The sequence below is a fragment of the Zootoca vivipara genome, chromosome 8 (genome assembly GCF_963506605.1).
Source record: "Zootoca vivipara chromosome 8, rZooViv1.1, whole genome shotgun sequence".
NCBI classification, from domain to species: Eukaryota; Metazoa; Chordata; class Lepidosauria; order Squamata; family Lacertidae; genus Zootoca; species Zootoca vivipara.
Window position 1 is genome coordinate 21,701,847 of NC_083283.1, and position 72,089 is coordinate 21,773,935.

A 72,089-nucleotide genomic window follows, 5' to 3' on the forward strand; every position below is an offset into this window, starting at 1 on the left:
AGGGTCACTGTGGCAGAGCCTTTTGCAAGTAACTGATGAACGCTGTCAATTGGGGCATCTGATCAAAGCTCCTTGCAGAGCACAGGTGGGGGTAGAGGCTCAGGTCAGAATTGGCCGAGGTATCTCAAAGGAATACTAGAACTATAAGCAGTCAGGTCACAGAGGCTGTCGAAAAGGGGCCTGCGTTGCAAATGAGCACCAGCGGTAATTATTTACAGTACTTTTGATCCTGTCTGTGAATGCTATTTTTGGCTCTGCTGTGTTTCCAACAAGCCTGGGATTGTTTGTTAATTGAAACCACCTCCACTTCGCTGACAAGAGATTACCATATTTGACAGACTCTTTATAAGCAGTTCCCGTTTAACAGTGGATGCTCTTTGTTGTTGCTAGGCAGCTACGCGCATTCCAGCAGTGAGATGCTGCTCCCTGGGCCATGGCTAATTTTATAGTGGGTGAATTTTGCAGAGCTGCAGCACACTACATTTTGTTTTGCCTCTCTGGTTTTGTTTTATATCTGCTGTTTCCCTGCTCTGAATAAAGATGTAGTTGGGATGATGGAGAGGCTAAAGCAAATGTCATGAAAGGGTCTAAATATAATTGACGAGTTGCTATACTGTGAAATCATTCATGACTGGGGGAGTGATTAATGGTGCATTTCTCTTTATATTGCAATTAGCAGCCTTTGCCCAGGGATTATAAGAACGCCCCCCCCCAATCAGCATAGTTTTGAAATCACTGCAGTTTTGAAAGGTTCAGCCCACCATCTATCTTGATTCAAAATGGCACCCAATGGTATCTAAACATAGGTGGAAACCTGCTGTTTGATTTCAGGACCCATCACGCAAAATTTGGTTATGATAACTTAAGAAGTGTCTGTATGCATAGCTAGCAGACAAACCGCTTTCAAAAAGACTGCATATAGCAGACTAGTGGACGGTACTCAGCATTGCTCAAGAATTCTGAGGAACAGAAAACACTGGGTTGTAAATGGATAATGTCGCTTGTTAGTTTCCTGCCAAATATGGTTAAAATCAATGGAGTATGGAACAGTCCAGTCTGTCATCTTGATGTGAAATGGACATAATACGACCAACATTACCAGTTCTTATAAATGGACTAATACTGGACTGTTGTAATTCAAGGTTGTAAAAAGCCTGGAGATGTAAAACAACATGACTGAATGACAACATAATTAAATAACAGCAGCATCTTAGACGGGTGGTGTTTGGTGCCTATATTTAACATTAAAAAGATAAAGGGGCCCCTGACCATCAGGTCCAGTCGTGTCTGACTCTGGGGTTGCGGTGCTCATCTCGCTCTATAGGCCGAGGGAGCCAGCGTTTGTCCGCAGACAGCTTCCGGGTCATGTGGCCAGCATGACAAAGCTTCTGGCGAACCAGAGCAGCGCACGGAAATGCTATTTACCTTCCCGCCGGAGCGGTCCCTATTTATCTACTTGCACTTTGATGTGCTTTCAAACTGCTAGGTGGGCAGGAGCTGGGACCGAGGAACGGGAGCTCACCCCATTTAATATTTAACATTAGTTTATCTTATTGCCACTGTCTTTCCTCAGGACCCACTTACTGTAATGCATTTTGTTGTGCTGTAGCCCTTCACAGTTAATAATGAAAAAAGAAATACATAATTGACTACAAACTTCACTAGGTCTAAAATGGGATCTCCTCTGCCTGCAGCAACATTTGCCAAGGGACTTGAAAGCCTAAGTCCCCACCTTCCTGGAGAAGTTATCTTGTCAACACCTTCCTCTTCCTTTTCACAGTGCTGTAGACAGGCTGCTTTGTCATTTAGCAAGCACTCAACATCTCTATGGCAACTGCTGTACGGCAACTGAGAAGGAATGCATCAGGAAAGGGTTTAATGTAATTTTAGCTCTTTCTAGTGATGAGCTGCATCAACTGGAAACATAATTAATTTTAATTTAACATTACAATTCCCCCCCCCCCCCCCGTCCTATCTCTCTTCTTAAAAACAGCCTATGGCGAGATGCATAATATTTTAAAAACATTGCATTATTACAGAAAATATTTAGCATAACAAAGTAAATGAGCACACTCTTTTTGCAAGGAAGATAAATGGGATTGGTTTTGGCAGGCCATCAGCAAGATCGCAAACACCACTGGTCACCTGTGCACTGTGATCTGAAACCAATGTCCACTGAAAGTTTTGTTCCAGTCTAAGGTTGCTTCCAGATGACATTGGCTGTTCCCTAAGCATTCATCCTGATTTTGTTGCAAGGTACTGTAGTTCAAAGGCACTGGCTATTTAATGAGCATCTGTTTTCATTTGTTTGTGGGAGGTTAGAGGTTATCCCACATTTTCCAGTGCAGTTATAGGATGGCAGAGTTGGAATGGACCCGAAGGGTTATCTAGTCCAAAAGTCAGGGGGTTTTGTTTCTGTTTTTGCAGGACGGGGAAGAGGTTTGTTGTGCAAGAACCTATCTTAATTGCAACAACCGGAATTTGATGATATGTAGCTGAATCCTACCTGGCAAGGGCAACAGTCTGGAAGTGTTGTCTGTGTGAATGGCTGAAACACCCAGAACAGTGGATAAAGGCACTTAAAATACGCTAGGTGCTGTACAAAAAGAAAAGGAAAGAAAGGTTCGGCCACTGCTATAAATCCAACAATCTGAAAAACCATGAAACAAGAGGAGATGGCCCTTAAAAGGGAGAAGAGAAGACAGAGATGAAAAACAGGAAAGGATGAAGGTGACATTACAAGGAATTGGAAAGGAGTATTAAGACAGCAAATTCTCCAGATGTTGTTGAAGACAACAACAGAGTCAGGGCAAAGTTGGCAGAGTGATCTGCACCCTGGCATTCTGCCAACTTCATTTGCTGCCAGTTTGATTCTGCTAATTTAACTCAAATGTCTGGTTTTGACTTTACAATTTTTAAATTATTATTATTATTAAATGTTAATAAAATATGATAGCACTATTCAACATGTTTGTGTTGTAATATATTCAGTACATTGTTCCTAATTCATACTGGTTATGACATGCAAAAAATAATAATAAAACCTTATACAGGTAGGGATGGAAGATAAAATTGATTTTGTTATCATTTTAACGAGAAACTACCTAATCTGTATGGTGGCGCTGTGGGTTAAACCACAGAGCCTAGAGCTTGCCGATCAGAAGGTCGGCGGTTCGAATCCCTGCAGACGGGGTGAGCTCCCATTGTTCGGTCCCAGCTCCTGCCAACCTAGCAGTTCGAAAGCACCTCAAAGTGCAAGTAGATAAATAGGTACCGCTACAAGTGGGAAGGTAAACGGCGTTTCCGTGCGCTGCTCTGGTTCACCAGGAGCGGCTTTGTCATGCTGGCCACATGACCTGGAAGCTGTACGCCGGCTCCCTCGGCCAGTAAAGCGAGATGAGCGCTGCAACCCCAGAGTCTTCCGCGACTGGACCTAATGGTCAGGGGTCCCTTTACCTTTTATGATTAGATTATTTGAAATTACAGTCATACCTCAGAAGTCGAACACCTTGCAAGTCAGACATTTTGACTTTCAGAACATTAGAAACAACCTATGTCCTATTTCAACAGTGGTAGTATAGATTTTCCGTATAAATAATGGAATTTAATCGAAAAGCATTCCAGTTAATCTTATTACGCAAGCCGTTTGCAAGCATAAACTCTATGGCTCTCCCAAAACAAATTGAACAGTTTGATCTCTGCAGCCTGCTGTGAGTAAAATTTCATTAGCAATAACTGTCTTTTATTTCGCAAAATAGCATGGCAGTTACAGAGCAGTTCTTTAAGCATAAAGCAAATGCTGATCAATGTGGAATCAAGGTTTAACCTGGGGTTGTGCGTGAATGGCTTCTTGCAATTTTCAAGCCTGACTGTGGGCAGATACACGTGGGGGACCATTGCACCAAAATTTTCCGCAGAGAGAATTTTTCCAGCAGTTTCTCAAGGGGGGCGGCAGGGGGGTTCACCATTAGCTTTTGCTATGATTTTGCACCCTCCACAATGCCCCAGACTTAGAGTTGCACTGTGGCATTGTATGTGGGTGAAATAGCAACCACCGCAAAATATTAACAGAAAAATGGTGGAGAGTATTCTGAGTAAATTCTACAAAGTGGACATCTTTTTTCTAGTCGGGTGAGGGTGGGTGGGGGGAAATCTCTAAAAGCTTCTCAGAAGTTGTTGAATTCCAACACCCATCAACCCAGTTGGTCATAGCCAGTGACCAGGAATGATGGCAGTCCAACAACATCTGTAGAGCCACAGATTCCACGCCCCTGGCCTATTTTTAGGAGGTTGTACTGCCCTGAACTGGAAATATTTATGACATTTCCCAGGTCCTGCCCTTCAGGATGGAAAGCCACACTAATTGGAAGGTGTTTACAGACTTCTGGAACATGAACCATGTCCCCAGAAGAGCTCTAGAAGGAAGGACTTGTCAAAGAGGGAAGCCACTTCGAAAGGGTAGAATGTGCATCATGTCATACATCGCAGTAGGGGGAAACATCTGCTTAGCGGGAAATATGGGTTATGCTATTGCACCATGGTTGTTAATGCAATTCAGGCCTCGTGATCCCCAAAAGTAAGTCTGCTAACCTCTTTATGTCATGGTCTCTGATTCTGCCTTGCTAGCTGAAAGTGGCTAAGCTTCTTTGACCATGGTTTGGTGCACTATCTAAACCGAGCCAGAGAAAAAATTCTTGGAAACGGTTTGATCTTTTCCCTTCCTGTGCTTTGTTTGTGATATGGAAAAGTGATTTAGTGCAGAGGGATGTTACGGGGGAAGGAAATCCTTCCCTGGTTCTAAACACAACTCCTCTTCCTTTCTTTGTACTAAGGAAGTGTAAAGATTTTGCATGTTAATATAGAAAAGTGAAGTAAGAAAGCTGGAAACTGGCTTCACATTTTGACGTTGGAGTCTTTGGGTGCATTTTTTTTGGGGGGGGGCGCTAAACCTTGTGTCCCAAAATGCAATTATTAAGCAGATGGCTTAACTACAGGCATTCACTCCAAGAAGCTGCAATGATGGCCACCAATCGTGGATGACTTTAAAAGGAGATTAGAGAAATTCACAAAGGTAAAGGCCACTGTGGGAACAGAACGATGGACTAAATCGGTGAGAACCAGCAGGACTCATCTTATGTTCTTAGATCTAACTGCATCAAGATCAATTAGATTATTTATGTCCAACGCAAAATCTGTTTCTTTTCCTAGCTGGAGTGGTTTTGCTTTCATTTTCTCGAGTCTTAACTTCCATCTCAGGTGTTATGTATTAAGTTAACAGCAGTATTCCTTTCTGGCCACCGTTCTGGCTGCAGTTCTTACCCTGCTCACTGTGGCTGCAGTTCTCACTCAGGTCCACAGTGGGTGTTATGTATTAAGTTAACTGCAGTATTCCTTCTGGCCACCATGGCTGCAGTTCTTACCCTGCCCACTGTGGCTGCAGTTCTCACTCAGGTCCACGACATGCAGATGAAGGATTGAGAGTGCTGTTCACAGATTGGGTAGCTAGGGGAAGTTTGTTACTGTTGCAAGTTACTGAGTACTATATAAGCCAGTTGGCTAAGCTGCTGTTCAGTCTGGACTCAGAGCTAGAATAAAGAGCTGGTTGTTTTGAGAGCTGTGTCTTCATCCTTCTTACCCACTATTTTACATCAATAATAAATATAGTCCTCTGTGCTCTGTGGCGTGGCTCGCTTGTTTCAACAACCTAGTATGTTTCCACCAACATGAGTCCATCACACTTTGATTTGGGCTGGAGGTTCTGGCTGGTACAAAACACTGAAGCTAGACACTGGATGGGAGGACAGACTATTACCAATGCAGACCTCCAGTGCTCAAAAGCTTGCACTAGCTGACCACATGCTATCGGATTAGCTTCAAGATTCTTGTGTTAGTGTACAAGGTCCTTAAAAACTGGGCTCCAAGATACCCAGCTGCCTGATCCCTTCTATCCCTGCCCAATCACTGAGGTCTCGGGGGGAGTCGCTGTTACTGACCCTGCATGGCTTGGATGCATGGCTCATAACCACCAGGAGTTGCACATTCAGTATTGTGGGCCCAATTTCATGGAACTCCCTTCTGGTTGAGGTCTGCTAAACTCCCTCCCTGCTGAACGTTCAGCGCCTATTGAATACTGTTTTTATTATTATTACAGCAGTCATTTTAGTTGAAATCTAATTTTATAATTTAATTGATTTTAACTCTTTTGTATTGTATTATCAGTACACCATTTAGAGATAACGGTAGTTAAGTAGAATGTTGTTGTAGTAGTAGTTATAGTAGTAGTAGTTGCTATCATACTACAACCTGGTTCCTTATAAGATTGGCAGCAGCTGTTCATCCTATCCTCTGTGAATAGGTCAATATGAAGCAATGGCTATATAAAACAGGACGTGCTGATCTTGGCTAAAGATTAGAAAAGATTTTCTGCTATAACAAAGATAGCCATGGAACAAACTGCATAAAGAAGTTGTGGAGAACTTTAAGTGTAAGCTACGCTATATGGAAACAGTGTTGGACCACACACAACACTGAGTATCTTGGAATTCTAATACTCTGTTCATAGGGGATGTCCGTTCCACTGAGATAGGCTTCTTAATGCCCCCAAATTCTTAACTGGCAAGCCTATATCTATGTGTAAGATGAGAGTAGGGTATGATTCGTCTAACGTACAACCTGTCAGAGGAGCACAGGAGATATGGGGCTTGTTCCTCCAGCCATAGATGCACCCTTTATATATATTTTGAAGTGTACACCTATCGACATAAAGTTTGACTGTGACAAGCATGGTTTTGCTAGCACATGTATCCATACAGGTAGACTCACCAAAGAGCGACAACTGGCTTCATCTCATTGGTCAGTGTTCCTAGGGTTGCCACCTTTGGTCAGGCAAAATACAGGACAAGCCATGCAAAATAAAGGACAGGTTGGGCGTGGGGATTGGGGGCCTCCACACTCATGGCACCAAATATTCCCCCCATCTGTGTGTGGGAGGGTTTACCCACATTTGGCCTCCTGCCTCCCTGGCCCCACTCTTCCCCTCAACTCACGTAGACGGGCAGGGGCCAGGGGTAGAAGGCTGGCTCCCACAGTCGACTTGAGCAGCAGCTCCAACCTCTTGGAAGAGACTCGAGTGTAGAGGAAGAGGAGGGGGAGAAGAGGTCAGGTCAGGGTGGTGGAGGGGGGCAAGTGGCAATGGACCTGCTCCATGCTGAGCAGGAGCACCAGCAAGAGAGAAGGAAGAAGGGAGAGAGAGGAGGTTGCTTCTTTCCCCTTCTCTCTGTTGTCGCTCACGTTGGACTCTGCTCCTCATCAGCTACACCAACAGCAATACAACTGCCATTTGGGGCTGGCTGAGCTTGAATACAGGAAAAAAGTGTCCTGTTTGAAGTTAAAATGGGAAAATGGGACATGGAACACTTTAGTGCAAAAACCTGGCGGTCCCATTTTTCTAGGGACAGGTGGCAATCCTAAGTGTAATTTGGTGGCTAACCTGGCTTTGCTTCTGTATAAAATGGCCTAAAGATTTTGATTATTCTGAAAGATACTCCACACACACAGCCAGGTGGGCAGATCCTTGCCTATTGTTAACTGAGAAAACATTTTTAAAATATTGTGTTTTCTAAAAAGGCAAAACTTTTTTTAAAAAATGAATTGTGGTTGTTAAAAACGAAACAATCCAGGTACTTTCTTCTTCAAATAAGAATACTGTGCTGAACAGTTTATAAGATTTCCTTGTTTGTATTTGGAGACCGGATCTTCGACTTCCTCTATGGATGGTTGTCCCCTGGAAACAAACATACGCTGCCAAAATATCCCACCTTTTCCTGAAAGATTTAATATTAATAGCTCTAGCAGAATGTTTTGCAGTTTAGATGTCTAGATGTTAGTCTTGGGACAAAACGTACCAGCATAACACTCCAATGTTGGGTTGAATTAACATGGACATTCAGAAACTCTTCTCTACCCTAAGCTCGAGAATGTAGAAACATTCGAAACAATTCTAGCTTAACAATCTGGTGTTAAACTTGATTTTAGAGTCTATATTAAGCTGGTTTGTGCTACTGCTACTACCACTATTTTCTGGCTATATTATGAAGTGCTATAAGAGAGGTGGGGAGCCTCTGGTACATAGGGATATTTCGGGCTGGCACATATTTGGTCTATGAGGTCATTGCCCAAAAACTATGCTCACCTGACCTACACCTGTATGTATGTATGCATGAATGTATGTATACGCACACGCACACACACACACACACACACAACATCTGCCAGAATTTGCTACCCCTGTTCACAAAACAAAACCCGAAAGCTTTTAAGAATAGATAATATATGGTTTAGGAATCAGCTTTAATTTAGACTGAGAACTCTCCAGTTCACTGAAAGGCCTTGATAAGGACAAAATCTTGGGGCACGGTACTTAAACCGTTTTCCAACTTCGCTAGGATCTAGCCGTGCTGGTTCAGAATCAGTCAGCTTCAAACAAGAGACCCCAGCCAGGCAGATCTGAAGCAATTTCCGCTCTCACCCTTCCCCTCAGGTGGGCGGGGTTTGCGACATTGTGTTAGGCTTACCTGGAACGGGTGCCACCCACCTGCTCTGGTTGGCCTATGACCCGCCACCTGGCCAGGTAGGACAAAGGATGGGTGGTGGTGGAGTTAAGGCCAAAGAAAGTAGGCTGAGCCTTGTGGTCAAGCCTCTTTGCTCTTTGAAGCAAAACAGCAGCTAGAAATCCTGGTTGTTTATTGTTGCAACAAGGTTCCAACTCCCAAGCAAAACAAGGAAGAGTAGGCTAAGCCCAGAACAAAGGGCACATGGGTTCTCAAGAGTTTCCACAATTTCCCACAATACATTTCACATAGCATCATCAAAATATCATATGTATGTCACAGAAAAGGTGTGGTGTCAGGCAGAAATCTGAGATCCAGACATGACCCTGTCAGTTATGCATGGCTCAAGTACCCACTTCAGGTAAGTTAATGGAAATATCTCCATATCCTTTTGCCAGAAAGGCATCCCTTGGCACCTTTATTTGTTCTTCCTGGGTCTCATTTCCCTCTGACAGCAGCTGGTCTGGTCCCTTTGTCAGGGCTGTTAATGCCTGGTTTGGCAGTTGGGAGGGGTATCCTGAGTACATGATGATATATCTTGAGGATTATGGCATCCATGTTCCTATTCAGTCAGGTCCCCTCCCCTCCATCCCTGAATCACAATTTTCTATTACCCTTTGGAACAAAATAAAGCCATCTATTTGGCTTTTTTTTTGTAAATTTCTATGTTTCAGAAAATAGGGTTTTCTTGCCTTATTATGGCGCTGGGAGCCCTGTATAATGGGGGGATGTATAGAAATCAGTGGTAGTGTATGCATATAATGCTCTGGAGCTATGCTGTTGTCAAGTCCTTACAGCGTAGAACGCAAGCTCAGGAGGTCAACGCTTCTGATGTGTTGGTTGAGTACCTCCCCTTTGTCCGTAACAGCCTGAATGTAAGTTACTCTAGTTCATTTGTGGGGTTTTTTTTGGTTTTGTTTAGATTGTGCCTCATCTATTTGATTTGGCTATCTAAGATTGCACTAGTTCCAGAATGCAGTAATGCAGATAAATGAAGACCGTTCTTGAAAGGGATCTTCTTCTTCTTTAAAAAAAGAAACAAAAAACAAAATGAAGAGCAGTGCTTTTTTCATAATAATAATAATAATAATAATAATAATAATATTTAGGGGTACTCTCATTTTCCTACTCATATTGAAATAGTGCCCCTCAATGTGGCCAAACTTAGATTCACAAAATGTTTAGGGGTATGCATACCCCTGCGTCCCCCCAGAAAAAAACACCGATGAAGAGTATCATTTGGTCTTGTGGTAACTGGAAGGTTTCAACTAGCCTCTAATAAAAACCACTTGAATTCAAGGCCAGCAAGCACTCCAGTCAAAGGACAGTTTAACGGAACTTCTGCCTACCTTCAGACGGTCTTGTCAGACATGCTGTGGCAATATACCAGTACTACTCTGAATATAATTTATTTTTCAGATGTCCAGTGAGAAGCCAGCAATTTTCAAGCGGTCTACAGGAAAAAAATAAATGAGGTGAGGTGACCTACCTAAATTGTGTCAAGCTATCAAGATGGCAGTGTCTGGTGCTCTCTGGCTAAGTGGGGCTTCCTGGGGTATCAGGCAGGGGTCTTTCGCACTTGCTACTTGGGATCCTTTTAAGACTAGAGATGATGGGAGAGTTTGAACTTGGAGCCTTCTGCATGCAGGGGGTTTGTTCTACCGCTGGGCCATGCCCCTAACACAGTGAGCTTGTTAGCTAGCTGGCGACAGGCAAGCAAATTATTCCCTTTGCTACAGGAGCTCAGTCCAAAATGCTCCATTTGCCATGAAGTAACTTTCCAATTACCTGACTGTTTCACAGAAATGCTTCTTCTTCTGCATTAGGCATTTCACAACCTAGGAGTAAAATATTTATCTCTTTCTCTCACTCTTGTTTTAGATGGGCTTTGTGAACCAGAGGGGTCCCCCAGCTTTTTGATGTAATTGTCTTCTTCCCTTCCTTTCGCTGCATGCTGCTTTTGAGCAGCACAGTATTATCACCCCCAAGAGCCTGCCTGCCTGACACAGTGTGGCATCGTTTTAATGGTCGGAGAGCATTCTGCCGCTGAACTGAATGAAAGCAGGCTTAGTGGCGCCACGCAACACGCGCTCTGCAATATGTACCTACGAATGAAAAAGCAGTGTAAATTTGGAGCAAACTGTTTGGGGGTGACGGTAGAGGCTTTGGGGCCTTGCTGCATTGCTGTGTCTTTCTGCAGTCCCTTTGCTTGCATTTGAGACATGACATTTATTTCAACAGACCCAATCTATTCTTCTGATCCCTTTGAAGAGGGTTGAGTGCTCCTGACCAGGTTCCTGCAAAGGTAAAGGTACCCCTGACCATTAGGTCTAGTTGTGACTGACTCATCTCGCGTTATTGGCCGAGCGAGCTGGCGTACAGCTTCCAGGTCATGTGGCCAGCATGACAAAGCTGCTTCTGGCGAACCAGAGCAGCACACGGAAACGCTGTTTACCTTCCCGCTGTAGCGGTACCTATTTATCTACTTGCACTTTGATGTGCTTTCGAACTGCTAGGTTGGCAGGCGCTGGGACCGAGCAACAGGAGCTCACCCCACTGCGGGGATTCGAACCGCCGACCTTCTGATCGGCAAGCCCTAGGCTCTGTGGTTTAACCCACAGCGCCACCTGCATCCTGACCAGGTTCCTGTAGCTGCCCCTTAACAGCTGCTTGATCTACAGCAATTAGCAGGTGACAATGTTTGGTTTCATGCTATGGAAAACGCCCAAATATGTCTCCTCCTCTGCCCATCATGTCTGTTAAAAGGCAGAGGAGCAACCCAGGGCTGCTTTGTTGTTGTTGTTGTTTTTCCTGGCCAGTTGGCAACCTAACTTGAAAAAAAGATGTAATCCACCTTAGTAGGTTTAAACACAGCTGAACATGATATGAATCATTGTTGGACTCACAGCCTGGTGCAGGGTGCTCAAATAGGAGCCAACTCAGGGGGCCATGTGTGCTTGGGCACCCACAATAATATAATTGTGGGGGCTGGGAACCCACAAACTCAATGAGAAAAGCCGGCAGGCGATAGCGGTGCTGCGTCCGAGAGAGAAGCAGTTCATCTCCGCCCTCCACAGCCAGCGAGCAAGGCACACTTTTCGGGGGTGGGGGTAGGACTCAGACACAGAGGCAGAGTCTCTCTGTCTCTGAGCCTGAGCCCCTCCCCACAGAAAAGGGTGCCTCGCTGGGTGCAGAGAGGAGGAGGAAGAGGATCTGATGCCGCTGCCGGCTCCCACAATGCGGACGTGTGATGTCACTTAGTGTGTGTGACATCACACATGTCACAGTCCGTGTTGCGGTGGTGGGCACCCACAATCCTGAGAGCAAGATGGTGCCCCTGCTTATTCAGAAAACATCCCATTGATTTCAGGGGCAATTATTCCCTAGGAAGCATGCATAGGATCAGCTCAGGGATTGTTTAGTTGTGGTTCCTGCATTGAAGGCAACTGAAGACAATTGGACTAGATGACTCTTTGGGTCCCTTACAATTCTACAGTTATATTATATGACAACATGGCAGTTTATTCCATTTTCATTACATTTCCCTAGCTCTTAATCTCTGCATTACAAATGAACTTTCAAACAATGTAAAAGCCAGCTCTGGAACTATAGTGGCATATCGTGGAACCATTGTGGAATATAAAACATTATTTGCAAATGGATTTTGCCCTGGAAGCAAATAACATGGAAAAGAGTGGTCTAATTGTGCAGTGTCCCACTATAATTCCAGAAGTGGTTTTTAGATTACATGAAAGCTCAAACATAATGTGGAACTTTACAGTTAGGGGGAAGTCGGGAAAACAGAAAAAACTGCCATGTGACTGGAGCCCGAGTCTGCTATTTTGAGTCTGAAAAGCCTGGGCAAACACACACACACACACACACACACACACACACACACACACACACCACGACAACTGATGGCTGCTGCTGTACGTATGGCAGAAGGAAGGGCATTTCATAGTAGAGGTAAGAAGATGCCTGCTATTGAACCTTAAATGGACTGTCATGCATGACTGAAAGACTGAAGTTGTCTGGGTGGGTCATATCTTGTGCAGATCTGTTTGAGAAGATCTCCACTCCAGAGGAGGAATCACTCCAGAGGATCATACCTATTGCAGAGCTATTTGCTCTTGCTGGCCTCTGTCCCCCGACCCTTCAGCTAATTCAAAAGTGTGATAGAAGTTGCCATGCATCTCTCTGCAGGCAGTGCTGAAAAGAACTATTCAACTGACAGCTAATGGTTGCCACTGTCTGCTGCTCTGACTGTGCTGTTATAGCGAACTCTGTTTCCTTGAGAGCAGCTGAACAAGGAGAAATGACACGAGGTACCATCTCCTCAATCCCTTGTTGTTGGATGTTACATGTATAGCAGATGCGTCGTGTCGTGAGGTTCACTGCTGTCATAGAATCATGTTGTTGTTGTTGTTGTTTAGTCGTTTAGTCGTGTCCGACTCTTCGTGACCCCATGGACCATAGCACGCCAGGCACTCCTGTCTTGCACTGCCTCCCGTAGTTTGGTCAAACTCATGTTCGTAGCTTCGAGAACACTGTCCAACCATCTTGTCCTCTGTCGTCCCCTTCTCCTAGTGCCCTCAATCTTTCCCAACATCAGGGTCTTTTCCAAGGATTCTTCTCTTCTCATGAGGTGGCCAAAGTATTGGAGCCTCAGCTTCACGATCTGTCCTTCCAGGGAGCACTCAGGGCTGATTTCCTTAAGAATTGATAGGTTTGATCTTCTAGCAGTCCATGGGACTCTCAAGAGTCTCCTCCAGCACCATTTGATCCCCTTCAAGAGTCTCCTCCAGCACCATTGATCCCTTCAAGCACCATTGATCCCTTCAAGAGTCTCCTCCAGCACCATTGATCCCCTTCATGGATCAATGCCTTGTCGTGGCGAAGGGGCTTGAATAACTCAGAGAAGCTATGAGCTATGCCATGCAGGGCCACCCAAGATGGACAGGTCATAGTGGAGAGTTTTGACTAAACGTGATCCACCTGGAGAAGGAACTGGCAAGCCACTCCAGTATCCCTGCCAAGAAAACTCCATGGACAAAGACAACAGGCATAGAATCATAGAATCATAGAATCATAGAGCTGGAAGAGACCACAAGGGCCACCCAGTCCAACCCCCTGCCAAGCAGGAAACACCATCAAAGCATTCTGGCTCAGATCTTGTGTCACAAACAAATAACACAAGCCCACAAAAATACAACATCATCCACCGTAGGACAGGTCGGTGCTAAGAAGGCAAGCTCAGAGAAGTGGAAATGTTTGCTTTGCCATTGATTGGGCTTGGCAGAGAGGCTGATCACCTGCTCTGCAGCAGGGCTAGACCAAATGTAGAGTAGCAAGGCTTTCTGATTCAAAGCAGCAACCCGCTTCCCTAAATTAGTTTGCTGAAATGAAAAAAGTGTGGGGATGTGTGTGTGAGGATTAAAGGTAAAGGTAAAGGGACCCCTGACCATTAGGTCCAGTCGTGACTGACTCTGGGGTTGCGCACTCATCTCGCATTATTGGCCGAGGGAGCCGGCGTATAGCTTCCAGGTCATGTGGCCAGCATGACAAAGCCGCTTCTGGATTAGGGGTGGGCAAATATATCATTTTCAGTTTCTCATTGTTCCAATCTTAAGTTCAGTTCTCCACATCAGTTTGTGATCTTTTCTCGTGAAAATTCAGAAGCTTTTTTTTGTGTGTGCAAATTTTCCCTAGTGTACACATATGCATTTTGGGCCTAATGTAATGCATTTTTCTATGCTGTTTTCACTAACATATGCCACTTACATACTCATGGTAGCATAGCACAATCCTTTTTCCTTTGCACACCACATTTGGCTGGAGAACTGTATTGCAATGTGAATTTCGAGGGACGTCTGTGTTTCGGTTTGTGTGTTGTTTCAGAAAGTGCAAATTAAGCAAGGTTGCCTTTAAATACAAACTGAATCAAATTTCTTCCCCATTGCTTGTGAGAGCCAGGAGTAGCTTTTTTCTGTGAAAGGGCAGTGAACTCGGGAAATAAATTCCTAAGATGACCATGTGTTTGAGAGGCATGCTGTTGTTTAACCTTAACAGTGCAATCCTAATGCATGTCTAGTCGAAAGTAAGTGCTATTTAATTTAATGGGACCTACTCCCCAGTGTTGTGCATCGGCTTGCAACCTATTGATTTTATTTATTTGGACATTTGTTGACTTCCCATTAACAATGCCCTGTGACAAAGGGCCTCTAAGGAAGATCTAGGCTGGTATATTCACGAGGACACGATCCTTTGCATGTACATCCACACATCCCGAACCACTATTTTGCACTTCACTGTAGCTGATGGGCTGCAGTGATCCAGTACGAAAACAAAGTGCAAAAACCTAAGGTCTCTCCACCTCCGCCCTACAGCCATCTGAAAGAGCAAACAGGGGAGAGAAGGAATCAAACAAACGATTTGAAGCCGCCACCTGATTGTTGTTTGTCAGGCGTAAATTGAAAAAAATGAATAATTTGAGATTCAATTAATATTCACGTCTTGGCTGTCATGGAGATTTAATTCTCTTGGTTCCAGGCATCTTTTCTGAAAATAATAATTTCCCCTGCTGATTATTATCTTGCTTCAACTTGTCTAATTTCTTGCTCTGCTGAAGAAGAAAATTGGGGAACCATTTATTGCCTAGTCAATCTGGTGTAGCTAAAACAATTAACATTGAAGCGCTTAAGTTAATTTTCCCGCAAAAGGCACCTGATACTTTGTTTGTAGCACCCAGCCCCATCTCCTTCAAAACACATCTTTGGGGACAAAAGGACAATGCGATGGAAATATTATTAGATCTTGGTGGGCTTTGGGCTTTTTTTTAGGGTGAAATTAACAAGTAAGGGAACATGCTGTGTGAGAAACCTTGTTGCATTAGGGATGGACGGCAATTAAAGAGCTACTACAAGTGTTGAGGGCGAGGACAGCTCTTTCACTTTTATAGGCTCATTGGGCCTTTCAGAGTTTACAGCTAATTATATTTTTTTGCTGGCAAGTACCATGCAGAAGGCAGTTAGTGTTGGCTCTGTACATTGCGGATTACAGTTCTGCTCTGAGACATGGCACAGTAATACGGTACGAAAAGCTTTTATTGAGAAATCTATTTCCTTAAGCTCATTAGTCTGTAGCTGGGGGACCTTTTTCAGTCTAAGGGGCAAATTGCTTTATGGGGTACAAAATGCCAGTGCTGAGTGGGGCCAGAGGAAAAATGGGTGGAGCCGTGAATGCTAATTTTACTTTTGGACAGTCCACGAGTTTCTACAGACACTCCCACCCGCCTTTCTATTCCCCCCTCCATTATCAAAGTTCAAGGACACTTTCCAGCCAGGCAAAGATTCTCGAGGAAGATAAGAAGCAGAAGGGATTGTGGCCTGGCCTTGGGAGATTCCCAAAGGTTAGATAGAAAAGCTTGGAGGACCACAAATACCCCTGTGGGGCATTTGTGAGGTCTGAGGTTCCTCATGGAAGGTGTTGACCCAGCATGTGGCAACTCTGAAAAAGGTGGCTCCCATGCTAGGAATCATTAGGAAAGGGATTGGAGATAAAACTGCCCATACCGCAATGCCGTTGTACAAATCTCAGAAGACTGCGTACAGTTCTCGTCAGCTCCCCTTAAGAAAGGGTTTTGGAGAATTTGCAGAAAAGGGCAACCAAAATGAAAGAACAGCTCCCCTGTGAGGGAAGGTTGCCGCACTTGGAGCTTTTCAGTTTAGAGCAGGGTTTCCCAAACTTGGGTCTCCCGCTGTTTTTGGACTACAACTCCCATCATCCCTAGCTAGCAGGACCAGTGGTCAGGGATGATGGGAACTGTAGTTTGGGAAACCCTGGTTTAGAGGAAAGGTGAGTAAAAAGAGACACGATAGAAGTTTATAAGATTATGCACAGTGCGGAGAAAGCAGCTGGAGAAATGTTTTTCTCCTTTTCTTATAATGTGGGAACTTGTGGGCATGCAATGAAGCTGAATGTTGGAGGATTTGAGACAGGCAAAAGAAAGTCCTTCTTCACACTGCAGATAGTTAAGCTATGGGATTTGCTCCCTAAGAGGCAGTGATGGCCACCAACTTGGATGGGTTTAAAAGAGGATTAGACAAATTCGTGGAGGATAAATCAGTGGCTACTAATGTACCTCCAGAGTCTTTTATGTTCTGCTTCCACAGTCACAAACACTATGCCTCTGATTACCAGCTGCTGAAACCGCAGGAGGGGAGAACGCTGTTGCGTTCCGATCCAGCTTGCATGCATCTGGTTGGGTACTGAGAGCAGCAGTCTGGACTCGATGGGCCACTGGGGTGATCCAACAGAGCTCTCTCCTTGTGTTCTGTAGGGCAGCTGAGAGAGGGCCAGTCTGTGCTTTACACCGGAGCGGCACAATTTATAATCCGCTAAACTGAGTACAGCCTACCACCCATATATTGAGGTTTTCTAGATGCTTGGCAACACTCACCTCATCCAGCAGCATCTCAGCCATGATACATAAACTGTGTTTGGCTTGACGGGCTACAAGTCACGCAGGCTTGCTTTGCTGCAAGACGTGGCCTGGTTAATTCAAAAGCGCATGCAATTACAGGACTTTTTTTATTGCTTTAAGCCACACACAGGGCACTCTCTTGCGCCTTTGATGTTTAATCTAATTCCCATCCATCTTTTATTTAGAGTTCAGAGCAGCAGACCTCAGCTGACTTAAGGGTGATGAACAATAAACAGTCACTTTTGCTCTGCTGAGCAAAACCTTGAGCCGAAAAGTGCCTTGATCATTAAAACAGTGTGGATAAATGTTGGCCTCTTCTGCCAATCTCACCTTGGTTCTAGATCTTATGGGTAGCCTTGGGCAAGTCAGTTCCTCCTAAGTTCACTTCCACATCTGGCAGATACAAAAAAAAGTTGTAAGTAACGATAAAGAGATTTTTGTAAGTCATTTAGAGAATTTTTTTCTTCTGTGTTAAGCAACTAACAAGTTAAATTTTCTTATTAAGAATAATATTAGCTTTGCTTTCTCCTTTTTCTGCTCCTTGCAATAATGTTATGGACATCCAAGAGTTTGGTGAGCAATTGACAGCTTAATGAATGCAGAGTGGCAATTTTGTGAGAAGCAGATTCTTTTGCTGGCTGGCATAGCTGGTGCGAAGTTCTGAAATGAAGCTGTACGTAGGAGTTCTGCCTACTGGTTCTTCCCATATAAGCTGCACTGAAAATATTGGCGCATTGTTTTAAAAATAAATGGCACTCAAAGCATTCCACAATCAAATAAGGACCTAGCGTAGGCAGAACCTCATGTTGTATTAGAAGTGATGAACTGCATCTCCACTGATGTGTCATTTAAGTGGTGGAGGTGATGCGAGGTAATCCACAACAAACAGTGCAAAATGTCTGCTTAACCTGGAAGGGAAAAGCTTTTGCAGCCTGAGGGCCGCATTCCAGCATGGAGAACTGGCTGGGGGCCACATGGGGGAAAGTGGGTGAAGCAATGGATGTGACAACTCTTACTTCCGTACAGTAGACTACATGCACTGTCTTTTGTGTCTTGAATCTTCCACTGTTAAGCTTCACCAGATGGTCCCAGGTTCTAGTATTATGGAGAGGGTGAAAAAAGAACCTCTGCCCACTTAAGTCACACCATATGTAATATTGTTACAGAAGCTGGGTGCCACCCCCAGTCTCTGTTGAGGGGTAGCAACATTTTAGGGGGTTTCAGGTGCTCACCTAGGGTTTGTGCTCCTTCGGAGAATTGAAGACGCAGCAGAGACTGTCGTAGTTTTAAGAAATATGATTTATTCACATATTTAGACCTTCAGTTTGCATGGAGGGAGTCCCGATCTCACAGCATTGTCACCTCAAGAAGAGCTAGTTCCCGTAGCAGGGCAGCACTGGAATTGACGGCATCTCTCCCAGCCAGCCTTCAGCCAGCCTGCCCAAGATGGATCTCCCCATGTTCTCCCTCCCTCCCAACACACCTTGCTAAAGACCATCTTTTCCTGTGACTTCACACTCAGTTACCCTGGTAACCTTCTGTCTCCCCAGATCCAAGACGGGCCATCAACACTTTTTGTCATGTTAATACATCTATCCCAGGTGACGTCCTGGCTTGGAAAGGAAGCTTAGCTTGTATTTTTCCACTGGCCTGCAGTCTTCCCTTCAATACTCCAAATAATCAAAATCCTACCATTTATTAATTTCTAGGGTTTAGGAGGGTCCTCCCAAACTATAACACCATTATACTTCATGCCACCCCTTATTCACCCCCCCAACCAAACAGCCCCAAATGTTGTAACCTTCCCTCAAAGGGGAGTTGCTCCGGCCTCAATTGCTTCAGCTGATCCTTTTGGCCGTGGTTTCCTAGCTCTGCGATATTATTTTTCATATCAGGCTACCAAAGCTGCCCACACAGTATTCCAAGCACGGTGGCACCGTAGATTTGTACAGCGGCATTGTGATATTGGCAGTTCTATTTGCAATCTCTTTCCTAATGATCCTTAACGTGGAATTTGCCTTTTTTCACAGCTGCTGCACACGGGCTCGACATGAAAACTCATGAAAAAGAGCATCTGATGCCATTTCTGTGCGTGCGATAGCAGCAAATAATCATGTGAGTTCTAAAGGCTGAAGGGGAGAGGGAATCTGACACCGTCTCTCCTGTTGCATTAAAGCAGAAAAACAATTTCGAAAAGGGTTTGGACTTTACATGCTTGAGCAGAAATTGTGTGTGGAAATGTTTTAAGGCAGCTCTTTGCAGAAGAGGATTGTTGCCGTGAAGTTCCACAGCACATTCTCCCCCTGCCCTGGAAACAAGTATATGTGCGAGATGATCATAAAAATCATGCCACAGTAATACAATTTTGTATCAATTGGAGACAATCAATATGCTGTCCGCCGTTCTTTTCCATAGGGATGCAATATTCACTTTCTGTTGTCTCAGTGATGTGTGGTGTTTGTGAGGCATTGCAGGCACTATGGAGATATGCAAGTGGATGCTATTTGCATTTTTAAAATATGCATGTTAAATTCAAATACACATTCAACATTGCATCTGGTTTCACCCTCATTCACACATTCCAGACACTCACACAGGACATTCACCACCTTCACTGGTTCTGATATAAGTGGAGTATAAATTAATAAACAAACAAACAATAGAATTCACTGGGACACATTGTTTGCACATGCCTCAAACTTTTCTTAAAGAGTCTGAGCTCATTCCAAGCAGACAAGGCATAAGCAACCTGCTGGTGTTTGGAAGGAAATCAAAACATGGACCTATATCTGACCAAAGATCTTAGTTTTTATAGCTTCTTATACCTGAAGTAGCCACCCCCATTGTTCAGCCTGGACACTGAGGTCCAGCTCTGAGGGCTTTCTGGTGGTTCCCTCACTGCGAGAAGTGAAGTTACAGGGAACCGGGCAGAGGGCCTTCTTGGTAATGGCCCCCGCCCTGTGGAATGCCCTCCCATCAGATGTCAAGGAAATAAACAACTATCTGACTTTTAGAAGACATCTGAAGGCAGCCCTGTATAGGGAAATTTTTAATGTCTGGTGTTTTACCATTTTTATGTGGTATAAGCTGCCCAGAGCGGCTGGGGAAACCCAGTCAGATGGGTGGAATAATAATACAGTGGTACCTCACAAGACGAATGCCCTGCAAGATGAATTTTTCGCAAGACAAATGCATCTTGCGATCTGATGGTGACTCGCAAGACGAATTCATTTTGCAAAAAATTCATCTTGCAAATCGCGGTTTCCCATAGGAATGCATTGAAATTTAATTAATGTGTTCCTATGGGCAAAAAAAGAAATTTCAATGCATTCCTATGGCAAACCGTGATTCGCAAGACGATTTTTTCGCAAAACGAATTGACTCGTGGAACGAATTAAATTTGTCTTGCGAGGCACCACTGTAATAATAATAATAATAATAATAATAATAATAATAATAATAATAATAATATTCCAGCCTGATGTCTCCCAGATTTTTTGACTATGCTGGATGTTGAGAGGTGTATTCCAAATGCATTTGAAGGGCCTCAGGTTGGATGAAAAAGAAACTTGACTTCAACTTGCTCCACTCTTTGGGAAAAGGAAATGTTAGCACTTCCTTAGCAAGCTTTGTTTGTTGCCATAACTTTACAGACGAGTTGCTGGGGCTGTTATGCAAGTACAGGTTATTGCCCAAAGAGCTAACAAATGGTTGTAATTATATCTATTCTGTAGCTTCCCAGCGGTGGCTCTGACAGCACGGGCAGCTTCTTCTGCACATCAAGTACTCCAGTTCTGTCCCGCCCCCTTTATTATACATCGTGAGAGCCTTTACACCCAGCGATTTCCATGGTCATCCAAGGAATTTGTGGGAGGCACTTTTTGCTTTTAACGCTCCTGTTGCTGCCGGCGAGCCACTTGCAAAATAAATAAATAAACTGGCAGGCTTTTATTATAGCCATGTGCAAATAGCACGATTCCTCCAGCAAATTATAGTGTGTGCTCTCAAATTTCCTTCTGGTCTCGCAGAGCCGTTGTTGAGGATGCATTTCTTCTAGCCCTCCTCCACTTCAGGATGGAGTTTCAACGTTGGAAGGCTCAAGCAGCTTGCAAGTGAAGGAAAGGGGAAAAGGCAGGATCGGGGCAGGGATTGGCTTATCATGTGGAAAGGCTGATGTGCGCCAAACCCGTAAAACAGGACATCCTGCGACCAGCAGCACATTGGAAAATTCTGCTCCACACAATGCACAAAAAAAGTTAAGAGGTTTGAATTGCCTTTTTGGAACCTTTCACCCATGACCAGAAGAAGTAGGTAAAGGTAAAGGTAAAGGTAAAGGGACCCCTGACCATTAGGTCCAACCGTGACCAACTCTGGGGTTGCGCGCTTATCTCGCATTATTGGCTGAGGGAGCCGGCGTATAGCTTCCAGATCATGTGGCCAGCATGACAAAGCCACTTCTGGCGAACCAGAGCAGCACACGGAAACGCCGTTTACCTTCCCGCTGTAGTGGTTCCTATTTATCTACTTGCATTTTGACGTGCTTTCGAACTGCTAGGTTGGCAGGAGCTGGGACCGAGTAACGGGAGCTCACCCTGCCACAGGGATTCGAACCGCTGACCTTCTGATCAGCAAGCCCTAGGCTCAGTGGTTTAACCCACAGCGCCACCTGGGTCCCATCTAGAAGAAGTAGGAGAAGTCACAAACCAGGGATGGGAGCTTCTCCTATGAAAGAAAGAGGAAACAGGAAAAAGAAAGAACAAGATCCTGTCTCATCACTATATCATAACATGGTAGCTTTTCAAGTACAGTGTTGTTCATGCGTGATTCTTTTATTTCTCTGTCTCAGTGCCCATTAAGATCAGAGAAGTAATTATAATCCTGCCAAGGCTGGAGGGAATTCCAATAGCCTGCTAAACATAAGGAGCAAACTGCCTGTAGAAAGGCAAAACTCTGTTATGTGTGATCTAAATCAGGGCTGGGCCCCTGAGATGTCATTGGACTCCAAATCCCATCATTCCCAACCAACACTGCCAGTCACAAGGCATGATGAGAATTACAATCCAACAACATTTAGAGCAGCCTTCTCAACTCCCATCATCCCCTGCTACCACAACCAGTTGTCAGAGGTAAAGGGAGTTGTAGTTCAAGCTGGGGACCCAGAGGAAAGCAAGCAGCAACAGAGCCGCCCCTTCGCTGGCCAATTAATGGGGCCAGATTGGCCTCCTACTTCCCACAATGTTCTCCCTGTAAGGTAGCGGGTGGAGCCTCCTTGGTGCTCTGGCTGGTGTCTTCAGAACAAATTTGGTGAGGATGCAGGGCATGCAAGCTGGAAGGAGGGGGGGAAAGTCCCTTTGAAGAATCAGAAACTCTTGTATGGATGGGACGTGCTAGGTGCATACTGCCCAAAGACCACAACAAGCTTCCTTTGGTATAAACGCTGCTGTCTTCTCCTACAGCAAATTTAAATAAATCTCTGGGGTCCTAGAAGGATTAAAGATAATATGAGATCTGTTTCAGATAAAAAGTTCTGCTACCGCTGATAACCCTGGGCTACAAACCAGCCCACAGATGCATGTGCTTAAGACAGCTTGAAAACAAAAGGACTTAAGAGTCAGCGCCTGGTGGGGCAGATAAAGATTATAGTCCTCATGTCCCAGATTAATTCTGCATCTCCTCACCAAGTTGCTAGCTCTCTGCGTGTCTAGAGGATCTCTGTAAAGATATCCTTTGATCCGACTCTTACTAATCCTCGTGACTAATGCAAAAGTGCTTTCTCGAAAGGAGAAGCTGTAATTTGCTCGCTATGAAATCTAATCAGAGAGGGCCGGAACGTAACTTTATAGCAACCACAAGGAGATGGAACATTGTACAAATAAGGGATCTTGGGACAAGCTACTAAAGCAATTCAATTTCGAAACCAAAACAGATTATGCTGTTTGGAAGAAAACAAAACTGCTGTGAAGGGAAAGGTCCAATCTCTCCCCACATCCTCTCCCTGTTGCTTCCAACTTTATTCTAGGAGTGGAGAATGGCAGCAGCATATTTCTAGCTGAGGCGTTTGACTAGAAGCGATTATTCTTCTAGGTGACATTTTGCTGTAATTACACGGTTCTTCAGTTATACTGGAGATAATCATCAGCGTGACCTTCAAGCGAGGGATGTGGAAAGTGCCTTATAAAAAATGATAGAATTTCCGGCTTTAAACTATTCTGGGTACAGAAGCCAAAATTGAGGAGGGTTGGGGGACATCTACTGCCTACTGCTGTAAACCGTTAGATGAAAAAGATATGTAAATATGAACAGGAGAAGACGTGAGGGATTTGTTTGTACAAATCATAATGTCCGTAACACATCGGCCTTCCTGTATTCTGGGCAAGGGAAAGAAGCACACTGAAAACATGGCCTTCGGTTTCCATGCTTCAGTCTTTTGTGCTCTGTTGGAGCATGTGAGGATAGATTTTCTTTATTCTCTACCTCCACTACCCTGACCAGGAGCCCATGAATTCACTGTTTTATAAAGGGCACACATGGTACAGTCCCAAGGCTGAGCACATTGGGTGAGGGACATGTCGTGCTCCTTCTGGGGTCGTTTGTCCATCCTTGGTCCCCATCATGCACTCAGCTATCACCTGTGGCTCCTAGAAGCTGTCAGCAAGTGACAGTGACCACATCCCGGGAAGGGTTTTGACTGGCAGGCTAAACCAGGTGAAGGTAGCTAATAGGTCTCAAATGCTTGGTGAGTCAACGACTTCACTTGTGTGCGAAAACAGGCTGTGGCAGGTTGAGCAGACAAGACCAATAGTGGGTCCAATGGTCAAGGTGGCAACTTCTGCATGTGCTGTAGAGGGAAGTGAGGGGCAGATAGGGCTTGTCAACCTGGGAAGGCAGCCCATTTAGGAGGAAAGCTCCTTGTCCTAAACCTCAGCTACCTTGTGGGATGCCTTTGGGAGAAGAAAAAGCTAAGGAGGAAACCCTACACAAATCTGGAGTGCAGTCCCTAAGATGGTTGGATGGCGCTTTGTACCCCTCCTCCTGGCAACTCCTGCAGCCAAGTTGATGCCCAATGTATTGCTCTGCTTTCCTTTGGACCACATCACCGAGGCTGAGGGGGGTGAGTCTTGTCATCTGGGTAGACCAGGACCTCCCTACACACTGCCCAGGCTTGCATCCCAGGGAGGTTGGTGCTGCTGACACAGTAGTTTGACTTCACCCCCGGAGGAGCCCTCCATTGTCTCTTGACACAGATGTCAAAAACCACAAGACCGTCCATGGAATTCAATGCATAATCTCATGAGACGGAAACATGGAAGGTGCCTAAAGAAGCCAGGCTGGCTATCTAAAGAACTTTTGACTGAGTTAAGATTTAAAAGGGATATGTACAAAAAATGGAAAAGGGGGGAAATCTCCAGAGAGGAATTCAAACATATAGCCAGCACGTGTAGAGACAAAGTCAGAAAAGCTAAAGCACAGAATGAACTCAGGCTCGCCAGAGAGGTTAAAAGCAACAAAAAGGGCTTTTATGGGTATGTCCGTAGCAAAAGGAAAAACAAGGAAACAGTGGGGTCACTCAGAGGAGAAGATGGTGAAATGCAAACAGGGGACAGAGAAAGGGCAGAACTCCTCAATGCCTTCTTTGCCTCAGTCTTCTCCAAGAAAGAAAACAACGCCCGACCTGAAGAATATGGAGCAGATGATTCAGCAGGGGAAACACAGCCCAGAATAAGTAAGGAGGTAGTACAAGAATACTTGGCTAGTTTAGATGTATTCAAGTCTCCAGGGCCAGATGAACTACATCCAAGAGTATTAAAAGAACTGGCAGAGGTGATTTCAGAACCACTGGCAATAATCTTTGAAAATTCCTGGAGAACAGGCGAAGTTCCAGCAGACTGGAGGAGGGCAAATGTTGTCCCTATTTTCAAAAAGGGGAAAAGAGAGGACCCAAACAATTACCGCCCAGTCAGCCTGACATCAATACCAGGAAAGATTCTAGAGCAGATCATTAAGCAAACAGTCTGTGAGCACCTAGAAAGAAACTCTGTGATCACTAAAAGTCAGCATGGGTTCCTGAAAAATAAGTCATGTCAGACTAATCTGATCTCATTTTTTGACAGAATTACAAGCCTGGTAGATGAAGGGAACGCTGTGGATGTAGCCTATCTTGATTTCAGCAAGGCCTTTGACAAGGTGCCCCATGATATTCTTGTAAAGAAGCTGGTAAAATGTGGGCTAGACAATGCTACCATTCAGTGGATTTGTAGCTGGATTACTGACCGAACCCAAAGGGTGCTCATCAATGGCTCCTCCTCATCCTGGAGAGTAGTGACTAGTGGGGTGCCACAGGGTTCTGTCTTGGGCCCAGTCTTGTTCAACATCTTTATCAATGACTTGGATGATGGGCTTGAGGGAATCCTGAGCAAGTTTGCAGATGACACCAAGTTGGGAGGGGTGGCTAACACCCCAGAGGACAGGATCACACTTCAGAATGACCTTAACAGATTAGACAACTGGGCCAAAGCAAACAAGATGAATTTTAACAAGGAGAAATGTAAAGTGCTACACTTGGGCAAAAAAAATGAAAGGCACAGATACAGGATGGGAGACACCTGGCTTGAGAGCAGTACATGTGAAAAGGATCTAGGAGTTTTGGTTGACCACAAACTTGACATGAGTCAGCAGTGTGATGCAGCAGCTAAAAAAGCCAATGCAATTCTGGGCTGCATCAATAGGAGTATAGCATCTAGATCAAGGGAAGTAATAGTACCACTGTATTCTGCTCTGGTCAGACCTCACCTGGAGTATTGTGTCCAGTTCTGGGCACCACAGTTCAAGAAGGATACTGATAAGCTGGAACGTGTCCAGAAGAGGGCAACCAAAATGGTCAAAGGCCTGGAAACGATGCCTTATGAGGAACGGCTTAGGGAGCTGGGTATGTTTAGCCTGGAGAAGAGAAGGTTAAGGGGTGATATGATAACCATGTTCAAATATATAAAAGGATGTCATATAAAGGAGGGAGAAAGGTTGTTTTCTGCTGCTCCAGAGAAGCGGACACGGAGCAACGGATTCAAACTACAAGAAAGAAAATTCCACCTAAACATTAGGAAGAACTTCCTGACAGTAAGAGCTGTTCGGCAGTGGAATTTGCTGCCAAGGAGTGTGGTGGAGTCTCCTTCTTTGGAGGTCTTTAAGCAGAGGCTTGACAGCCATCTGTCAGGAATGCTTTGATGGTGTTTCCTGCTTGGCAGGGGGTTGGACTGGATGGCCCTTGTGGTCTCTTCCAACTCTATGATTCTATGATTCTATGATTCTATGATTCTATGTGATGTTACAACATGGTCAGTGCTAAATGCTGAAAGGTTTAGTTACCACTGGCAGCGGGGGCTATAGCATACTATGGGCTCCTGCACATCCCCAAACAGAAGATGTCTGAAGGTCCACAGCAGAGGAGGTCTTCCCCCAAGAGCACGGGGGCCCAAGGGGGCACCTTCAGGCCTTTTTCCTCAAAGTCTAGTTAGTGCTTGCCCAGCTTTAGAAATGAGGGCTCTAGGACAGTGTTTCCCAACCTTGTGCCTCCAGATGTTTTGAGACTACAATTCCCATCATCCCTAGCTAGCAAGACCAGTGGTCAGGAATGATGGGAATTGTAGTCCGAAAACAGCTGGAGGCACAAGGTTGGGAAACACTGCTCTAGGATGCTGCCAGAGCTTTATTCCTCTTTCCCCAAACCTAGTGCCTCACTTACCTATCTTTGGGGAGGTGGTGCAAGGGCTGCGGGTGGGTCAGGGTGTCAATTTTTGGCTACACACAAGTCGTCATATTATCAAGGTCCACCCCTGGCCACAGGTTCTCCAACCCCTGAAGCAGAATAGAGCTGGAGTCAAGGAAGCAGATCTGCTACCTTATATAAAATCCTGCATATTATTGTTATAAAACTACTTTGAGGGATTTTTTTTAAGTGCTGTATAAATTTTATGAAGTAAAGAACAATTATTATTATTATTATTATTATTATTATTATTATTATTATTATTATTACAGCCCTTCCTTTCATAGGAACCCAGGGCAGCAAACAATAAAGTAGTTCAACAATTCAATTAAAAAACATAGTTAAATAATGAAAAAATAATCAGTAACACTGAAAATCAAACCGTCACAAATTCTCCCAGTGAATAGTGTCAAAGTTGCCGAGAACAGTAGTTGATTTAGAAATCAAGTATCTCCAGAAATCAAGTTAGACCTTTTCATTGCAACACCCAAAAAGAGAGTTGGTAGCACCCCGTTGAAGGGGAGGGGTGTTGGAAAGAGCTGATAAGATGCTTCGTGTTATGTGCTAGTCTTCCATTACAACAGAAGCCTGCATAAGCTGCAACCATGGAGGTTTGAAGAGGGCCTTAGAGCACCCACCAGAAGGATAAGATGCTTATGAAGAAGCAAACTTCTCCCCCCAACCCCCCCTGTTTGCATTAAGCTCTCGCCATCCTCAAACAACATGAAGGATTTGCTAGAGTAAAACAGGAAATGAACCAATGGAGAACATTAAAGAAGAGTTATTTTCAGTTTGCAGAGGTGGGTGAGTATCTTCTAAGTGTAAGCCAGCAAATAAGGGGCACAATCGAGGCACAATGAAGTGCTTCCAAGTCCCATTCATTTCGTTGGGAGAGAGAACAAACCATGGGCTTTCCTCTTCTATTGTTATCAACGGCACTTAAAACATGCTTGGGAACCACAAGTCAACACAGCTGCGTAGGTAATGCCAAGTGCAAAAAGGGTGCATTGATGTAGCTGCTGGACTGCAGCCTTAACCTGTGCTTTCACCTGACCGCAAGCCTGAGCTCCTGCTCTTGATTTCAGTAGGTTTCAAACACCCGCACACACATTACCCAGACTGGGGTTTAGGTATTCTGGAGAAGCCTAGCCAAATGGATGTAGGAATGTCATAACCCAAGCATGTTGGATATTTAGGTGACTGATATACAGACTGAATATTAGGGGACATTTGGTAACCCAGTTGGGTAGAATACCTGATTTGAATGCATGACGTCCGAAGCCCTGGGATTAAATATAAATAAATACAAATTTACATATCCAAGTATGGCTGCAGCATCTTTTAACTTGGGCCTGGTTTCTGATATGGACTACAGAAATGGTGCAATAGCTCCTTGTTTCTGACCTGTGCACAGGGGTAAAGACAGCCTATTTTAGTCTGCAGCTGTTGGAGGAAGGAGGTCAATTACTTTTTCATAGCCATGATATTGCTTAAAAGACTCCAACGGTTCCTCTGCTGAGCCTTTGTTAGAACAACTGCACTTTTCTTTGCGTATCATGATGACTACGGCCATGGCAAATTATAGTCAGCTCGCAGCTGTGTGGAACAGAACATTGAAATGGAAATAATCTGCAAGCAGAAAAAAATTATTTGCCGGGGGAAAAGAAAGGTTGTCGGCTTCTGAATTGTACAAGGAGGTGGTGGTGGGGAAATATATCCAATGTAGGAAAACGGGCCACTGAGCTACCTTTGTTCAGCAGTATAAGCTTGGGGATGGCTGCATTTCACAATAGCAAAAATGAGGTTCTCTTTATTACTAATGTCAGAAGAAGTCAGACATTAAAATAAGAAGTAGATGAAAACATGGCATTAATGAAAGGGAGGCTGCTTTCAATTATCTTGTAGATCTTTTCCGTGTCTAATATCCCTGTTGTGATATATATTTTGGTATGTAGCTCTGTGCAGAGAACCAATGTGGTGTGGTTGTTAGAGAGTTGGGCTAGGACCTGGGAGAACAAGGTTCGAATTCACACACTCCCTGGGTGAGCTTGGGCTAGTCACTGCCTCTCAACCTAGCCCACCTCACAGGGTTGCTGAGAGGATAAAATCGGGACAGGGGAGAACTGTGTACACCACCTTCAGTTTCCTGGAGGAAAGGCAGGGTATAAATGTCATAATATTTAATTAAATAAAATGTAGGCATGTATGTGCCTTGTTTTTAGTGGGGGGATCTTGAGCTAGGTGCCACCTCTTTCTGCCTAAGTTTTTAATCTGTAAAATTAGAACTCTTTTATCTCATCTGATTGTTCTTAGGGTCAAGAAGAGCAGCATGTACTCAGATCTGCCCTTTTAAAATTAATGAGGCTTAAATGCAGTTCAGCTGTCTTGGTTCATTACCGGAATCGGTGAATTATTTTGAAAATCACTGGTGATTTAGATATGATTAATAATAATTCAGTGTAGCCAATGCTGTCTTGCTGTTCTTTTCTTGGCCTTTAAAAAGGTTTTCCTTAATAATTCTATTACTGGATTATTTGTATTTTGAAATGTCAGTCATTCCTCTCTCTCTCTCTCTCTCTCTCTAAATCAGCTCATATCTTTATTGGGATGCAGCAGTTACAACTTAATGGACAAATTTAATGGAGGTAAGAAGCACACTGTACATTTTCAGTTTCACAGTGTTCACAAACCAAATAAATAAATTAAATGTATCTAGAAAAATAAACACAGTTTAAAATTACATGCAGCAGTCATATATAGAGAAATCTAGATCAGTTTGCATTCAAAGTTAATTTGCACTTTCCCAAAACATTGTGAGAACCGAAACACAGCCATTCATTGAAATTTATACTTCTCTGAATTTGACAATGCAGTTCTCCAGCCAAGTAATGTGTACAAAAATGTACATAATAGGGTAAAATGCATATAATAGGGTAAAATGTGCATATAAATGCATGTATAGCTGGCCTGCATCTTAGGTGGGTGTTTGGTTCCAAGGGTAACGTGTATATGTGACCCTTGCCTTGCCTTGCCGACGCCTTGATCCTCAACCCTTGGACCTCTGCCTTGCCGACGCCTTGCTCCTTGACTCCCAGACCTTCGCCTCTGCCTTGTTCCTTGACCCTGCGACTGCCTGCTGCTGGACCCTCAGTCCTGCACCTATTCCTGCTTCTACACCACCATCTTGCCTCTGGTCCTGATGTCCTCAGCCAGGGCTTCAATCACCCGCCAACTGGACCGTGACACCTATAAATAAATTTAGACAAGACTCAAATTTTGGTTTGGTTTTTGGCAGAATTTAGGCCACAACTTTATTGATTACATCAGGTGAGTGGTTGCATAGGCTCTGGTTTGACTAGCTCCCTGCACCATTGCAGGTAGTGCTGAACCAGGAATGGCGGAAAGCTGGGGACAAGCTATGTCCACCACCCAGATGTCCCCCTGGACTCAGACACGGGCACAACCCCTCTCAGGGTTGACCAAACCATTGAGTCCCTGGATTCCTTTAACGGAATACCCTTCACATAGGGATGGTGAGAGCGTTCTCCCATCCCTATCACCTGAACCAGTGCCTATCTGCAACCTTACAAGTGGTGACGATTTGCTAAGCGGTAGGCGAAACCCAAGTGGCACCAGCCAATCAGCCAAGTGGGGAAAATTCCTGCCCCTGTCCCAATGACAGACGACACACGACGGAATAGCAAGGTCAAGCACGCAATACCTAAAAATAGGGAGAGGTGGGCGGGTGTTCCAATGCACTGACCAAAAGAGGAAGCTCTGAGTCATGTGCCTGGGCGTATATAGGTCCCTTGATCGGTTTGGCTAGGGCCCCATTGGCCTGATTAAACCCAGAATCAAGGGACTTACCAATAGGGTGTTGTGGCCAGGCTGTCTCAAGTATGTCGGGCGCCGTGGTGCGGAGATCGCCCCAGTGCCCCCACCCTGTTTCTTGCCGCGGCTGGTGGGCGGGCGCAGCGTGCAGCACGGTTTCCGCATGGCTCCCCCCTACTGGGCCGGCGCCCTGGCACCCCGCGCCACCCAGACTACCCCTAGAGCTGGCCCTGGTTGTGGCTATCCAATCGTACCCACCCACAACACTAGGGTTTGGTTGCCAGGTCGCACTGCAATACGTGCCTCTTTAAGAGAGGACACGATTTCTCGCAACTGCCTCATTGGAATAAGACCTAATGGGAAGAATGGCTGGGATCACTAGGCCTTTGAATAACGAGTCAACTTCACTGTGAGGGACAGGGGATATCGCGAAGTCCCTCCCCTCCTGAGTTCAAGCCCATCCCCGAGCACAGGGGAAAGCAGAGAGAGTTCCGATTCCAATGGGGAAGCAGGAAGTCGTGTCCGAGGCTCAGGCAAGGTAGAGGAGCCAGGGTCCCAGGTGGGACAGGAAGGGGCGAATAAGGGGGGGAGACCCATCCCCCCAACTCCGGAATTACGCAGAAAGAGGAGGGGAAAGAGGATGGGTCTGCCAAAGCTTTTGTGTTGGAGAAAGACGCGCCAAAAGCCATTCGGAGGTACTGGAACCGACTGACCACATCACTCCGTGTAAATAACAATGACTTCAGCACTGTAAATACGCAGCACCAATAAAAGAATAAAATGCAGAGCTGCGTAGCGTCGTTACTCTGAAGTAGCCCACTCCGGCCACTGTGACAGCAACCTCCGAATCCTTTTTTGGGCTACTTTGGAGTTGCCGGGATGAGCGTGTCAGAGGCGGAGAGATGGCGGCAGATCGCGGAGCAAGCCCAGCAAGAACTGCAGCAGCTGTCGCTGCAGGCGCAGGGGGAATTGAAGGCAGCTAAAGAAGAGACTAAGAAGGTCCAGGACGACCGGCTACAACTTGCGGAACAGGTGAGAGCGCTACAGGAAAGAGAGCAGGAATTAAGGGCGGTGGCGGTAGACCTCCAAAACAAGCTGGATGCAGAGAAAAACAAGGCGGGAGGGGCACCCCAAGTCCAAGTGCTGCCAGGAAGGAGAGCCGGGACCCTAGTAAGCAAGTTCAATGGAGACCCGAGGGAATATCATGGCTTTGAGACTGAGATTGTGTATGCTCTTGAGCTGCACCACGATGAGTTCCCTGATGATGAGCACAGGGTAGCGTTTATTGTGGAGCACCTTACCGGGGCAGCCAGGGAGTGGCTAAGACCGTTAATCACAACAAAGAATCCTTGCATGAAGAATGTCAAACTATTTCTAGAAGGTTTGAAAACGATGTATTCGTCCGATAGTCATATGGACCAGACTAAGGAGGAACTTCATAATTTACGCCAAGGAAATATGACAGTTCGCGCGTATTGGGCGAAATTCACCATGCTGGTGCACAGATTGGGGTGGGAACTGGAGTCACCCCCAATGCAAGCGGCGTTCTACTTGGGGTTGCATGAGGAGGTGAAGGATGAGCTCTCGAGAGGTCCAAAGCCCAGTAATATGGATCAGCTGAGCAAAGCGGCTCTGGCGGTGGGGGTGAGACAGGAATCCCGGTGGAGCGACAAGCAAGCAACGCGCGCAAAGCGGGCTTGGTTCCCACGGTCGCAGGAGAAGCCACTCCCCCAACAACCCTTTCAAGCCACGCCTGGGGCCAGCCAGGACCAGGAACCCATGTAGATTGATAGCGCGCGCGCGCGCGGGCTTTTCAAGCCCCAGCGGCGCCAAGACGCAAGGAGGGAAGGGGTGGGAATTGCTTTCTCTGCAACTCCCCCCAGCATCTCGTCAGAGACTGCCCACATCGCAGGGAGTGGCAAGGAAAGGCGGGAACGGTTGTGCCCTCCCCCACTGACGCAGCACCACAGCAGGGAAACGGGAAAGCCTGGCTGCAGGAGACAAGGGGCAGCAGCCAGGCACAGTCAGCAGACAACAGCCCCAGCCCACCCACCCGCACAGAGAGGAGCAGAGCCAGCCCACCCCTCCCAGAGCAGGAGTGGTTCTAGAAGTGACGCTCACGCTCCCAAATGGCTATCCCCTGACGGTCCTCGCCCTAATTGACAGTGGGGCGTCAGCGAACTTCTTCTCGAGAAACTTTGCAGAAGAGCACCAGATCCAGCTTCTGCAGCTGGATTTTCCTCTGCACGTGGCGACCATTGACGGCAGAGAGCTGCTGGGAGGGGCCATCACTCATCAAACCCCCCCCCCCATGAAAATGACGGTGGGAAGGCACTCAGAGACACTGGCATTCAACGTCACCACCATCTCAGACCCCCCCATCGTCTTGGGCATGAGCTGGCTGGCGCGCCACGACCCCTCCATCAGTTGGCACCAGAGATGCATCACTTTTGGATCGGACTTTTGCCTGGAACATTGCATGCAGCACCAACCAGGGGAGGGGCCTCCGATAGCCACGGTGGCCACCATGCACGTCAAAGGGGGTGAGGCGATACCCAAGCCGTACTGGGACCTGCAGGAGGTCTTCAGCGAAGCGGAGTCCGACCACCTACCCCCACACAGGCCTTTTGACTGCCAGATCAACCTGGTGCCAGGGGCAACTATACCCCCAGCCAAGCTGTATGCCATGTCAGACCAGGAACTGGAGGATCTGCGCGCTTTCATCGACAAGAACCTCAAGCGGGGGTTCATCAGAGAAAGCAAGGCAGCAGGGGGCAGCCCAGTCTTCTGGGTGGACAAGAAAGACACGCAACAGCGCCGTCTTGTGGTGGATTTTAGACGGCTGAATTCAGTGACAGAGCCAGTGGCTTTCCCCATGCCCAGAGTGGACGATCTGTTGACAGCAGCGCGCAGGGGCAAGATTTTCACCAAGCTAGACCGGGAAGGCGATGAATGGAAAACCACGATGTTCACGCCTCTGGGCTCTTTTGAATATCTGGTGATGCCCTTCGGGTTGCAAGGGGGCTCAGCATGCTTCCAGGCCTTCATGCACCACGTCCTGGGGTCCCTCCTCTTCAGGAAATGCTTGGTCTTCCTGGATGACATCCTTATCTATTCCGATGACCCAGTGCAGCATGTGAAAGATGTCAGGGAGGTGTTGCAGCGCCTGAAGGAGAACCACCTGTATGTGAAGCTGGAGAAGTGCAAGTTTCACACCAAGGAGGTGGACTTCCTGGGCTACAAGCTGTCAGACAAGGGGCTGGCGATGGACAAGGACAAGGTGCAGGCCATCCTGGACTGGCACAGCCCCAGGACGCGCAAAGATGCCCAACGCCTACTAGGCTTCGCCAACTTCTACAGGAAGTTCATCAAGAACTTCTCTCGCGTTACGGCCCCCATCACTGACTGCCTGAGAGGCAAGCAGAAGTTCAGGTGGACACCAGAGGCGCAAGCAGCGTTCGAAAGCCTCAAGAGGGTGTTCGCCTCAGACCAGAACCTGTTCCACGTGGTTCAGGACGCGCCCCTACGCGTGGAGACAGATGCTTCTGATAAAGCTGTGGGCGCCATTTTGTTGCAACTGGACGCCAACAGAGAGTGGAGACCCTGTGCCTTCTTCTCCAGGAAGTTGACCCAGCCAGAGCGAAACTACACGGTGTTTGATCGGGAACTTCTTGCGATCCACGCTGCGTTCCAGCACTGGAGACACTTCCTGGTGGGCGCCAAGCACCCCATCCAGGTGTGCACAGACCACAAGAACCTGGAGTTCTGGAGAACTGCCAGGGTGCTCAACCAGCGGCAGATACGGTGGGCAGAGTTCTTCTCGAACTTCAACTTCTCCATACACTACATCCCGGGAGAGCAGAATGTCAGGGCGGATGCCCTCTCCCGCAAGCCAGAGTACATGGAGGAGGAGGCGCCACCGGCACCCAGACACATTTCCCCCCCGTCAGCATGGTCCTGCGGAGCAGCAGTGGTGAGCGAGGCGGAACTCACAGCACTGACGGCAGCGGATGAATTTGCCAACCGCATCTTCGGAGAACTGAGAGGGGGGGGAGCAGGCAAAAGACTTTGCAGAACGCAGGGGGCTGCTTTTCTACAAGGGTGCACTGTACCTGCCCACCACCCAGCTTAGACGTACGGTCCTCAAGCAGATGCACGACAACCCAACGGCGGGTCATTTTGGGAGGGACAAAACCGCTCACCTAGTCATGAGACACTTCTGGTGGCCAGGGGTGCGCGAAGATGTTCGGGACTATGTACGGGGCTGTGACACCTGCCAGCGGGCAAAGGTGGTCAGAGCACCGCCAGCAGGATTGCTGGAGCCCTTAGCCACGCCACACAGGCCGTGGGAAGTGGTGTCCATGGACTTCATCACAGATCTGCCTTCTTCCAGGGGCAAGACCGCAGTGTTGGTGGTGGTGGACCTCATGTCCAAAATGTGCCACTTTATACCGTGTGCCAGGGCGGTCTCTGCAGAGGAGACAGCCAAACTGTTTGTGGATCACGTATTCAGACTGCATGGATTACCTTTAAGGGTTATTTCGGATCGTGGCCGCCAATTTGTTTCCAGGTTCTGGCGGCGGCTCATGAACCTCCTGCAGGTGGAGGTCAGCTTGTCGACGGCTAGACACCCGCAGACCAATGGACAGGCGGAGAGGGTCAACGCCATTCTGCAGCAGTACCTGAGATGCTACGTCAGCCAGCGGCAAACGGACTGGGTGGATCGCCTGCCACTGGCAGAATTTGCCTACAACAATGCGGTGCACGTCTCCACAGGGGTGTCGCCCTTTAAGGCCAATTACGGGCGCGACCTCAGATCTTTCCCAGAGAGGGAGGGGGAGGAGGAGGAGGAGGGCCCACAGGCTGAGGATTGGGCAGAGGAACTGGAGACGGTGCACCAGCAGCTTAGAGAACACTTGGAGAGGGCCAAGGAAGCGTACAAGAAGGGGGCAGATCGCCACAGGCGACCGGGGGAGGTCATTAGGGTGGGGGACAAAGTTTGGTTGTCCTCGGAGGGCCTTCCCATCAGAGGGAGGTGCAAAAAGCTGGCGCCCAGAAGGTTGGGCCCCTTCACGGTCACGCAACAGGTCAACCCGGTGGCATACAGGCTGGCACTGCCAGAGGACATGAGGGTGCACCCAGTGTTTCACAGATCGCTGCTGTCGCCGTACAGGGAAAGCAGCAGGCTCCGAGGCAGCGAACAAACCCCTGAGGGAGGGGGGGAGAGAGAAGGCAGGGAGCAACTCAATGAGGCCACGGCCATCCTGGACTCAAGGAGGGGGGTGGGGGGCCTGGAGTACCTCATGGCATGGGAGGATGCTCCACCGTCCCAGAATGAATGGGTCCCAGCCACTCAGATACAGGAGGGATTCCTGGTAGAAGAATTTCACGCCCTCTTTCCCCATAGACCCAAGCCCTGGCACATGGAAAGGGAGGGGGAGGGGGAGGAAGCACGGGAGAGCAGTTCACCATGGCGCTGGGAAGCGGAGTTTGAGGAACCAGAGGATGAGGTATGGGTGTCACCGAGATCCACCCAGTCAGAGGAAGGAGCAGATTGGCAGAACATTTTTACCCCTACCAGCTCTGACGCCACGGACTTTTTGGGATTCCCGTCCTCACAGGCGGAAGGGGGGGGCTCGCAGGACTGGGGGGAGGTGTTCACACCAACGGGCTCGGAAAGCACTGAGTTCTTAGGCTTCCGGTCGTCACCGACACCTGGGGGGGACCTGGGGAGGGGTGAAGGAGAGCTTGGGAGGGGGGTGGATGTGAGGGACAGGGGATATCGCGAAGTCCCTCCCCTCCTGAGTTCAAGCCCACATCACTCCGTGTAAATAACAATGACTTCAGCACTGTAAATACGCAGCACCAATAAAAGAATAAAATGCAGAGCTGCGTAGCGTCGTTACTCTGAAGTAGCCCACTCCGGCCACTGTGACATTCACCGACACTGATGTTTTTATCGCTGACCTGTCTCTGGCTCCTGACACAAGTAGGCCTTGCCCAGAAGCTAGGCCAAGCACATAAAAACATTTTTTGTGTGTGTTGAGTCCACCTGGGGTTACTGGTGTAAAAAGCTCTTGGCCTTGCTTCTCAGGCAAGGCATACTCAGTGTGCTGGCTCTGGAACTGTTAGGGATGCCAACACAAGACCTCGCAGGACAAACTGGTTTCCCATGAGACCTTGCGAGAGCATCCCCAGCACTGCTAGAGATGGTGCACTGAGTATGGGAAGCAAAGCCCTTTGTTGTGCTGTGTTCATTTGGTGAAGCATTTCTGAGGAAATATGATCAGATTGCACAGCTGCTTAGGTAGAGTGCTGGCTTTTGCTTTGGAAAAGATTTCGAACTCTCAGACACCCATTAAGGACTGCAATTCTTTATTTTGACAAATCATTAGAGTCCTCATTCGGTCAATAGCATTCCAGATTTCTCTTTGTCAAGTTCAGTGGCCTTGTTGAACAGCTGCACCAACTGTCTGCAAAAATGAATAGGCTAATTTTAGATCATGTATATCTCTGGAGAAATGTTATTCAATGTTTATATTTAAGTGAGAATACTCAATGCTATCAAAGAATCACTGAACAGTACTTGTTCCAATGGGAAGTGCTGTGCTAGGCTCATCAAGGACCAGTTTTATTATGCCTGAAAGTACTTTAAAAGAACACAAGCTGCTGAACTGCCACGGGTTCAAGGAATATTAACATCTGCATGCTTGCCTGTTCCTTGCTGATAGATGAAAACTTCAGATGAAAGCCTGATTTATTTATTTTCTTGTGGAGAATTTTATGAATTGTGGAGTGGAACAATTTCCCCTTTGGTAGTCCTGAAACATCCCCCCCCATCAGTTAGGTGATTTGGCATGGAAAAACGTCTTGCCTTCATAATTTCAGGAATAGCAGATAATGTGACCAAGTGAATGCAGCGTAGCTTTCATGCGTCCCATAGACATCTTGATGGTCACTGTGAGGACAGGACGCATTCAGGATCCAGTAGCACTCTCCTTATGCTCTTAGTTATGGAGGTAGAGTTGGCCACTAAACCCAACCACCTGCTCAGGGTCAGAACTAGAGCTCACTCAATGGGTCAATGTGGCCATACAAAGACAAGCTATACTGACAAGGTTCACAAGGAGATTTCCCAGCTTGAGACTTGAAAAGGATTATCATTCTCCAACACCATCCCACAAAGAGTTGAAAGTGGTATGATATGGAACTATCAATGTATGTGATATGCACCCTGGCCACTTCCAGGCTGTCATTCAATCAATCATATAGGATTCAATTATATGCTGGCAATGTTAAGTTTCACAATTAAGGTAGATTTGGTACTCTTGCCCTACAAACTCCTTAAAAAAATATTTTTGCAGTAAAGAAAGTGACAGAGAAAATCCCTGTAGGGCAAGAATAGTAGCATCTATCTGAATGAATGAATGAATGAATGAATGCGCAATAAACAGTGGACACTTTGTGAAAGCAAACAGGACAGACACTTTTGCATAGTGGAACATATCCCTACTGACCCAGACACTGACAATGCAATCCTATACATGTCTACTTAGACGTAAACCCCACTGAGTTGAATGAGGCTGACTCCTAGGAAAGTATATAGCAGGGGTGTGGGACCTGTGGCCCTTCAGAAGTTGTTGGACTCCAGCTCCAGTCATCCTCAGTCAACATAGCCAATGGCCAGGGATCATGGAAGCTGTAGTCCAACAACATCTGAAGAGTCAAATGTTCCCCACAGCTGCTCTGATGGACCAGCTTTCACTGCTGGACTTGACAGGTTGAGAGACTGGGTTAAATTCTCTGCTCAGCCATGTCATGAAAAGTCACTGATAATTGGGTAATTACTATCTCTAGCCTAGTCCATCTACCAAGGCTGTAGTGAGGAGGAGTGGCACCAGAAAAGGGGAGAGCACAGAAGGGTCAAATTATATTTCTAGGTGTGTGAGTTGAGCTCCTTGTTGGGGAGGCACTTGCCCCCTTGCTCCCTTGTGGGGCCACCCATGAGCAAAGTTAAAATGTGTATGTGTGTGTGGGTTGCCATATATGCTGCTTTGAACATCTCAGAGGAAGGCTAATAGCTATGTAAATAAAACTTCCCTGTGAAAGGTGCCTTCATTCTATGTGCCCCTTTGCCATCCCTTTGATAATTATAGGAAGATGGCTGAAAACACACCATTTTTCCTTCCCAGAGTTAACCACTCTTTGCAGTGCAGTTTCAACTTTTAGCTCATAATTCACCTATAGAATCTCCTCGATTCAAATACGTTGCTCTTCACGGCAGAGCAATGTGTGCTGCCTACAATGTGCTGTTATGCAGGGCTCAGTTAATTCTTTGTCTGCCCCTTTTCCATTGGCAGCTGACTGGTGAAGTCCCCGTGGAGTTAGTTCCATGTGGTTGATGCATTGTCAGAGGACAATTGTGGCCTCCTTTGTCCGTTTCTCAAGCTGTCAAGTTCCCTGCCTTTGGGGCTTTCTTTTTCGCTTGGAGTTTCCATTGCGGCCCGGTTGCCGCTGAAGATTTCCCAAACCCAGTTGTGCATATGGTGTTTACACAGGGCCAAAGAAAACCCTACATTGTTAATACTCAAGACTTGACAGGTCCCTTTGTGCAACTAGGTCTTGAACATTACATTGTCTTGGGTGAATTGTTGTGCTCTGCAGTGAAGCCCTGATTGGTTTCTTGCAAAGTGTGAAATCCAATTCTGCCTGGTTTCAGAGCTAGAAACATTTTTCTTTTCTATGGCTTCAATTCTTGAACGGCTTTTTGTGTTCGGGCCAATTGATTGCGCTGGGGCTGGAAGACGGGTCTGAGAAATGAACTTTATAGATCTCCCTGAACTGCAATCTTGAAATGTTATGTTGCATTTTTTCTTTATTTCTGGAAAGAGTTCCTATCAATTCTGCTTCACTGAAGCCATATATGGAGTAAATTTAGTTGGTTGTGTTTTCTCAATGCCACAAAACCGTGCTACTTATCTGCTTCTCGGCTGGAAGTACTGAAACCAAGTTAAAATTGCCTTTTGCCTGCACTGAGATTCTGTAATCAAACCAGTGGTTTTAAAGACACCTCAGTTTCACCAGCTCTCTGAATGCACAGCTGTACCTATTCCAGACAGCCCTGGGGTGTCTACACCTGTTACGTGTCATAACCCAGATTGCTGTGTGTGCACCATCATCACACACATAGCACAGAAGTGTAGATAAGATTCATATACTATCATTTGCACCGGCTCCTAGGGGCCAAGGCAATTTCACCCCCAATGTTTTTTTGAGGGGGCTGCCTCTGCTCAGTGTTCAGAGGGTGCTGGGCTCGTCCCCCTGGCTCCTCAAGACGTCATACATGTGATGTCAGCATGTTGTTTTTTCACTTATTTCCTCTAATGTTGCCCTCCAGAAGGGTACAATTTCTTCACATAACACCACATAGAAACATGGTTCCCCATTCTTTACATCCTCTCCAACCCTAGGTGAGAAGATCCCATTACTCCGCTATGTGTACATGGAATAAGATACCACCCAAGTATTAATTTTAATTTTAAAATAAATAGATAACATTTCATTTAAACAGACTAAAGCTTAAAGAGTTTTTAAATAGTTTTTTCTTCCCAGTACTGATTTGCTCTATCATTCAGCTAAAGCACCTCCATACTTTCTACTGTCTTGAACAGGGGTCAGCAAACTTTTTCAGCAGGGGGCCGGTCCACTGTCTCTCAGACCTTGTGGGGGGCTGGACTATATTTTAAAAAGAAAAGAAAAAAAATGAATTCCTATGCCCCACAAATAACCCAGAGATGCATTTTAAATAAAAGGACACTTTCTACTCATGTAAAAACACGCTGATTCCCGGATCATCTACGGGCCAGATTTAGAAGGCGATTGGGCCAGATCCGGCCCCCGGGCCTTAGTTTTCCTACCTATGGTCTTGAACACTCTTTAGCCTCAGAATACCAGGCAGACAGAATACAAACAGCTATTAGAACGAGCCATCACTGGGCCTTCCACGGAAAAATGTCTTTGGCTCCACTTCGCTCGTGATGAGTAATACTTTGTATGGGGACTTTAGGAAATTGAAGGCTGAAAGAACAGGAATCAGGAGTTACTTAACAGGTCTAAGGCTGCGAAAACAACATTCCTGACTGTAGCTTTTGTTTACTGTCCCCCCTTCTAAAACAGCTCCTTTCCTCCTTCTTGATGTGTGGCTATAAAAAGGTCATATATATAAACTCAATGGGGATGCTGATTTCAGCACACATTTTCCATTCCTGTCCGAGTTTTTGCTTCCCCCTTTTAAATGTATTTCTTGAAATTGACCAATTTGTGGGGCTTTTTTTTGGGGGGGGGGGGGAACCACACACAACAACACAAAGCATTTGACAGGTTCTTATAGTCACTGCTGTTTGGGAAGTTGTTGTGTTGGCAGGGTGACCTTAGCTACAGAACGCAGTTAATTGTCAGTAACATTTAATTAAATGCTTGCTGCTGATGGAGTTTCCTTGACAAGCAGCAACTTTGCCTGTTTTGTAGAACTGATTTAAGAAATTGCACAGCATGAGACTTACAGTTTGGTCCCACTGTTTTGCACATGTCCCTGTGGGGTAGGAATGTTTATTATTATCATCATTGCTTACCAAGAGATTTTCCAAAGGACAATGACTACGAAAGACATATGACTTACATGTAAGTTGAAAAGATTGTTTCCGACTAATATGCCACAATTTATAATTATATATCATTTATAATTATATATCAGGCAGGGCTAGTTGCAGACCATCACCCCGGGTGCAATTTTTGTGGGGCTTTTGCTAGCAGCACTGTGAGTTGGGGAAGACAAAGAAGTCTGGGTAGGGACGACTGAGCTGCCAAATGAAGTTCCGATTACAATTGTGGTTTAAAGGTAGGAGAGGGAAAAGAGGAACGAAGTATGTTGACATTACATAACGGGAGGAGTGGGGGGAAATGGTTAAGTTGCCTAGGTAACTAGTCTTCCAGAAATGACTTCACACTTAACGTATGCCTTAAAACATTCACAATGCTTTTATTTTAATGAAACTTTTTGTTCTCTGGAAAGAATCGGTATACAATAGGAGTTCCAGCAAATCAAAAGGTTTTTGTTAATTTCTATGCCACACACACATACCACGTTCCACAAGGATATGTTCTTTAAAGGATATTGCAAGATTCCTGTTTACCGTCTCAACCATTCTTTTATTTATTTAATATAAATACTGTGATATAAACACTATATAATTATTGTGATACAAATACAATATAAATATATAATATAAATACATTTTTAAAAATTCATTCCTATCCCACATCATCAAAAGAATTTTTCAATACGGCTTACTTCATAAAGTCATTTATTTATTAACAGTATAATCCAATGTGTGTCTTCTCCACTGGGTTCACTTGCTGTTACTCTCAGGTGCGTGTGCATAATAGGGTTAGAGCATAATTGATTTAAAGTACGTATAAGCCACTGTTTTTACTTAAAATATCCAAAGCAGTTTGTGACATAAAGGATTATTTGAAAAAGAAAAGAAAATATTAGCAACATGCAAGCTAGAAGCCATATTAAAATGGTGAAAATAGTAGCAATAATGAATGACACTTTAAAATCCTAAAGGCAGCAATCGAGAAACGCAATAAAAACCCCGAATTAAAATGCAGGAACAAATGTGAACATTTTTACCTGGTGCCTAAAACTCCTGATCTTAAGTCCCAGCCTATTGATCAAAGTAGGGTGTTTCACAGCTAGGGTCGTACAATGGATTGTAGTAGTCAACACATTGCTCTTCTGGGTTATTGTTGTTATAGTACGGTTTTACTCACTTTCATTTGTGAATGTTGTTGTTGTTTAGTCGTTTAGTCATGTCTGACTCTTCGTGACCCCATGGACCATAGCACGCCAGGCACTCCTGTCTTGCACTGCCTCCCGCAGTTTGGTCAAACTCATGTTCGTAGCTTCAAGAACACTGTCCAACCATCTCATCCTCTGTCGTCCCCTTCTCCTAGTGCCCTCAATCTTTCCCAACATCAGGGTCTTTTCCAAGGATTCTTCTCTTCTCATGAGGTGGCCAAAGTATTGGAGCCTTAGCTTCATGATCTGTCCTTCCAGTGAGCACTCAGGGCTGATTTCCTTAAGAATGGATAGGTTTGATCCTCCAGCACCATAATTCAAAAGCATAAATTCTTTGGCGATCAGCCTTCTTTATGGTCCAGCTCTCACTTCCATACATCACTACTGGGAAAACCATAGCTTTAACTATACGGACCTTTGTAGGCAAGGTGATGTCTCTGCTTTTTAAGATGCTGTCTAGGTTTGTCATTGCTTTTCTCCCAAGAAGCAGGCGTCTTTTAATTTCGTGACTGCTGTCACCATCTGCAGTGATCAAGGAGCCCAAGAAAGTAAAATCTCTCACTGCCTCCATTTCTTCCCCTTCTATTTGCCAGGAGGTGATGGGACCAGTGGCCATGATCTTGGTTTTTTTGATGTTGAGCTTCAGACCATATTTTGCGCTTTCCTCTTTCACCCTCATTAAAAGGTTCTTTAATTCCTCCTCACTTTCTGCCATCAAGGTTGTGTCATCTGCATTTCTGAGGTTGTTGATATTTCTTCCGGCAATCTTAATTCCGGTTTGGGATTTCGGTTTGAGTTATTCAAGCCCCTTCGCCACGACAAGGCATTGATCCATGAAGGGGTTTGTGAATGTAGCTCACATTCATTTCAGTGGGACACATGTGTATTCTGCGTAACATTTGCAGCCGAAAGAGCAACAGGCACATTAGTTGGGAGAGGACTGAGAATTGTACTGAGAGCCACCATGGTGTAGCGGTTGGATTGCTGATTCAGGATATGAACACCCAAGTTCACATCCCCACTTGGCCATGAAGGTTCACTGGATGATATTGGCCAGCAGTCTCTCTCTCTCTCTCTCTCTCTCTCTCTCTCTCTCTCTCCTACCTCACAGGGTTGTTGTGAAGGCAATTACAGGTAAAGAAAATCAGTTATGCTGCCTCAAGGTTGCTTGAAGTCTATATGCTATGAAAATACCTTCACATACCTACAAGCAAACAGAGCATAACCTGGAAGGAAGATGTAGTAACAACTATGTCTTTGAGTTTCAAGTGTCATCTGACAGTTTCATATGTCATCTGTTTCAAGTGTATCTGATGAAGTGTGCATGCACACGAAAGCTCATACCAAAATAAAAACTTAGTTGGTCTTTAAGGTGCTACTGAAGGACTTCTTTTATTTTGCTTCGACTCAGACCAACACGGCTACCTACCTGTAACTAGAACTATGTCATTGTTGCAGTTAAAAATCACTTGCAAAGCTCCCAAGTTGCACACATATGAGCTGTCATATGCGGAAGCCTTCCCTGTAAATATGTTGTGAGAACCTTCCGCGGCACTTGCAGTCAAGAGCTGACTGTTGATGTCTCTGCTGTCATAGTGTGATCTGGTGGGCATGAATGACAAGGCAAAGCATAGGAATTGGAGCTTTAATAGAATTCTTGAGCAGTGATGTCATCAGCATGCAGTTCTTCTCTGTTATATTTATTATTAGGACTTGGCTGGACTTCATCATTTTCTTGTCAAACCCAATTATCATCGTGATTTCAGCAACGGACATTAAAGAAACTTGTCACTGGATTGGACAGAGTTGACTAGTTTGCTACCTCTGGCATTTCAAAAGGATAGGCAACCTGAACTTAACAGGAGGACTTAACTTTCTTTTTATGGAAATATCTTCCTGAATGAGAGTGTGGCCGCGCTTTCCCAGAATCTTTGCATATTAGCATCTTTTTAGAGAACGTGCACAGGGTATCGGACAGAGAACAACTTCCATTTAAGACAGGTCTTTGCTCTGAAGTGGGGGGTCAGGACACTTCATCACCTGAAACATAGCCATGCTTTGAAATTCACACTTCTTTGCATTTGGCAAGTCATGCATTTGCCAAGTAATGTGTACAAAAATGCATATACTAGGGTAAAGTGTGCATATGTTACTGGAAAACAGCATAAAGATATGCATAACAGTAGGGGAAATTGCTTGGCAAAAATATGTATATTGCAGAACAGAAATGTATATATTTTGGGGGAAATTCACACTAAAATGCTGGTGAATATTCATGATAAGTTTTTAAAAACAACAACACAGAGAATGATGCGGAAATGCGGAGAACTGAACTTTAAAACGATGAACTGAAATGGAAAGATTTGCCCTTCCTTGCCGGGCATACGTGAAAGCTAACAGGGAGCCTAAGCCCTGTCTCTTCTGCACTGGGCCCCAGATCTCCTACCCACCCTTTTAAAACTTTGCTTACAGGTTTGTTGGGTGCCCTGCAAAGTACAATGCTGGTGAGACCCTCCCCAGCCACCTGCCATCTTCAGTGGCCCACTGGAAATTCTGTCATGGGCATTGGGCCAGCGACCCACAACTTTTCATTGCCTCACAGTGCCCTGCCCCAGGTGAGCAGAAAGGGCTGGAAACTTTCTTCTACGAGAGCAATTATGGATTCCTGGCATGGCTCAATGTATCTTGCTTGAAAAAACAAGGTTGAGCTTAGCTCTCATGCATGCTAGTTTGACTCAAAAGCAAGTGTTGCTGTACACAATGGCGCCTACTCACAGATAACTGTGCAGAGGGTTGCAGAGTAGGAGATCACCAAATAGTGACATGTCACCCCCCCTCCTTTCTCGAGTTTCTTTGTAACTTGCAGCTTCCCTCCCTTTGTCCTGCTTCTTTTGGCCTTGACTGAGCAGCTGGCTGACCTTTTATTTCGTTTTCCTGGATAGGTTGGCCTGTTGTGCAGCCAATATCCTTGGTCCAAGGGGGCCTCTTGCTATTTTTGTTCCAGTCACAAAACATTATTTCCACCCTTCCCCCCTCCTTGACTTGCACTCACCCCCAGCCTCCCATGCTGGGCTGGGCCCCCCTGATACCGCTTGTCGAAACAGCATCCTGCCTGACTTTTCGCATTTATTTGATTCTCCTCATTTCTTCCACGCAGCCCGCTGAAAAATCCAGAAGAAAGGGTGTGGCCTTTCTTCTTTAAAAAAAGGAGAAAGTATTTATTTGCATATTGACCTCCTCCCAAGGAACCGACAACTAGGTGTGATAGTCCAGCTCTCTCTCTCTATTCCATCCATCACAAAGCAGGGGAGGTTGTTAAGGTCCTGGAGCCTTGCCTGGAAGCACTGGGGGGGGGGGGCTGGATGGGGGCCAAAAAATGGGACTGAATCCTGGTAAGGTTCCCACAGTCTGGGAGTTAGGCATGCTACCTGTTCTCAGAGGTGGGGTGTTTTCCTGATGAATGCATAAGGTTAATAAACATTATAGTTCAAATTGTTGAAAATGCCAGAAGACTCACTGCCCTACTTTGATGCCCTTTCCATGTGGAAATATTTTCTATCTGAAAAAGAATGGCTGGGTACCACTAAAGAGCTCTAGGGCTTCCACACATTTAGCTGGAAGCAGAATTAAATGGCACTGCCCCCCAGTACCTAATATAGTGCTGTATCATTTAGCAATGCTCTTTCCCACATCCAAGTATCATGTTTACTCACAAGTAAGTCATTTACAGGAAAGGGCTTCTATATTGTTGATTAAATGTTTCCTTCTTTCAGGTTCAGCCTGGTTTTGCTTCCTGTTTGGCGTGGCTGGGGGATTTATGATGACTTGACCAGTAATTATTCATTTTCTGACTTTAATGCTGGTTTCCTTGTTTTGATATAAAATAAACGGGAAAAGTCATCAACCAAACAAGTAATCCTCCACTGGGTTAAAACTGATGAATTAAGGGGCGTCACTTGCAGTTGAATGGAACAGGAAGCAATTGCATGAGCTGAACCTGCAAGAAGGAGCTTTTATTATTATTATTATTAAAGGCACAATTCTAGATCAAAGGACTAATATATAAGCAATCTGGTCCAGGAAGTGCAAAATGGCCCTGAGTTCAGTGACTCTCTACTGCTACAATGCAGTGATGAACTTCCATTGGCCAGAGTTTCTTTACACATTACATACTTTTTCATTGTTTGATACATTGAGATATGTGTTGGGGTTGCTGGTCATGATCTGCTGTAAAACCTGTTATGTGTGCAGTGCCAATATTTTTGCTTTCGCCATTGAGCTGCTTAAGGCTGGCTCTGGCTGCAACTGATTTCCATGCTTTATTCATTCCTAATTACAGGCTATTTGCATGAATACAGGTTTTCATGCTTGTAGAAGAACCGAATAGGCTTCAGAATACAATTGTCTCATTAATCTACTCAACATAAAACAAATGTTTTCCTAATTATCTCAGTTTCCAAGAGAGGTTTATGGAGGCAGGATCATATTTATAGATATACTACAGGAGGTCTGATGTATGTATAATACAGTATATATTCATATGCAGATTGCCTGTATACAAATTAAGAGAGATATGCATATGAACTGACAGTCACCCACCTATAAAGAAATGACAGGTAATATTCATTCATTCATTCATTTACTACCCTCTTGTCTACCTTGATTACTTCCTTGGTTTTTATTTCCACATCCAAGGTGATCACTCTGCAGAGACTCCAATTAGCACAAGGTCTGGGCTGACTTTCCTCTTCTTGAGCTTTGCATCAAAGACTTAAGAGATTTCAAAGAGAACCTTGATGTGAGCCGGGTTCTGATTGCATACAAACAACCCAACATTTCAGAAATGAAAACAGGGACTTGCTTGTAACTCTCTTAAGCATCATTGTCTGAACCACCAAAACCAGCTAGCACGGTTACATATTTCTGAACCTCCCCTGCCCCTTGTATACTGCATTCATTTACCCTGTAAGTTGCAACAGCCTGATCTCCAGTAATTTAAAAGGAAAAGCAGTGCTTGTTCTTTTGGTTAAAGATGTACTAGAAAAACTTGACCTGTTCAAAAGTTGTAGCAGTAACAGCAACTGTAATAGCAGGCTGTATAATGTACAATGCTTGGTTGTTTCGTAGCCATTTATAGGCAGGGCATCGTGGCCATTATTTGCAGCCAGAACTTGCTGGAACTCAGTTCTGGCACCTCCTTTTCTAGAAAAATAGCACTGTTAAACTCACGTTTGGCCAGGACAAGATGCACCCACTGCCATTCTCACTCAGAGATTTACAGTGCAATCCTGTACATAACTGCTCAAATCGCACTGACTTCAGTGGGCTCACTCCCAGGTAAGTAGGGGTAGCCCAGCCAGTTTCACCACCTGAGGCAAAACAGGAGTTGCCATCTCCTGACCTGCCACACTATGCCCCACTTTTGCTGCCACTGCCACACCCCAGCTCTTGCCAAACCAGAGGGGGTGGGGGGAGCCAAGCAGAAAATGGTGCACTGCATAGGAACACCAGTGGCAGATCCGCGTGCTGGAACACCTCTCTCATGGCGGTGGAAGGGGTGAGGCAGGTGGAGAGCCACCTCTTTTACTTTTGCGGCCATCTCTGCAGGTAAGTGTACAGCTCCCTCATCCTTGAGCATTGGCAATGCTGACTGGGAATGGTAGGAGTTATAGTCTGATATCTTGAGGACCACAGTTTCCTCACCCCTGATTTGGTAACTGAAAGGGGAGGGGTCAAGGGTTGTCCATTCCACATTTAAACAAAACAAAACAAAACATCATGCATTGCCTTAGCATTTCTTTTGGCTAGAAGAGTCTTCTTCTCTCAGGAACTGCAGTAGCAATAGTGACGACGACAACAACAACAAGAAGAAAGTGGGCAGTTGAAGCACCCCCAGTGTTGACAATGAGAACCTGTTGTTGTTGTTTAGTCGTTTAGTCGTGTCCGACTCTTCGTGACCCCATGGACCAGAGCACGCCAGGCACTCCTGTCTTGCACTGCCTCCCGCAGTTTGGTCAAACTCATGTTCGTAGCTTCGAGAACACTGGCCAACCATCTCGTCCTCTGTCGTCCCCTTCTCCTAGTGCCCTCAATCTTTCCCAACATCAGGGTCTTTTCCAAGGATTCTTCTCTTCTCATGAGGTGGCCAAAGTATTGGAGCCTCAGCTTCACGATCTGTCCTTCCAGGGAGCACTCAGGGCTGATTTCCTTAAGAATGGATAGGTTTGATCTTCTTGCAGTCCATGGGACTCTCAAGAGTCTCCTCCAGCACCATCTCTATTGGTTCCCGAACCTAACTTTCCTATCTGTTCTTCTCCCTTCCCGAGCATTTCTCTTTACTGCTTGGAAACAGAACTGAATGTACATTCCAAGGGGGAAATGTGCAAAACTACCTTGCCTCTCTCTCCTTTTCTCTTTCTTTGCATGTCTATATCTGTACAAAGCGTGTGCCCTTTTGTTCAGCTTTAAGAATGCATCCCAGCAGCAAAATCTGGGGGATGCAATTGCAAGAGAGGGGAGAGCCTTTTTGTGACTTTGGGGACCCCAGCGACACTAGCAGATCAGGGTGATTAAATAATGGCTCGTTTTGATAGAATAAAAATGCCATTTATTTCATGGCTGAAAACCATTAGTGCAGAATGCTTTCAGGGCAGACAGCTAGGAGACTTCTAGGCATTTGTGTGAATTTGTCTGCTCTTAAAATAGCTTACAGGAACAAAAAGGAGGTAAAATGACTTCAGCTAATATTTCCCATTCTCTGTCAATCATCTGGCTGATCTGCTCTGGTTCAGGAATGGTATATCTTCTGTTTATCTAGAAATTGTCTCTAAAAACTTTTTTTTAAAAAAGAAGAAGAAGAAAGCTGTGCTGTGGTGCTTTTGCTTGAATGAGCAGGAATTGGGATTCTTATTGCACATTTTCACAAGCAATTTCCCCATAAAGATGCATTTTCAACATTATATTTTCACCCTGCCATGTTAATGCACACTTATGCAGACACGGCTGCAAGTTTGAATTAGGTAGTGTTGCATTAACATTAAAACCAAAGCAGATTTCTCTCTCATCCTTAGTCTTGACCCTCCCCCATTGCTTCAGCTGTAATGTCTGCCTTCAACAAATTAAACATTTGTTACCTTAAAAAAAAAAGACCCAGTCCATTCTAATCAAAATACAAAACTTTCTTCAGAGAAAAGGCAAGGAGCTTAGTTTGTGGCACTCTGTCTGCACAGCCAATTTTTGTAGCAAATGTGCAGAAATAGTTTTTTTTTATATGGATGCCAACTTTGGAAAAAGTTCTCCAAGAAGAACATGGTGCACACATTTTCTGACCAGTAGAGTTGCCAGACTCAATAGGGGACAGGACTTCTGTACCTTTAATTGCCCTGTTCTCTTTTGAGTCTGGAAACCTTAAAGAGAAACCAGCAGACCCTTTGCTTGGAAATTAAACAAAGGGTCTGCAGGTTTCTCTTTAAGGTTTCCAGACTCAGAAGAGAGCAGGGCAATTAAAGGCACAGAAGTCCTGTCCTCTATTGAGTCTGGCAACCCTACTGACCAGCCCTGCTACTCAGAGTAAGTTTTCATTCGTACACTGCCGAAAAATCACCAGCCACCAAAGAGTAATTGAGGGCGTGAACCAAGTTTCTAGGGTCTTGGAATCCCACTTTCTGTGCTGTTTCTGGTTTCTTTCTGGGTCAGTCAAGTAAGAATCAATGCTTTGGCTGCTTGAGCATTGCAGATCCCCAGCAGCTGGTCCCCAGGCAAGCCTGATTAACAAATCTAGGTCACCTGCCCCCAAGCATCAGAGCTCCAAGGGTCTGAATTTTGAAAAATTCACTGCTAATGAATTTTCATATTTTTAGCTATATCAGTGCCACCCACATAAGATCTCTTGCCACTCTACTCATTCTGTCTTGCAGTGTCTCAAAATGCAGCTCCACGCCCCCCCCATTATCTGACCTTTTATGTCCATATTTCAAGACAGAAGCAGGTGTTAGGTTCTTCACATTATTAAGTGTTTGAACTGTGGTCAGTCAGAGAAGCCTTTCTTTTCTTGCCTTCAGCTATCTTACATGTGTTGACCTGAGGTCAGCTTGGTGCCTCCTTCGATATTTGGGCTGTGAGGAGATTCGTAAAGAGAAGCCATGACGGTTAAAGTAGTGTGACAATGTTTTAAATGCGTAGTGCGGATGTGAAATGTGTCTGAGAGGCAGGCATCGCAGGCCGTTTAATCCTCAGTGGGGCTTGAGTGAGTGGTTGAGGTTAGAATCTGAATTCCAGTAGCTGTGAATGACCATAGCTGCCAAGTTTTCCCTTTTCTCATGAGGAAGCCTATTCAGCATAAGGGAATTTCCCTTAAAAAAAGGGAGAACTTGGCAGCTATGTGAATGACTTGTGTTACATATTTACCCACAAAACAAGACCTCTAGAATTCAGTAGGATTGCAGCCTAGGTCTGAAGCCTGAAGAGGAATCAAAACAAAATCCCATATGCTGTGAGACTTGCAATAACACTTATAGACTTGGCAACAAAAAGGCAGCGTTAAAACCTAGGCAGAAACTCGGGAATCCTTCGCAGCAGAACTTCCTAGGAGAGGTCCTAGATCAAGTCTTTCACTTGTCAGAGAGAAACGCTTTTCTCCCTCTCGTTCTTTCCTTAAGCCTTAATTTGCCAAACTGCAACTTAATTTGCCAAACTGCAACTTAATTTGCCAAACTGCAACTTCCGGCACTGCCGCCATGGCGAACAGCGGTTCCCACGATAGCGGGTCCCAGCCGTGCAGTTAATTAAGGATAATCTGGGAGTACTTATTTTTGCAAGGCCCCCCCCCCGATCAGGGGGGGAGAGCTTTCACTCGCAGATCGTCCGATAACTGCCTCTCGCTCCGATGGAATGCAGGGCAGGGATGCAGAGTGCATAGCACTGCATGTATTGGAAACTCCCCAACGCGGTTGCCATGAGCGGAGGTACTTCTGTTTCTTTTTCGATGGATCTGAATTTGGACTTAAGAAATAGACATGCTCTGGATGAAGGAGAAAGATAACCTGCTAAATGAATCAGCCACTGAGTGCCAAGGTTTTGATCTGGATAGGACTCTTGTCATAATTGGATTGGTGTGTAAGTGAAGGGGAGCCTTTGTTCTCTTTTTTCATTATATTTGCTATGCTATGATTTGGCAAGCCTTCACTTGAAGAAGAACTAATTAATTAAATTAATTACTAATGGGATGAAATTATTAATGGATTACACTATGTATGAAATGTAAGAGGGAGTCAACAAGAACTTTATAATTTTCCTTACAGAGTACTTGAAGCAATAGGCTGTGTGAAATACTGTGATGATTTGTGACCTTGCCTACTAAAGAGGGCTCTAACTCTGATTTATTATGGTTTTGGTGAGACACCAGCTTGTTAGAAGATTGGAAAGGATCAAAAGAAGACAAATGCTGGAAGTATGCTAGGAGTCATGGCCGGACACTGGAATACTTTCGTTTTGGGAAAGGCAAAATGGAGAAGTTGTGGCATAATGAGAATTGAGTCCTCGAAGGAGGGGCAATGTTGAAGAGGACTGATTGATTACAACATGAAGGAAAGGATGAATGTAAACAAATATTTCACACAGAAAACTACAGGATATAAATTCCCTTTGCAAGTTAATGGATATGGATTTGTAAAATATGAACGAAAGTCATCACACCAGTGGCTGCTGAAATAAAGGATTAAGATCGGAATTGTTGTATTTGGACTAATTAAGAGAATTGGAGCAGGACCAAGGAATAACATCAACTTAATTCGGAACTGGCTCTTTTGATTGTACTATGATTTGGTATTGTATTAATGTGGCGGCCATTGGACTGCTATTAATGAAATAATAATAAAAAATACTTTTAAAAAAATTGCCAAACCACTGGGCCCTCCTTTCAACATCAATGGAAGTGAAAGCATATTTCAAGAGGAGGTTCTTACAGAATAGGGACTATCAAAGCTATGCAGTATCCTGTCCTTACAGTATTGCAGTCAGGCCTAACCACACTTCTGGCTATGTTTGGAACTTAAAACCCAATGTTTGCTTCAGCCAGGGAAATGTGAGGGCCGTCATGTGTCCGGTGGAGATGTCATGGAGGGGATGGTCAGATCCTGAGGAAAAATGGAAGGATCTTGGGAAGTTGGAAGAGCTGAATGACCCTTGGATCGGGGATCCTAGTGGTACGGGGCAGATAAAATTGGGATCCAAGAAGTGCCTGAGCCTGGGCAGAGGGCCAGTAATCCTCACTTTGGGGGATTTCTGTAACAGCAATCTCTAAGAGCAGTCTCTGTGCAAATAATGTGCATTCACACACATGCACATGACCAGTAAACATTTTTTTTATAAAAAAAAAACTCACATCAAACATATTGTTGTTCTTTCTCTTCTGTGTACGATGAAGCTGCTCAAAGTGATCTTTTAAATTTTCAGAGCTGCCACTTCACTTTTTGGTCAATGGCTTTGCCCATTCAATTGTCTGCTAGAGTTTCATTATTTATATAGGCTGACAAGGTCAGGGAGGGGGGTGGATGCACATTTGCAAAGTTGTGTCCATCAGGGGCCGAATGACAGTATCCTCTAAAAGAGTTTGAAGGAACAGCGCCAACAAAAATCTTCACATGACAACATCCTGCAGGCACTGTAGCAAAGCTACAATATCTGAAACCCCTACGGTGAGCATATTTGCATTAATTTTTGATTTAAAATGACCTTCCCTATAAACAAACCCCCACTCTATTGTACACACATGCAGTTGAGCCTTCTGATTATGTTTTATCGTGAACATGTTGAAAAGAAGGAAAGACCAAGATTAGAAATAAATGACTGCAATGGCACTAGAATCTGAGTTCAGCAGTGTGGTAAGGAAAAATTATTTGAAGTGGATGCAATGCAAAGAAGGGAGTCATAGCAGGTTCCTTTCCTGAGGCAGGAGCCCACATTCATATGACAGATGTGCTTACGCATGAAGTGTATACTTCTTTAGCTGTCAGTCTTACCATCTACCCCACCCCCATCGTGTTTCAGAAGTATCTGTGTTGATGGAGAATCTCCACCACTTTTCAAACTTGTATTTGTCCACTTACTCAAGACTTCATGGTATGGTGTACACATACATACCCAGACATACATGCGCACACATATACTAAAACACAACAACACAAGCTAGGTGCCCACTCCAGCACGAAATTGGGTATGACAAAATCCCATCTCAGTAGGATTTACTTGTGACCATCTTTTGCTGAATTATGCCTTTGCAAAGGATGAGGTTTGCATGCTGGTCCCTGCTCCTTCCCACCTAGCAGTTCGAAAGCATGTCAAAGTGCAAGTAGATAAATAGGTTCTGCTCCGGCGGGAAGGTAAACAGCGTTTCTGTGTGCTGCTCTGGTTCGCCAGAAGCAGCTTAGTCATGCTGGCCACATGACGTGGAAGCTGTCTGTTGACAAACGCCAGTTCCCTTGGCCTATAGAGTGAGATGAGCGCACAACCCCAGAGTCGTCCACGACTGGACCTAATGGTCAGGGGTATCTATACCTTTACCTTTTATGGTTACATTATTTGAAATTACAGTCATACCTCGGAAGTCGAACACCTTGCAAGTCAGACATTTTGGCTCCCAAACGCCGCAAACCCAAAACTGAGTGTTCCAGTTTGTGAACGTTCTTTGGAAACCGAACATCTGATGCGGGTTCCGATTGGCTTCAGGAGCTTCTTGCATCCAATCGGAAGGCGCACCTTGTTTCCGAATGTTTTGGAAGTTGAACGGACTTCCGGAATGGATTCCGTTCGACTTCCAAGGTATGACTATAGATGCACAAATTCATCATAACAATTTAAAAAAACCATTATCCCTCTTTTCAGCCTGAGTGACTTACATAAAGTCAGTTAAAACAGTGTCTCCTTACAGGCTTACAACCTAAAGGCTACAACCCCCAAGGGGGTGGGGGGAAGCAAACTCAACCACCAGTTTCTAAAGTGGTGTGGCTCTTATAATGACCAGCTGAAATAGCTACAGTTCCAGAGAGAGAAGAAGCCAAATGTGGTCTCTCGGCAGAGTCAACCGAGTGAGCTCTGCAGGCTGATGGGAAATAAATTCAGGAGTAGTTTAATTATCCTGTGTTCTCCCTCCTAGGGCTAAAAATCTGTTGGGAGACCTTGCAGACTTAAGAACTACTTTGTGTGTAGTAAGGCCCTTGGGTAAATATTTTCCCATTAAATAAGCTGTCTTGTCTTATTATTTAGCTACCAAGATTTAGTGCTTGCCTGTTTTAATAATGGATGGTGGAGTTTCATTCTTCTTGTTGTTTTTAACTGATTTTTTTAAACTTCTTTTATTTTATTGTTTTATTGTTCACATTACACTGCTGCTAGGTGACAGTTATGAGATGAGCCTGATGGGTCTAGAGTCTCGACAGAGCCAATGGGGAGGCCTTGTGGTCCCAATCTCTTGCTCCACTATCAGACTATAGCGGAGTGAGAGATGGGACTGCAAAGCCTCTCAATTTGTTGTGCTGAGAGTCCATTTCCATCAGGCTCATCCCGCAACTGTCGCCTAGCAACAGCCATACCATGAGGCTGCGCAGCGGAGGGAGAGAAGGGAAACAGAGCCGCTTAACTGGCTTCGTCCAGAGACCAGAAACCTTCGGCACCTCCTCTCCTGGAACTGTTTCCATTTCTAGCTGTTCGCTACAAGAATGGGTTTTAGTTTTCCCCCTTCTCCCTCACAACCACTTTACTTTTTGTGGAGTGTCTTTTTCATGTTGTAAACTTACCTGCAGAGATAGAATTATTAATACCTGTAAGACGCTCTGGGAGCCTCTTTTTGGCTGAAGGTCGAGATTTAAAAAGGAGAGCTTTAATTAAATAAATAAACAAACACATCCTGTGTTTTTATTGTACGGCTTAGCCAGGAAATTGAGTATAAATAAGAGAAATGAATAAGAGAACATGTTAGCGTCGTTCTGTTCTTTGAACACTACTGGGCATTCCCAATCGCCACCCCCAATCTCCCAAAAAACAGATATAATTTTGCTTCCCCTCGCTCTGTAAATATAATTATTTGTATTTTGAAGTAATTTTAATGAAGGAAAATTCATTAAGTCATGGCAGATTTGCCTCTGGGTTCCATTTGGTAGATTCTAATTGACAGGAGCCAGATAAGCTCTCTGACAATAAGTAAAAGAAATTGCCTTTATTAGTCTTAAATGACTATAGCTGAGACAACATTGCCTCTCCTATTTTCAGCTTTGGAGTGTTTTTTCATAGCTCTTTTATGTTTAGTTAGCTATTGTTAGGATCAAAGATAACCATTGTTCTAGGAATTCTTATAACACCATCGTGTTCATAAAAGTGTGAACATTGACTTTTTATAGCAGACAATGTATCTAGCTAGAAATATCTATCTAAAGAGTATCTTCCTTTCCGGGGTAACTGGTGACTCATTTTAACTCCCTTCACTATTTAGACCCTCATTTTCAGTTTTGCTCCTATGCTTCCTGTGTTATTGTTGCTAATCGACAAAGAGGCCAGTAATTCAATAAAACTGGCCTCCTGGCAGCATGAAACTCACAGCCATATGCATGCAGATATTCGTCCTCAGTTAATATTTTTCCCAGCAGGTTGAATTTTGGATCTTTTAGTTATTTTTTCCATTGTGTGGTTCTTAAAACCTGTATTGCAGAGGGTGAAATAACTGCCTATCAGGCAACTCTTTTTGTACCTTTTATGTATTTTTCTCTGGCTTCCTTAAATGTGCTTCTGAGCATTCACAAACTCTCCAGCAAGGAATGAGATATTATGAAGCAAAAAGGCTGGGCTTACAGCTAACTCCATGCACAGATGAAAAATAGAAACATTTAATCAAGTGAACAAGTATATGGCAGGCTCTAAATGTGGGGGTCTAGGGCTTGTGGCCAAACACTTAAAAATGAAGTTTACCCAATGGAGACCTGCAGCCGAAGATTTCAACGGACAGTTTAAATCAATGTGTGAGCCTTCAGATTCCAAAGCTGGCTTGTCTGATCTTCTGTTCCTTGCAAAGAGCTAGGGTGATATTGGTTGTTAGGTCATCAGAGGAGGACTGGGAGTTCAATGTTCAAATGCTCTCTCAGCCATGAAACACACTATCTCTCAAATGGAATCTACACGCATATAAAAACGCCGTGAAAATGCTTTTAAAAACGTTTTGAAAAATATATTGAATTTGCCATAGCTCACTCTCGCCATCTAGTGTCACATGTGTATACTGCACTCTACAACAAACTTAAAATGTTTTATTTGCAGCAGTATAGCTGAGTCCTCAGCCTAAATGGGAACCATGTGTGGTGTCTTGAGTTCCTTGGAGAAAAGCTGGGATATAGATGAAATGTTTTTATTTACTTTCTTATACCTGCCCCTCATCATACACACTACCCCATGGAGAGAGACAGGCACCCAGGAGGCTGCCTGATTCAAAATCAGCTCAGTGGTGCATCTCACTTCCACTCTACCCTTAAACTCACCCATAGCTGCCAAGTTATCCCTTATTTTAAGGGATTTTCCCTTATGCTGAATAGGCTTCCTCGCGAGAAAAGGGAAAACTTGGCAGCTATGAACTCACCACATGCAGTACTTTACCATGCCACTATAGTTTGCTTTTACTGTCCATAACTACATTATTTGTGTCCCCTGTTGTGAAACTTACGTAATTTTTGTAATTAATTATAGAAATTACATCATCATTACATTATTCCACCCCATTCATTTCAATGCAAAGGACACACAATGCAAACGGGGGAGACACGATCAATTACATCACAATTTATGGACTGAAAGCTGCAACAGTAGTGAAAACAGATCTTATAGGGATTGATTTTCATTCAGACACAGGACAGCTTGTTTATTTATAGCTTCCACACATATCTCAATTTGATGTACAGAATGCATCAAAAGCTGCTTAAAAAACCAGGTTAAAACGGTGCAGAAAATAGCAGCAGCGAATAAGTGCAATTTCCACTCCTGTTTCTGTTTCCCTTCCACTATCCTCAGTCCAACTCCATTTTATTCTTGACCTCTTCTCTTTCTAACCCTGCTTCTTCCACACATTGCTTCTTCTCCCTTCCTTCAAGCAGTCTCACACTTTGCTCCCAAGTTCCTCCTACTCAGCTTCTCAGGGCAAAAGTACACACCATGCCAGTCACATGTTTAAAACAAGCATGCTTAACCCGTTCCTTTTTTATATTACAGGGAGAGAAGTTGTGACCCCCCCCCCGGGCAATCTGATATCTCTCCCTCAACACTTTATCTCCTCTCCTATGTTTCTCTTGACTTCTGTCACCTCTACTTTCTCAAGTACTGTAGTTGTGTGCCACACCTGCAAGAGAAATGCCAGCTGCGATTCCATCTCCGCCCCCCAGCCCAACACCACATTTTCCATGGAAAATGCATTGAGCTGTTCAAATCCTGGCCAGTCCTGGTTGCATTTCCCTTCCGTCAACATTTTATCAACTCCTTCACAGCACCTGCCCTTAATCCAGTATGCCAAACCAGTTCTCTTGTTTGTTTTGGATAGCCTTCTTTGGATACCCTATCTAGATTTTAGGCTGATTTTGTGCACATGTCAGGTAATCTTTTCTTTAATAAATAGACTCACAGGCATCTGTGCATGCCAGCTTTACCGAAGTGCCAAATATGGGGAAAGGGAATCTGAGGTTCTGTGAGATTTGGAAAGAGTATGCTACGCACAGCACTTGGAAGGTTAAGAAAGGGCAGAAAATAAAATTTAGAAGCACCATTGTGCAGATATTTTATTTTCTATATTTAAAAAGGCCAATCCCTCATAAATTAAAATATCATTTAAAAATGAAATGGAATCGAACAAATGTCTCTTTAAGATGACAATTTGCAGTTTATGTGCTGTTTACATGGAATCACTACTGCTCTGCTAACTCATCCTCTGCTCTGCATTCATCCCCCTTTCAAAACCAAACCAAACCTCGAAATGTTCATCATGGGATGCAGGTTGCAATAATCATTCAGATAATTTTCTGCTACAAAATGAAAGAACAAGCAAAAAAAAATGCTGGTGCAGATATTCATATCCTAAATCAAGGTGGGGAGGGGGAAAGGATTTCATCCTTGCAGTTTTAGAGAATGGAGGGAGACCGTAAACATAACAAGATAATGAGGGAAATGCAATTGCAAAGAAAGGTTCTTTCTGATAGACGTTAAGGGGAATGTAAGTGGAGCAGCTAATGTGCACAACAAATGGCCATTGTGAACACCCATCAGGCCTCATGGAGAATGTGCACATAATCCTTTCATGAAGAGCATTTCCTGGTCAATATAGATAATCTCCAGCAGGCATGGGAAATGTGCATATTTTGGCTGAATTTTGCACATCCTCCAGCCAACACATAGTGGTTAGAATGCTGGAATAGGATGTGGGAGAGCAATGTTCAAATCCTCACTCAGCCTTGAAGCTCACTGGGTGTCCTTGGACTGTCCTCAGCTCAACCTACCTCACAGGGTTGTCACAGTGATAAAATGGAGACCAGGGTAGAGAACCATGTATGCAACCTGGAGCTTCTTGGAGGATAGGTGGGATGTAGGTATAATAAACAAACAAATCATGGAGAATTCTGGAAGTTCAGGGCTCTAAATCATGTGGGGAGCTTACTCAAGTACATCAGGCTGCCCACTGTACATCACAGAATGGCCTCTACCGCAGATTGCAGTAAGCTGGGCAGCCTGTATGGGAGAAGACAACCATTCAGATAACCTGCTCCTAAGGTGTTTAGGGCCTTATGAGTCAAAATTAATACCTTAAACCAGGCATCCCCAAACTTCGGCCCTCCAAATGTTTCTGGAGGGCCACAGTTTGGGGATGCCTGCAAACCATGGGTAGCCAACCTGGTTCCCTACAGATGTTATGGACTACAACTGCCCCCAGCCCCATTCAGCATGGCCAATGGCCGGGGATGCTAATAGTTGTCACCCAAAACATCTGGAGCAGACCATGTTGGCTACCCCAGCCTTAAAGCTAATATCATCCATTTGATTGGATTCCACGTTGCTTGTGTTGTGCCTGGTACAATGAAGCATCAACAGTTATTTATTCTCTTGCTTGGCTTTTAAAAAACCTGTCCACTTAGATAGCTTTCAGGGGGATACCTACCTACAGGTAGCCACTTCATGTGTCTGTCAAAATAGACTCAAGTCCATAGAGGCTTTTGTCTCAAAGTGAATCTTACCTCCCCAAAATGTGTTTTTGTTGAAGGAGCCCCCCTCCACTCCTGTTTTTGTTCAGCCGCCGCTCTGGAAAAGAGAATTAGTTATCTCAGGCTGGTGAATAGGTGGCTGTGGATCATGGTTTCTAGAGCATTTTCAAACTTTTACTTAGCACCGTTTCTGCAGTGAACCTGTTAGCTTTTGAACATTATGCGGAAAAATATCCTTTTGCCAGACAGGAAGGCGGATGGCTATTCAATTGACACTCCGAACCGAATGCCGAATGCTTCTTCTTCTTCTTTCATTATTGTTTCCTCTGTGGATTCTACATGATGTGACATTTTATCTGTTATCTTTCCAGGGGTGGGGAAAGCAAATGAGGGAGTTGATTTACAGAACCCCGTGTGTAACTAGGAAGCACCATTTCTCAAGTGCTGAGATTTACACTGTGCTTTTCAGGCTAATTTGAACGGTGGTGGTTGTGTAATGAGAAGGAAGAAAATTGAGAAACATTTATGATTTACTCTGACAGCTGGAATGTACTTATCCAGCCAACGGAGAGGGGGAAATATTGCTGCTTTGAGTGAAGAAAAACACAGCAATTTTGTGATCAGCACAGGGAAGGAGAAAACATCCTCAGTTGGTTAGGGTGTCCAAATTCAATACAGATGATATTTGTCTCCTTTAGCTAAAGAATGCCTTAAGAGACAGAGTGAAAGGTCAGGAGAGATGTAATCGAGAGAGACAGCAGTTACTCCATTTTCTCATAACAGGGATTCCATTGATAGCTTGCTCACACATCTGTACACACTAGTTTGAAGTGATTCCAGATAATTGGCTAGGTGCTGGCCTCGCTATGATGGAAATGGCTCAACACGGCCAAATGTTTCTCACAATGGAACATACAGATAGCAAAGTGTGAAAAATATCCTGGGTAAAGGGAAAAGCCTTGCTGAATATGCTTTAGGTGGGCAGCCAACTCCTGATCAATGCCCTTTGGGGGCCAGTTGGGCATTCAAAACCATAGCTTACCTTCCTGGGTGTGAACAGCAATTCTGGCAATTTGAATTTAGAGTTACTGGCCCCTCCAGTCTCTGCCAGGAGGTGCAAGATTACAGAGATTTTGGCACTTAACCATGGTTTGTGTTTTCAATGGAAAATGAGGCACAGCGGAGACTGTAGTGTCTTTATGAAAAATTTTTTGCACATATTTACACCTGAGTTTGGATGGGGAGATGGTTCTGAGCATCCCAACACCAGAGGGGCTTGCCCCCCACAGCGGAACACCCAAAACACCATCTCTGTGTCTCCTCCACATGGTTTGTCCGTCCATCGGCCCGCATGGCATCTGGCTCCACCCTTCTTTTTCTCAGACCCCCTTGCTAAAATGCAACCCAAGCCTCCTGGAAAAAAAGAACACTTTCTGTGGTGACGTCACGCCCCCCCCCCAGTGACCCTGGCAACCTCCCTCTCCCGACTGCTGTTGTATTTTGCTAACTAACACATAACTGGGGGAGGGACTGCATCTTATCTCAATGGTTCACTTTTTGTCAGGGTAATGACTCTGCCCTCACCTGTTTTGTTCTTTCATGGGACCTCTCTCAGCCGATCTCCCGAGGAAGCTGGTTTGACTTATTTTGTAGGCCTTGTGAAATCCCTTGATCAAACCCTACATTGACTAATTTCAGAAATTATGGGGAGAACCTGGCAGCCAGGCAGGGGCGTAGGAAGAGAGGGGCGGTGGGGGCAGTGCGCCACGAGCGACGCAATCCCAGGGGTGCCACCGCTGCTACCTGCCCTGCCCCCAAAACACCCACCCTGCCCCTGTGCACAGCGTGCCCCGCCCCAAAACGTGCAACCCGCCACTGCGCACGGCACGCCGCGCCCCAAAACATGCACCATGTCACTGTGCATGGCACGGCACACCCCCCACAACGTGCGCCACGTCACTGCGCACGACGCGTCCCGCCCCCAAAACGCGCCCCCCGCATGAAGCTCCGCCGCTGCAGCCAGGGGGTCCTTGTACCCTGCAAATCCATTATATTAGGTAGAGAAAAGCAGTCTGAGGGTGGCTCCATACCATCAGTATTTTTGCTCGGGGATTGAAGTGAAAGTTGGCCATTCCCTGTGTTGGCGAGGCTCATTTGACAACAACAAGAAACCAAGCCTTAGTTCATTGACCCAGCATTGTGGAAGACTCTGCCAACAGAGATTCAGCAGGTGTCTTCTAGTTCAAGTTTTAAATGCATCTGCAAACTTGTCTATTCCATCGGGTTTATGCAGGCAGTTAAGAATAACTCCACAATACATAGGTGATTTCTGATTTCAACTTTCTATATGGTTTTTATTATATGGTTTGATGTGCTATTGTTGCAAACCACTCTGATTTTTTATGAATAGTGGTACATATAAATAGTTTAATATACAGTATAAGTAAAAGCAAAAAATAGATTGTGTACACACACACACACACACACACACACACACACACACTGCTATTAATAACTCTTTGCAACATCCTTACTGTGAGCCTCAAATCTCAGAAACAAATGCAAACACATTGCCAATGCACTTGCCACATTAAAGACAGTGGGAATAAAGTGCTCCTGAGTGGCTTGTGGACAGCAGCATGCCGTTTGTGACTCTTTGACCAGCCATAAAGCTTAAGTGCTGGTGTTGGCCACCCATGAGCTGGTTGCAACATTTCTGCAGAGGCTTTAAAAATGTTTCTCATTGCCAAGAGCTAATCTGTCTTTAAGTGCTTTAGAGTAATGGAAAGTACTGTGCCAGAAGCGAGAAAGGAAACATAGCATAACATGCTTGGGTCTGGATGTGGTCAATTAAGCATAGCAGCTAAAAAAGGCTGCTAACTTGCTTTCTTAAAATAAAAACAGGCGATTAGTGGGCCAGTTTATGTAACCACGCTGTGCGATGCAAAACAGAATGTGAGCATTGGGAAAATTCATAAATGTTAAGTAATACTGGCTGTTTAAATATGATCCATATACGTGTATAAGTATACTAGTACACACATATACGGGACATGGGTGGCACTGTGGGTTAAACCACAGAGCCTAGGGCTTGCCGATCAGAAGGTCAGCGGTTCGAATCCCTGCGACGGGGTGAGCTCCTGTTGCTTGGTCCCAGCTCCTGCCAACCTAGCAGTTCAAAAGCACATTAAAGTAGATAAATAGGCCCCGCTCTGGCGGGAAGGTAAATGGTGTTTCCGTGCACTGCTCTGGTTCGCCAGAAGCGGCTTTGTCATGCTGGCCACATGACTTGGAAGCTGTATGCCGGCTCCCTCGGCCAATAACACGAGATGAGTGCTGCAACCCCAGAGTCGGTCACGATTGGACCTAACGGTCAGGGGTCCGTCCCTTTACCTTTACACATATATACACAATAGGCAAGTACAAGTTTAGGCAAGAGATTTTCCAGAAGACCACCTTGTTGTTGTTGTTGTTGTTGTTGTTGTTGTTGTTACATTTGCCCCTCACCTTTTTCTCCAATGAACTCAAAGTGGCACCTACAGTTCTCTCCCTCCTCATTCAATCCCCACAACAACTCTGTAAATTAGGTTAGGCTAAGAAGTAGTGACTGGCCCCAGGTCACCCAGTGAGCTTCAAAGCCAGGTGGGGATTTGAATCCTGGTCTCCCAGGCTGTGACCCAACACTTTGGTCTTGCTTGATATAAAGCAACACCCCAAGAAAGAGGGGGGAGCAGGGAAGAGTGCCTCTAAGGTTGTTCTTCCTACCTGCACTTTTTTTTTAATAAGCACTTGTATTAAAAAATTATGCTGTCCAATTAATCACAACACTTTTAAATCCATTTTGCTTTTGGCATGTGGTCCCCAGAAGGTTGCTTACAAAGTTATTCTTCTTTGGCGATCACTCGTAGCCGAGTAAGATTGTCTTCCATGAGCACGGTCTTAACAGTGAGTCCGTAAGTGACTGTGGAGGCCAGTTCTGGATCCAGTGGGGACATAGGTTTCCTGCCAGGAGTTGATCACGGTGATGGTTTGCCAAGCGGGTTTATAGCTTACAAAGTTATATGGCCCTTGGCCATAGGAAAGTCCCCTTCATATGGTTCCCTTCCCTGGCCATAATGGAACAACCCAACAGAACCATAAGATTTGTGCATAGTCATCATAACCAGGGAATGTTATGGGGGGGGGGCGGGGAGAGAGAAAATAAACATGGGCAGAGAATGATACATCCTACTTGAGCTCATAGCTTATATTACCCTGGAGAAGGGAATGAACAGTAGCACTCCTGCTAAAGAGTGAGGAAGATACACACTGCAACATTTTGTTGCAACATCCCACTTGTTTCTCCTATCACAGTAACACCTTAAAACAGGGCAGTTCTCATCTTCCAAGAAAGATTTCCAGCTACAATTCTCCCGCAATACAGCTGGTCCATAACTGTAAGTACAAATGGTGGCTCATCTGAGAATAGCTCCCTGGGAACTGAAAGCAGCAGTGCTATAGGCAGGAACCAAAATGGTTAGTTTGGGATTTTCCTTAAAGTGCTGCTGTATTCATGGGGGATTACCTCCCACCTGAGTTGACTCAAACAGCATATGAAAAACCACGATTTTAAAAATAGCTTTTGTTTCAAAGCTTTCATGGCTTGAAACGCCCTCTTAGCTGTTTGATAAAATAAAATGCATTTTCTTAGCAAGGATGTTCCTATTTTGTGATAGTATAAAATCTCTCCCCAATCTCTTTATTGCAACAAATCCAGTTGTGCCATTTGAGACATAATGCTACTGATACAGAACACTTTGTGCACTTTGCATACAAAAAAAGTTATTCTTAATAGTGGGTGTTTTTTTTTTTAAAAAAAAGCTTGCCCTGTCAGTTACTTTTAGTATTTGAGAGGCATGGTTATTTTACAAAGTGAAACACACCTACAAGTTTTGTGCTTTGTAGCCAAGCTCCTATCTTTAGGTTAAGGGCACAAGGAAGCAGAAAGTGAGGAGTGGGCTGCTCAGCTGTGCAGATGGTAAAATTGTTCCTTGGCTGTATCAGTTCAGAATGTAGAGCAGGAGGAGTGGAAGACACATGTGTGAATGTTCTCCCAAGCATATTATTATTATTATTATTATTATTATTATTATTATTATTATTATTATTATTATTATTATTATTCACATGGAATACTAACAAGTCTGGGGAGCAGTAGGTTTAGAACTATTCTCCATAATATATTATCTAGATATCTATGGGACCCTCCAAGCATCCTTTCTATTGTGTGTTCATGATTATTTGTGCTATTGAGGTTGTTATACGCAATCCTGCTTTCAATACTATTTGTACCTGCAAAAGTTTCAGGACAGACATCCTGCTTCATTTGCAATCAGTGCATGTTTTATAACTTCCTGCTGAAATCCTGGAACTGTTCATTCTACAAATTTTCGAGGGTGGGGTTGTGGTGGGTGTTTTTTGGGGGGGTGGAGGGGTGTTCCACTTTTGTTGTGCTATAGTGCAAGAGTCCCCCTCTGGTTGGCAATAATGCAGTAACGTTGGAGAATCATCACAGAAGGCTATGTCCAGTATAAATCCACCACTAGTACACTATTATTTCATCAATTGCATGCTGCAGAATCCACTTGTAAAAGAAAGAAAAAACCAGTCTGGAGGGGTCCTATCTATCTAAAACCTTTCAGGAATATTTTTAACAAATGGGGAAAATTCAACCATGTGGTCTCCCACCTGCTTCTAAAGTGGTACAGTTCAAGAAGAGGTAAACCGGAGCAGTTTCTCAACTGACATTTCAAATGTTTAAAATCACAGCCATTCTAAAATAAGAAGGTAATCAAGTAAGTCTTCTTCTTCTTTCTTATTTGGCGATCACTCGTAGCCGAGTAAGATGGTCTTCCATAAACACGGTTTTAACAATGGGTCCGTAAGTGGCTGTGGAGGCCAATTCTGGATCCACACATCCTTCCACAGTGGAGACATTGGTTTCCATGTGGGAGTTGATCACGGTGTGGATTTGCCAAGCGTGCCTTCCTCTTAGCACGTTTCTCCCTTGCGTCCTGAGATCGAGTTTCTTCAAAGCCCGTGACACCTTTGGTAAAGGCTGTTCTCCAACTGGAGCGCTTGCAGGCCCGTGTTTCCCAGTTGTCAGTGTTTATACTACAATTTTTAAAGATTTGCCTTTGTCTTTAAACCTCTTTTGTTGACCACCAGCATTACGCTTTCCATTTTTAAGTTCGGAATAGAGTAGTTGCTTTGGAAGACGATCATCAGGCATCCAAACAACATGACCAGTCCAAAGAACTTGATGTTGAAGAATCATTGCTTCAACACTGGTGATCTTTGCTTCTTCCAGTACACTGATATTAGTTCGCCTGTGATGTGTAAAATTTTTAATTTTACATATTAAGTAAGTAAGTAAGTAAGTAAGTAAGTAAGTAAGTAAGTAAGTAAGAATAAACAGAAACAGCAGTCGGATAGCCTTGGGGCCCAATTCCCACATATTTTGTAGAGAAAAAAGATGATTCAAATGAGGGCTGCAAGAATGATTGGAATCGGTTGTTTAATCCATGGCAATTTTAACTGATTCATTGGTGAAGGTCAAATTTAATCACTGGGACTGTGAGTTATCTCGCTGCCTCCCAGGTTGTGTTGACTCTGTAACAAGTGGCTGTAAGCACAACCTCTGTTTTGAGGCAATCTTTCAGGGAATGCCTGCTTCGGACATGAACAAAGAGTAAAGACCACAAGTCCTGCCTGCCAGACCAGCAGGAAATAGATAAAGTCAAAACACCTTGTAAGACAGAGTAAGACAGTTTGTGGAATCAGGCGTGATCTACCCAGCTCTCTGCCTTCAGCAAGCCTTGGGGTCTCAAATTTCAGCAGCAACCTTTGTGCCACCAAAGTTTGATGCCCCCCTGCCTCTCCCCTTCCATTCTACATCATAGTTGTGGTGCCCATGAGGCTCAGCTCTAGACCTGGGTGATATATGAGAAGCATATGTATGATGTATGTATATGTATGATGATATGTATCAATGTATGAGAAGCAGGCCGCAATGTTGGTTTTGCTCACCCATACATCGCTGAGTGAAACCGCCATCCCACTCTGCCCTCATATGACAGAGAGGGAGAAAGAAGTTGTATCGGTGAGGCACTGATACAGCTTCTTCCTCCCTCTGCATCTTTAAACTGCTCAACTGAGGAGTGTGTAGCTGCCATTGCCTCAGTCAAACAGTTAAAGGAGCCAGAAGAAGACAGCGTTGGACACTGGGGAAACACTGCACGCTTGCCTGACCTGGAAGAGGGCAAGCCAGAAGCAGAGGTTCGGAAAAGCCTGCCCTTGTCAGGGATTGAGCTGACACAGAAAAGGCTGTAAAAATTAATCTGATTATATTTCTGTTTCTGTTTTTCACCCCTTTAAGGGGGGGGGGGACAGGGATGCCCGGGATATGAACCACACTGCATATGTACAGGGAAAATGCCCACGGAAGATAAGCCTTGCCCCAAGGGGATGGTTTCAGCAGAACTCTTTCCTGTCCGAAAAGAATGCCCTACTCAAAAAATAATAGTTAAAAGTAAAGCGGGTGGATGGAAAGGCAATTGCTTATTGTGTCGAGAATGGCTCAACCTGCTATAACTTGGTTATGAGCAAAATGAAAAGCCAGGTTGCCACACCTAGCTTCCCCCCCCACCAGATTTTTTCAAAAAATTATTTTTATTGGTTTTACAAAATAAATCTCATAGTTAACACATTTAAGTTTTAAAATCAAGCAAGAACCTTCGGACCTCCCTCTTCCGCTCCGTGGGTCCTTTGTATATCTAAATCAACTGCATATTATAATTCATCCACATCATAGTCACCCAAAATATCCAAAGTCTGTTTAACATTGCAAGAGTTATTGAAAGCCTGCCAAAGAGCTCAAATGATTAAAGTGTTCTTTTAAGTACAATCTGTATTTGTCCCATTCTCTATTGAAGTTTTGATCCTCCTGATTTCTGATTTTCCCAGTCAGTCTCGCCATCTCTGCATAATCTAGTAGTTTCATCTGCCAATCTGCTTTTGTCTCCATCTCGTCCTCTTTCCATCGCTGCATCCTTGTAGCTGTAGTCGCATACAAGAAAAGTTTTCTCAAATTCTTCGGTATGTCTGCACCTAAAATTCCTAAGAGAAAGGCTTCTGATCTTTTAACAAATGTTATTTTAAACATTTTTTTTAGTTCATTATATATCATTTCCCAGAAGACCTTTATCTTTTTACAATTCCACCACATAAGATAAAAGGTGCCCTCTTTTTCCTTACATTTCCAACATTTTATTTTATTTTTTACATTTGAGTTAGTCCTATACATTTTCACTAACTTACTGGGTGTTAAATGCCAAAGGTACATCATCTTCATATAGTTTTCTTTCAGCATGTAACACACTGTAAATTTTAGGTCCTCTTTCCATAGTTTTTTCCATGCTGCCAACTGTAGGTTATATCCAAAATCTCTTGCCCACTGAATCATTACAGATTTAACTTCTTCATCTTTAACAAACCACTCCAACAACAATTTATATATTTTTGAAAGTAGTTTCACCTTATTTTGTAACAATTCCCTCTTAAAACTCGATAATTCAGTAGCGAAACCCTTTCTTTTATTCATTTATTCATCGTTCAGCTGGTGGGCAGGGGAAGGTATGGTTGGAGTTGGGGGGGGGATCGACCACCATCAGGAACAGAGGCGTAGGCATTGGGGCTTTGTTCCTTGTTGCAGCCATCTCGCTCCATTGGAAGTTACTGGTAGCGCTCTCTGGTCTGGTGGTGCTGTTGATGAAGGCCAGGATCAGTCCACAATAAAACCATACTCGTTCACAATTTGAAGTACTGAGACTTTGGTGAGTGTGCTGGGTGGGCCCGACCTTCCCCAGCTGGGCTTACCTGGGATTTCAGTACTGAACCAGACTAGACTAGGGGGTCAAGATGGGGGAGTTGCTGTTGTCTATAGGGACACCATCTCCTTGACCAGGGAGCCTCTAGACCTTGGGATGGTCTTAGAGCAGGCATTCCCAAACTGCAGCCCTCCAGATGTTTTGGCCTACAACTCCCATGATCCCTAGCTAAGAGGACCAGTGGTCAGGGATTATGGGAATTGTAGTCCAAAACATCTGGAGGGCCGAAGTTTGGGGATGCCTGGTCTATAGGGACACTATATCCTTGACCAGAAAGCCTCTAGACCAGGCATGTCAAACCTGCGGCCCTCCAGATGTTTTGGACTACAATTCCCATCTTCCCCAACCACTAGTCCTGCTAGCTAGGGATCATGGGAGTTGTAGGCCAAAATATCTGGAGGGCCGCAGGTTTGACATGCCTGCTCTAGACCTTGGGATGGTCTTAGAGGGTCTGCAGCTGGTGTTGGGCCAGAAAGACATATCAGGGATGCTTCTGGTTTATTCACCACCCTGTTGCCCAACATAATCCCTGATCAGGTTGGCTGAGGTGGTCTCTGGGATATTTTGTTGGAGGACCCTAAGATAATAATCCTGGGTGATTTCAATATACACACAGAGGCTGCTCTCTGGCCAGCTTGAAACTTCATGGCCTCCATGACAACCAAGGGTCTCTTTCAGATGGTCACTGGTCCCACAAACTAGGCAGGGCACACTCTTGATGTGATCTTTGTCCCAAGTGATATGAGGGAAGGAATGAAGATAGGGGGAGTGTAGGCTAATGGTCTGTCATCGTCAGACCATTATCTGGTCATTATTTGGACTGATGATGGCAATTCCAAGCCTTCCCACGGTAGTTCGTGCGCTGGTTACTTCAAGACTAGATTATTGCAATGTCCTCCACGTGGCATCCTGTACGGACTGTGCACACGCGGCAGCCCGTATGGTCGCCGTGCGAGCGGCACTCATACGGACTGTGCGCACCCTCGGCTGCTCTACAGCTGGGGGTAGGCAGGGGCCATCTTGTCACCCCTCCCAGAGTGGCACCTGGGGCAGCCCACCCCCTCCCCCCATGCCCCTGGAGAGGCAGTGGCGATGCTTTAATGTGGCTGCAGCGGGTTGTCTGTCAAAAAAAGAGTGGGCATTCCTGCACCTCTTTTTCTAGGAAAAAAGCAGTGATCATGATAATACAGCATAATACTTTCGGGAAAGTAAGATGCAAACTAGTTTGTTGACATTTATCTCTAATCTCAGGTGCCTGGAACAGCATTTTTCTGAGGGCTGCCCGTCATTTCATGTTCTGTACTCCTGGTACAGATACCCACACAAAAACACATCTCATTTAAAAAGCACGTCCGTTTAAATTCTGTCAACTGAATAAAGGGCTTTTGTTGTTGTTTTAAACCCATCTGAGGCTGATTATTTAGTTTTAGGCTGTGCGTACCTCCCTTGAAACCAAAGGTAACAGACATCCTAACCAGCTTTAGTCCTTCCTAGTTTCATCAGATCAGACTGTGGGACATTCTATCAATGGACATATTTCTGAGATTTTATACCTTGCTTTTCTATCTGATGCTTTTCATTCATTTCTTTTTAGATTAACATTTATAAGCCGCTTTTCCCATCTCCCAAAAAGTGCAAAGCAAGATGCAGCAGCATGACGAAACGAAATGGGATTAAAAAGAAGCCCACACACCCAGGTAAACAGATGCAAAAAATAAATTTAAAAAATCCGGCTTTGTAAATTCCCGACTGTGTAAGTTCCCGAGCGTGGGCAACCTAAGCAGGGGCTTTGGTCTGCCTGCCTGTTGGAAGACTTCCTCCGGGACAACATTTCCTGGTCCCTTGCCGTGGAGGAGCCCGACCAGATCCTCGGACGCGTTCCAACGTGCACACACGCGTGTGTGTGTGTGAGAGAGAGAGACAAACGACCTATTGAAATGGCTTCCGAGCGCCGTGCTGCGGTTGCCACGACAACCAATGCTCTTTTGGTTTTGCATTGGGCCATGTGACAACGACTTTGACGTCAGCCGGAGGCAGGCGATGTGGTGGGAGCTTGGCGAGCCCGGGGAGAGTGAGAATCTCTCCGCTGGAGGCTGCCGGGCTTATCTCGCTCGCTCTTGCACTCGCTCGCTCGCCGCCGCTGCCTGCCTCGGGCTGCCGGAGCATGGAGCACTGAAGAGCTGCCTTTCTGCACGGTGAGGTAAATAATAATCATCATTATTATTAGCAGCATTGTTCTCGCCCCGCGCGCCAGAGCAATTCCATGCCTCGCTTTCCTGCCCGGCACTATTGCGCTTGTTTCGGCCGCTTGGCGAGTTTCCCGCTAGAGGAGCCGCGGAAGAGACGCTTCGACTTCCCCCTCCGCGGACTTGAACCGGCGGCGGAGGGAATTGAAGCGGAGGGATCCCAGGCGGGACACTTCTCAAGCCTCCCGGGGTAAAGCGCGTGTGTATGCATGGGTGGGGGAAGAAACACGAGTTGTGTCTGGAGCCACGCTTCCGCCCAGCTTTCCCAAGGCTTCGTCGGGGAGCCTCGGAGCTTTAGGTCGAGGCTTTCAATGCGCGCTCATGAAATTGCCTTCCTGATCCGATTAAAGAACCCGCTTTGGCCGAGGGCTCTCTTTTTACGCAGCGCCTAGGGGCGTTTGCCCGACTGGGGGCCCGATCCTTGGTGTGTGGTTACGGAGAAGGGGGTGAATGCCACGGATCTGGTCCGTGGGGCGGGCTAGACTTGAGCAGGGGGTTCCTCGGGAGGAAGTCCCGTTGAATGCCCTGGGAGGGAACTTCTCAGGGCGTGCAAATCTAAGGAGGTACCCGGCTGATGGGTTTAGGGGGGGAAAGGAAGGAGGTTAGTAGTACAACAAACGCTGGGAGCTGCATTCTCTCCCCTTCCCGGTTGGCGAGTTTTTGTTTCAGATTGCAGAAGCATCTCATATTTGCAAGGGGAAAGGGTGGTAAACAGGCTGCAAGCAGCAGGGAAGGGGTCTCAGGGGCAGCCTGACAGCGTAATCTGAAATGTGTGCTGCTGAGATACTAGATGAAAAGTAGTGAACTGTGTGGCTCTTTTCCCGCTCTGCCAATCCCACTTGTAGCTTTCTTTTGCCTTTCAAGTTCTTCTGCGGCGGAAAAGTAAGTTGCAAGAGCTAAAAAAAAAAAGGATGCCTCAGTGGAACATTATCTTCTTCTTCTTTGAATAAGTAGAAGGCTGCTTCCTCCAGCCCCCTTTGTTAAGGGAAGGGTGGGGGAAGATGGTTGTATTATGTGCAGAAATAGGATTTGCAGAAACCTTGATAGCGGAGGATATGGATATGATTGGATATGGGTGTTTGCCGATGTTTTCCACCTTCAGAAAGGAGGAAGCCTCATGAATTTGAACAAAGATACAATGCACTGCTT

General features: G+C 45.1%; 1 protein-coding gene and 1 long non-coding RNA gene across 5 annotated transcripts in view; both read left to right on the forward strand.

The window, feature by feature from the left end:
* Positions 1-19,198: 19,198 nt before the first annotated feature.
* Positions 19,199-29,962, forward strand: LOC132592585 (uncharacterized). Its single transcript, XR_009558092.1, has 3 exons — positions 19,199-19,209; positions 29,448-29,502; positions 29,953-29,962. It is a non-coding gene; the product is annotated as an uncharacterized LOC132592585 (long non-coding RNA).
* Positions 29,963-70,725: 40,763 nt separating this feature from the next.
* The window catches only part of NCALD (neurocalcin delta), a 58,624-nt gene continuing 57,260 nt past the window's right edge, over positions 70,726-72,089 (forward strand). The window contains exon 1 of one of the 4 annotated variants that reach the window (XM_035125610.2): positions 70,726-70,894. The gene's annotated coding sequence lies outside the window, so the exon portion shown is untranslated. The other 3 variants (XM_035125611.2, XM_035125613.2, XM_035125612.2) reach the window with 3 other exon arrangements.